We start from the raw sequence: 63,798 nt of genomic DNA, 5'->3' as shown, positions 1-63,798 counted from the left end.
CTTTATATATATATTGGCAGGTGTAGCGATTAAAAAAGACTAATTTCTTAGTAATTGATTGGTCGTTTGCAGCTCAGGAAGAACAGCAGTCGCCCACCAATCAGAAGCTCTGTGGTTGAACTCTGGCCACATGTCGAAGCGTCCTTGAGCAACACACTGAACACTGAATGGGTAGAAAGCAAGTAGTTATAGATAATCTAAGACGTGTTGAATGGATGGATGAATGTGCTTTGAGTGGTCGGTTCGGCTAGAAAAGATGTACAAGTACAGTCCATTTACCATTGGTAAAAAGATTATGGTTTGCTTTAAAATTAACCTTTTACAGCATGTTACAAACCTCCTCTTTCTGGACTATTAAGTAACAAGTTCCCACGCACAAAATGTGCTGCAGACAGAAAAGAAACCTCAACCCAATCTAATGATAAAAGATTAGACATTAGATAAGTTAACAGCCAAATCTTTAAAGTCCTGATGATGGACACAACTTTCAAAGCCACTTTTTTCAGTAGAATTTTAGCTTTTTGCACTCCGTCACCAGCCAAGAAAAGAAGATCGTGTCGGTTTTATAGCCCCAACCTGACCAGTTTCCTCATAAATGTCTCAACATGAATTTCGTAACACAACCAAAATGTATCAGAAAGTATCGAGCGACTGAAAACGAAAAGGTTCAGATAAGACAAACTGATCTCCTGCTTATCGGCACCCCGTCTCTCTTTCAGTGAACTCAGTGACGTCTCCATCCCTCAGAAATGCCAAAATAACTTGTCTGTTTGTCCTGTTTAAATGCTGAATCCCACAGGCCTTTTTATATGTACATACCAGCCAATACAGAATAAACACTTTCAAAACCAGTTCTCCTGAGAGGTTTGTGCAGACTTCCTGACTGCAGGAACTCAAAGGATCAAATGGATGTCACTAGAAAACCATCAAGGACACAAATGTGTTAATGTTTAATTTGACTTTGTGGGAATTGGGAGAGATCGATTGTTGCAACAGGGAGTCAAATATTTGTGTGAGGTATTAAATCTGCTGTTCAGTCAGTGCGGTTACATGTGCCATTGGATCGGATTAATGGCTAAACTACAATAATATTGAGTTATTCAGCTCATATAGATACTTTAATCTGACAAGAAAACAAATCGGATCAAGTTACTTACGATTGAATTAAGACCCTCAGATAACTCGATCCAAACGACAGTGGATCGGATCGAGCGTTCTGCGCATGCTCCAGATTTTTTCCCGCGATCGTCACCCGGAAGTGGAAGGAGACGATATTACTGTTGTTGTCGTCAGAAAGAAAGAAACAACGCGATGGAGAATGCGCCGTTGTGCATCGTCTGTGCCATAACCAGCTCATCACAGATGGAGAGGGACGCAGCTTCATCTCGCTCTGCGTTCGCCATCTTTCTGAATGCCTGAGTTTGTTGTTGTTGGCGGTGAAGACGTCAACAGGAAGTGGCTCTATTAGCGATAGCTGAAATTGGGACAGCGCCACCTATGGTACCGGGGTATGACATGCTTTGTGCCAGTGATTCCATTCATTCACCGCCATATATCCAAGGATAATTACCCTCAGATAAGGAGCAGAACCCAACTGTAGCTACAATCCAGTTAATCTCATTATAAACTCACTGAATGACGCAGCTGTTTTCCCCCATTTTTCCATAAAATTCAGCTGAGAGCCACAACCTCAACGGCCACAGAAACATGACTTTACCGTTAAGTCATTGCATCACAGTTCTGCAAACAGGTTCGCTTTGTTGACATGAGGTTCGTAATTTCACCCGACCCTGGTCTGAGTGTAAACAACCCGACCTGCAGACACACCTCATGTCCAAATATCCTGAAAGTGGAAAAATTTAAACTGACACATTCTCACCGTACAGGAGCAGGGAGCACAGCCAGGGCGTCTCCTCCTCCGCTCTAAATCCTGATCTTGGCTTCACTTACTGTACAGTATTCAGATGTAAATCCACTGAGGCCGACCCACAGAGAAGAAGTCCAACCCCTGACCTTTCAAACTTAGCATTCACCCGATTGCTGCAGCCCTGCAGCGTCTCAGTGAGAGCAAAATAAAACTATGCAACATCATAAGTTAAATCTGCTGATAGAGGTAGAGCGTGACCATCGTTTTATGGCACTCAGCAGACTCCAGACATCAGTTAAGTGGGTTCATTTGTAGCAGAGACGACAAACATTCATGTGAACGCTCTGTAATCGCCACTTCCTGCTCTGTGAGTGCTCAGTAGCAGCTGGTTAAAAAAGAAGCTTTGTCCCCACACTGGAGAGGCTTTTTCCTTTTCTGTTTGGGTAAAGAAAATCAACCAGAGAAGTTTAAGTGTTTCTGGGGTGTGACACGAAGCTTAAAGGGAGCCTGTTAGAGTCCAAGGGTGAAAGCAGGACAACGGAGCAGGGAAACATGGAGGATCTGTGCCGCTTTGGTCCAAAGTCATCATTATTTAACACTTTATTTCTATTAACAGAACTTCCTTAGCACCAGACAGTTTTCAGTCTTAATTCATCTGAGAGATGCTGCTTTACTCGTTGGGACTTCTGGGCAAATGTCTTTGTGAACAGTATTTCTCACAGTAGAATGATGGTTTGATTATCTAAAATAGACCTTCTTACCTCGACCCATTTCTCCTCTTCATCTTCAGCTCTTCCTCTGAGTAAAAAAAGGCCAAATATCCTCTTAAAAGCCGACAATTTCCCTGATTTTTCTGAAATGTGAAAAACAAACATTGATTCTTCTCTATTTAACCTAAATTGGTCCTTTTTGTGCACCAGTTTCGTTCAGGAACAATAGAACAAATAACTAACTCAGTTCAATATTTTTATAAATTAGGAGATTACAGTAAAGAAATATCATTAAAGTCACTTTAAAACCATCTGCTGCACTATTTTTATCGTCAATTTTAGGTTTTTTTCTTCTTTGAGAAGGTTTTTTGGTTTACGTTCATTCTTTTTACATGAAAATGAACATTTCCAATAGAAATGAGTGGAATCCATACCTTTTAAGGCTGTATCTTCAAAATGACACACTGTGAGCTCGAAGAGTCCATTTAAATACCACTTTTTAATCTAATTTTATTTAGATATGAAGGTTCGCAGCAAAGGGTTTCGGCACGTCTTTCACACCCTGATTAAAAGATTTCTTGAAACTTGTAATAAAAAATACATACATTATCTGAAAGTTTAACCAGATTCACCCATCTCTAAGGTATGGGAACTTTCCAAAGGCAGTTTTAGTGAATAACTGACACCATTTATCAAATATAAATCAAACCAAAGTCCCCAGAAACTTCAACCACAGCTGCAGAAACTTTCCATTTCCATGACTGACATCAGATGCTTTGAGATTTGCAGGTTTGTATAATTCATTGTTGCATACATTCACTATAATCTATAATCTAGACTGAATCTAAACACATGAGGCTTTATTACACTGTCACTGTGTAATAAAGCCGGCTGAGCACACCTCTGAGAAACAGTTTAAGAGCTCTGAGCTCCGCCTCCTTCACTGTTTCCCTCTGAGGTTTGACAGCCAGACCTGCTTCCAGGCTCTTTCCTCTGCGCTCAGCCAAGCATCCTGAGGACTCTCTGGGACTTTTAAACTCACAACCTGCCAACCTGTAGCTCAGCTGAGCTGAAAAACTCATCGCTGGAGAAGAGTTTGACTTCTTCAGGCGGAGCCTGGTTCCTACAACAAGTGAGTAAATTATAAAGTTGGTGTTTTAATGAAGGTTTATGAGCGTTATGAGGCTTCATTTAACAACTTCTTAGCAACACTTTCACACTTCCAGTGGCACCTGCTGCATTGTAAGGTATGAAAACCGTCCCTTCCTGAGACATCCACAGATTCGTCTTATTTTTCAGTCCTTAAAAAAGAAAAGGACCTTAAAAGCTTATCAATAAGAAAATTAGATGTTAGATTTGTGTTAAAATCAGAAATTTAGAATAGTTCAGACCATCAACATCTCAGCCTGAAAACAAAAGTCAAAAACATTTATTTTCTCATCTATCTAGTCTGTTGCTTTTTTATTTCTTTCTATTTATATTCTTTAACATATTTTTAAGGCTTCTTCCGCTCCCCGCTGCGATTCTTTTGTTTTATGTAAAGCACTTTGAATTGTTTTGTACATGAAATGCGCTTTACAAGTAAATTTGACTTTGAAAAGACGGAAAAAGTAAATGGGCATGGAAATGGAAGGTAAAGCCAAAACATCCTTTCTCTTTCTATACCCGCTTAATTCAATTCAGGGTCCCTGGATCCCATCCCAGCTACCACTGAGCCAGAGGCACAGTGCACCCTGGCCGGGTCGCCAGTCCATGGCAGGGTCAACGTAGAAAACCAGACCAACAACCATGAACTCACACTAGGGTCAATTTAGAATCACCAAGCATGTTTTTGGATGCTGGGAAGGAGCATCAATGATGTATTTTTTGCTCTAAAGGTTCTGGGTGACTGCAGCTATTGGGTCTATTACACAGACATAGTATTATGTACCACACAGGACTGGACATGTGGCTAATTTTAAACCTTGTTCTCTAACGGAAGGAATGTGGCGCATTTAGGGAGAAAATGGAAAAATAAATAAATGAGCTTGTGAGGATCAAAGCGCCGGCTGAGCTCCTTCCATCACGTCTCACATACTTTCCCTCGGCTGTCTGAATGTGAGCAGTGTTGGGATGTGGTGGAATACACACCGTACTGTTTACACGGGCGCTGGTGTCGTCAGACCTGCCATAATGCCTTCTTCAGGGGGAACAAATCTGGTCTTATGGGCCCACGGGTCGCTCTGGGAGTGGACCTCACCACAGCAGCTGAAAGGGCGCAGTGTGGCGCCGGCCACCGAGGCCGCTCACACACAACTGGGCTGCTAATGAAGAGCTGAGTCCAGAAGAAGGACATGGCAGTCCTGAGCGGGGTTTCCGAAGGTTTAAGGGAAGCAATGGCTGCTTCTGAGACCGGTTGACTGTGAAATAGCAACTGGAACAAGAGATGCGGGAAGATTCTGATCTACTTTGGGATCATGTGTAATATGTCTAATTTACTGACTTTGTTGATTCATTTAGAAATATAACAAAGGAAGTGTTGTTGCTGTCGGACTGGCAGTTCGATAATTACCCCTGAACTGCAACTCAGTCCTAAAACATCGCTCACATGGCCACAGTGCAGTTAAAAGATTACAGGTCACTTTCATCATGAATAATATGATTATCTCATATATATACAGTTATTAACTGAAAGGACAGATATATTGTACAGTTCCTGATTTCTTTTATATATTACCAGGAAAACACCTTTATTCTCCAACTCAGCCTGAACCCTCTGAGACCAGCTTTCTGTCATTTCTTTAAGGAGTCTTCAGGAATAGTTCTCCAGGCTTCTTGAAGGACATCCCAAAGCTCTTCTTTGGATGTGGGCTGCCTTTTGTTCCGTTCTCTGTCAGATGATCCCACACTGCTTCAATAATGTTGAGGTCCGGGCTCTGGGGAGGATTCATCCCTCCATAAGACCTGTTGCCACTGATTTTCAGTCCACTTCTTGTGTCATTTGGCACAGCTCAGCCTTTTCTCCCTGTTTCCCTTCCTTAAGAATGGCTTCTTGACAGCCACCCTTCCATGGAGACCATTTCTGATGAGGCTTGGGCCAACAGTAGATGGATCAGCTGAAGGTCCAGATGCATCTCTCAGGTCCTGTCAGGTCACAGCTGGATTTTTTCCTCTTTCTTAAGGACATCACTTTCAGATCCTGTTCATCTGCCGTAGATAGTTTTTTTAGGCCTGACACTTCTTCTTTTGTCCTCCACTTGTCCAGTTTCCTCAAATGTTTTAAGGACACACTGCACACCATGCTGAGACATGCCAAGTTTTCAGCTAATAGCTCTTTGGGAATCACCTTGTTGCTGCAGAAATCCTATTTTCTGTCTGTCAAACTGTGTTTTCTTTGCTGTTTTTCATAGATGCAACTAAAGAAATGGGAACAAATGATGTGTCTTTGTGACAAAATGCCTAAAGATCCAGTTTAAAATGGCTTCTTTGCTAAGTTGTCTGTTCTGTGTCGACACAACACTGGTTCATCCCTTGAGTTAGGAGCCTTTTTTCTGCCTGAATAGGTCAGAGTTAAGTGGCTGAACAAAGAAAAAACACATTCCTCTGAAAAAGGTCAGGTACAAGGACTGGACTGAAAATGGGTGAAAAAGCAGCCAACGTCCAAAGAAAACCTTTGAAAGACTCACCTTTAACCACAATCGGTGCTGTAAACCACACCTAAGGTGACCTGGATCAGCACCTGATCTAAATGGGTCCTTCTTTTGTCCGTGTCTTTTTCAACTCGTTACCACGTGCCATTGAGTTGTTTTTTTTTGTAATCTTGCAATCTATCGTACAGATTTAATTTACACTGCATTTCCTTAAAAGCATATATGAACAACCGCATCAAATGCTTCACTGCTCCAACAATTAAAGGCATATTTTACATCTTATCATCAACCTTTGTGCCGGCTGGACCTTAAAATGTAACACAGGTCATATCCTAACTCTGTGATCCTAATACATTTAGCTTTTCTTTATTTTTCAGGTGAATTATGATCAGGTGGGCTGTGCTGCTGTCTGTGAGTCTGAGAATCATCTCAGCAACATTTGATTATGTTTACGAGGAGCACTCCCTTATGGGTAAGAAACCCTCATGAGGGTTATCTCCATCATTTCAGCTGCATTCATGCATTTCAGTTTGTTTAAAAAAAACAAAACTCTGTACTCACTTGCAGACATGGAGATGTTCATGTGTTTATTTTTCTGTTTTGTCACAGATCCGGAGGATGTGCTGAGTGTGAACATTCCTCTGGAGGAGCCACAGCATCCTCTGCTGGGGGACACGCTCGTACTGCCGTGTTACTTTGAGGTGTGTGATTAAAGACTCACTCTGTGGTAGTGGAAGCATGTTTTTCCACTGAGGATTCTGCCAAATCAGAGAGTCTTGGAATCAATTCTGTGTTCAGAAGCCGTTGGTTAATTAATGTTCACTAATTAGTCTAAAAACAAACACTTTATGCAGAAAATAAGAAACTATTTATCAGGAAATAACCTCTAAAACAGCCTATTTTTAATGGCAACACTGATCAGCACTCAGACAGGTGGGGGACTGAAAGTTTTTGAAGACCAAACTAGAACTAGACTGAAAGTTTTACTCTCCTGCAACAAAGTGTTGTTTTGTTTTCATTGATGCCCAAATGTGTGCAGAAATGTGTCAAACCTTTCAAACAATAATAATCAGGGTCTCTGAGCAGCTGAAAAATGCAGTTTTCAAAATGCATTGATCTAAACAGAAGGAGAAGTAAAGACCTGCAAGAAAAAAGATCTTCTGAAGACAAACTGGTGAAAATGTCAGTATCTGTGCAGATGAAACCTCCATCGAGACAAACCAAGAACCTCTGATTCTTGTCACTCAGTGGGTCCACATGATGAGTTTAACTGGATTACAGCTACAGTTGGGTTCTGCTCCTTATCTGAGGGTAATTATCCTTGGATATATGGCGGTGAATGAATGGAATCACTGGCACAAAGCATGTCATACCCCGGTACGATAGGTGGCGCTGTCCCCATTTCAGCTATCGCTAATAGAGCCACTTCCTGTTGACGTCTTCACCACCAACAACAACAAACTCAGGCATTCAGAAAGATGGCGAACGCAGAGCGAGATGAAGCTGCGTCCCTCTCCATCTGTGATGAGCTGGTTATGGCACAGAAGATGCCAAACGGCGCATTCTCCATCGCGTTGTTTGCTTCTTTCTGACGGCAGCGACGGCAACAGTAACATCGTCTCCTTCCACTTCCGGGTGACGATCGCGGGAAAAAATCTGGAGCATGCGCAGAACGCTCGATCCGATCCACTGTCGTCTCCAGGCACGTTCAGTGTGTTTGGATCGAGTTATCTCGGGGTCTTAATCCGATCGTAAGTAACTTGATCCGATTCGTTTTCTTGTCGGATTAAGCTTGTTACATGAGCTGAATAACTCAGTCTTATTGTAATTTAGCCATTAATCCGACTGTCAAAGCGTAGCGACCCCCCCACTGTGAGAGGACGGGTCTACACTCTCCAGATCAGGCTAATGTGGCACCGATTAGAAGTCTTTAGATACAGATATCAATACTTTGACCCCAGATGCTAATGTTTCTCTCCCGGTGGTATCAGATTTACATTGATGTCTTTAAAAGAAACATATAACCTCTCACATATAGCCTTTGAATACATTTCTGGTGCACCTTTCATTCTTCTTCTAGCTGATAACCTGCACACATTTTCACTGGTAGCACTTTGGACTTTTAGCCAGAAGCTAGCTTAGAAGACGTGACTAAGAAAAGGAAAATTAAGACGATTTAAATAACAAACTCTTTCACGAAAGTCCAAAAATGTGATTGCTTGATGTGATTTTAGTCTGTTTCAAAGAAGACTTGATGTGCATCAGAGGGAATGAAACTTTGTGAATCAACAAAGATTAAAACAACGTACAAGCTGGTTTCGGTCTTATCCGGTAAACAATAAACTCACATTCCTAGATATGATACAATTTCTGAAGAAGAGCTCTCTCCATCTTTCTCCCGTGGATGTCCACCACAGTCGGTGTTTGTTTTTGATAAGGGCAACTACTTCTTCTACTGAACTAAAGTCACCAGCAACAGAATATATTTCCACCCTCTGGTGACTAGTTTATTTGCCTCAAACCAGGTAACAAAACTGTGTCCGAGTCACGTTTCTGTCAAGCCAAATGTCTAAGGATCACCTCAGGTTTGTTTCATTAGTGAATATAAACCCAGCTGGTGTCCACATGAACTCAGACTCCAGCATAAAAAAATTAAAGAAGATATAAAATAGGTATTATGCTCACTTTGGTGGATGAAATAAAGCACATGATTATGAAAGCCACACATTATAACTGCACCTCATCAACAGAGTAACATGTGACTTTTTCATTTAATTTTAGGGGCAGCATTGGAGTCATTCAACTGTAATTATAATGATTAATTGGCTTCCACCTCAGTAAACTCTGTAAAAATATCGTTTTTTTCCATCGTAGGACCACACCGCCCCAGATCCTGGAGCTCCCACCATTGCCCCCCATTCTCATCGCATTAAATGGAGCTTTGTCACCAAAGAAAAGGTCACGACCATCCTGGTGGCTTTGGAGGGACGGGTGCACATCAGCGAGAGATTCCTGGACAGAGTTCACCTGCTGAGCTACCCTGAGACCCCAACAGATGCTGGCATCAAGATAAGTGATCTGCATTCCACTGATACCGGAGTGTATCGCTGTGAGGTTCAGCACGGCATCGAGGACAACCACGACATCGTCCATGTTCACGTTCAAGGTGTTCATATCAGCTTTTATTTCTAAATATGCCATCAGTTTACTTCCTTTCTTCCCTCTGCTTGCACCACACATGACTCACCTTGTAAATGCAGCTTTCAAACTATCTGTTTTACAGGAGTTTTTGACAAGAGATGGACAATAAAGGCTTTAAAGTCAAAGATCGAATCAAATTTAAGGATTTTTGTGAGAAGAGGATCATCCAATTTTAATAAAGTTGGATGAAGTATACAATCTTGTTTATATTAGATGTATAAAGATAAATGTAGCATGTTTAAAATGAAATTGAGGTTGCTTTTTGGGGTTTTGTCGCCACTGACTGTAAATTAAGAGCAGAGAATATTGGATATCAGCAAAAACACTACATGGTGCATTGCTAATTTAAACTGTGGATTGTGCTGTTCTGTCTGCTTCTTCTGCCCAATATAGTCTGAAGTTTTACATTTAGAGTATACCTGGTTTCTGACTGTCAAAGATCAAACTCAACTATTCATTTAAGACAGTTAAATCACACAATGTTGTGATTAAATCCAATGGAAAACGGTCAGAATCTGTCAACCTTAGATGTGTAATCAGCCTCAAATCATTGTGCAGAATTCATCTTTTTAATTTCTAATCAAGATTCTTAGTTTGAAGATGTTTAAGTGAAGCAAGCAGTCAACAAGGGTGGAGAATTCAAGATAAGGAGCTAAGGAGAGGAGCTTTGGTGCATAATCATATATTCCAGTTCCATCTAAGCCATTTGAAGGTATGAGGAGGAAATTCTCATGTTGTGTGGTTAAAGAAATGACCTAAAGCTGAAAAGCAGGCACTCAAAGGAAGAAATGAAGAACACAAAGAACAAAAAAACTAAAAGTACTGCAGGGTTGGAGCTCCAGGAAAACAAAATCCTTGAAACAGGAGTCCAAAAGAGTATCAAACATGCAGGACGGAACAGGGAAAGAAAACAGGTGGTTCGATGAGGAAAGGGAATCTTCTGTCCAAAGACAGACAATCCAGCAGCTAAGAGAAAGAATTCAATCAAAAGTAGTTTTAACACTGAACATCTTACTCAGTTCAGCCTTAACTGAAGCTCCTCTTTGTCTCTCCAGGGATTGTTTTCCACTACCGGCCCATTATGGGTCGCTACACGCTGACCTTTGAAGAGGCGAAGGCAGCATGCGCCCAGAACAGTGCGGTTATAGCTTCTCCTGAGCAGCTGCATGCGGCCTACGACGATGGTTTCCACCAGTGTGACGCCGGCTGGCTGTCCGACCACACTGTCAGGTTGGTCATTGTTAGAAAAAGTCTCTCAAAATTAGGCTCAGAGTCGCTGGATACGATGAACACAAAACATTTATTTCTTGCAAGAAGGAGACAAGTCTGCACAACCTGTCAGGAAGCTGCTCAGAGTTGTCTGCTAACAAAACGGTGCTCTTGCTATTTATATTGTTTATGCTTGCTGGCCACACAATGTTATGAGAAAGGGACGTTCAATGTTATGGGAAAAGGCATTACTCACCATTTAATCTTATGGGAAGACGAGTTCAGACAGTCAAAACACTTTTGCTTGCTACATAGTGTTATGAGAACCAAAAGATCACAGAAACTCTTATTCTTGCAGCTTTTCTCATAGTATAACTATATAATTTTTCTAACAGTCATATAAAGGGAAATTACTTTTCCCATCGATACATACCAAGCATCCTCACTTTTTTCCCATTGTTTTACATACCTTGCAGCTCGTTTAAGGCCTTTCCAGCCTTAAGGATACGGTCGTCTGCAGTAAAAATGTGCATTAACCAACTATGTTGACAGCCAGCACCAGAATGCAACAGAAGAGGCTGCATCTGATAGTTTTAAGCTGTCAGATCATCGTCTGATATTCAATACTGATGATCATAAATCTGTTTTTCCTTTAACCAAAGGTACCCGATCCATGATCCGCGAGTGAACTGCTATGGTGACAAAGAAGAACTCCCCGGCGTGAGGACTTACGGAGTGAGAGACCTCAATGAGACGTACGACGTTTACTGCTTCGCTGAGAAGATGACGGGTAAACTTTCACGAACACTGACAATGTTCAGGAACATTTCATTTCTTTATCTGTTATTTCTGTATTTGTTTCTGTATTATTTACATTGTATTAATCCATTTATTCCTTCCAAATAATGGATTTCTTTATCTTAAATTACACCCATCCCCCCTCATTTGCACAATGAGGCAGAAATGAATACAGGAACGTAAAAATGGGCACATTTCCAATATTTATTAACATTTTAACATTTATTGTGGGGAAATGTGTCCATTTTCCCAATAAATGTGCTCTCATTCACATATTTTTCTGTTTCGTTTCCACGGTTAAAAGCATCAGAAACTTTGTTTTCCAAGCCTTCATCAATGGACCTTTCTTTTCTGAAACAGGTAGAGTTTTCCACGCTGCTTCTGCAGAAAAGTTCAGCTTCTCCGAGGCTGCTGTGGTGTGCTCTACCCGCGGAGCCCAGCTGGCCACCACAGGTCAGCTGTACTTGGCTTGGCAGGGTGGGATGGATGTCTGTAACGCCGGCTGGCTGGGAGACAGGAGCGTCCGCTACCCCATCAACATTCGCCGGCCCCAGTGCGGAGGGGGTTTGCTCGGAGTGAGAACTGTTTATCTCCACACAAACCAGACAGGATACCCTCTTCCTGAATCCCGCTATGACGCCTTCTGCTACACAGGTAGGCCAGGTCTTAGACAAAGAACGGAGCCACTGAGAACTTTAACACTTTGCCTTGTCACAGATTTTAATACAAAGTCACTGAAGGTATAAGGGGGGGCCTGTAGCTCAGCAGGAAGAGCAGTTGCCCAATCGGAAGGTCGGTGGTTTGACTCGGGCTACATGTCGAAGAGTCCTTGGGGAAGACACTGAACCCCTCCCAGTGTATCATTGGGGGTATGAATGTGTATGAATGATTAGAAAAAGCACGTAGTTAAGTATCTTAAGACGTGCTGTGAGTGGGGTGAATGCAGCATGTAGTGAAGCACTTTGAGTGGTCAGTTAGACTAGAAAAGCGCTATACAAGTACAAGTCCATTTACCATTTACCATAACACAAAAGCCAACACCAAAACTACATCTGTTCTCCATATAGGGACAAATCAAATCCGCTGGGGACTAGATGGGTGTTTTCTTATTTAGCTACTCCTTGTGCTGCCCATTTTGAACCCACTCATCCATTTCCCATAAATTATCCAGCAAAAACCCATATTGCGAGCTCACCTGAATTCACCCATGTGGTTCGCACCAATTAGGGACTGGATAGTGTAATGGTATGATTGCCACCTTTTGTGTGGGAAAGGACTAGATGGGTGTTTTCTTATTTAGCTACTCCTTATTTAGCTACTCCTTGTTTAGCTACTCCTTGTTTAGCTACTCCTTGTGCTGCCCATTTTGAACCCACTCATTTTCCATAAAGTGGTATGATTGCCACCTTTCATGTGGTTGACCTGGGTTCAAATCCCCTGTATGAAAGGTACTGTCTCCAGTAGGGGTCCTTAGGCAAGGCCCCCTTACCCTATCTGCCTATCTATATTTATGAGTTCTCTCATAAAGACCACTTTAAACGGGCTTCGTCCTAGAGTAGGCAGGTCCCCAAAGGGAAATTAGGTCGTCTTAGCAGTCCAGTATATTTCAATACAATAGAATAAAATACAGAGGTAGAAAAAAACAAAAATGAGAACACAGAATGGTACAAATAATATACTATGAATATGGATATGTGTAACTTAGCTGGTCTAATAACTTAGCCATGATAATTATATGGAACCATGATGTGTTACATGCAAGTTAGTGTTTTATTGGTGCAAATACAAGTGTAACGACAGTATAAAAGGTATAAAAGGCAAAAACAATTAGTTCAATTCTAACAAGCATGGAAGTCAATATTCTTCCAGCGCATTTTAATTCTAAAGCAGAACTTTTGAACCTCGAGAAGATGATTAAACCTACAGCTCCCTCCTCCTCCCTCTCTGCTGTGCTTCAGCTCTGCCTTCCTGCAGAGGAGGATGTCATGCAAGGATAAGCATAAGCAGTTACCGAAAACAGTCCGAGGCCTTTACTCGGGCTGTGAAAAGAGGCTCCAAAGGACGGGTGAATGAGAGGAGGTTGAAGGTTAACTTTAACTTGATTTATTTTCTAAAAAGTCTAACAGAAAGCGCAGCCAAGCCAGAATATCATAAAACAACAATGTGAAAAGAAAAAAAAACCTAAGAACTAACCAAACCTGACTATGACAAAGGAATATGAATTTACTGTGAGGCAAACCATGGAGTTGGAGTGGCGAGAATCTGACAACGACCAATGACTGTAAGAACCCAGAGGGGTTAAATACTGTGGGAACTGATGAGTGAATGAATGCAGCTGAGAGAACTGAACAGGTGTGGCAGGTGAGCTGAACACGGGGACCGAGGAACCAGAGACAAAACAGAACTAAGACCAGAACCAAAGCAGTAAAGAACCAGCTAATGAAGAAAAAAGATGAGTAGCTTTAAACGAACCAATAGAGAACAAACCAAAGTGAAACAATGACCCACAAACCTAAGACCAAAGTCCAAAAAAGACTCAAACCCTCATAAATCATACTGATATGAATCCTCCTGTATTACTGAAATATCAAAGGTTATTAAATGGGAAGGATGGAGCTGCACGATGGTGGTCAGCCTCAGCGAGAGGGTTCCAGGTTCGATCCCCACCTTTCTGTGTGGAGTCTGCATGTTCTCCCCGTGTATGAGTGGGTTCTCTCTGGCTTCCTCCCACCGTCCAAAAACATGCTGTTAGGTTAACCGGTGTCTCTAAAGTTGTCCCAAGGAGTGAGTGTGGTTGTTTGTCTCTGTGATGGACTGGCGACCTGCACAGGGTGACCCCGCCTCTCAGTGGCTGAAATGGAGACTATAGGAGGGATTTTCTGTGGTGAACCCTACAGGGAGAATCTGACAATGGAAGAAGTGTGAAGTTCTGCTTTAGGCCACTTAATAAAAAGCTTTGTCAAAAAACAGCTGATGGTTTTCAGACCATGTCTGGATTAATGTGTTTTATATTTGTTGTGGCTCACACTTACCCAGTGTTTCTCAATTCTGGTCCTCATGACCCGCCGCCCTGCATGTTTTAGATGTTTCCCTCTTTCACCACACACTCCTTATCAAGCTCTGCAGTGGCCTGATAAGGAGCCATTCATTTGAATCATGTGTGGTGGAGGAGGGAAACCTCGAAAACATGCAGGGCGGCGGGTCATGAGGACCAGAATTGAGAAACACTGCACTTACCTAAGATTCAGCACATTGGTGCTGGCTTTACTTCAGTTGGGTAAAGTTTAAATGAATGCCAACGCTCACACTATGAGGGCATAGTGGTCAATACAGTTGGAAGGAAAATACATGTAAATACAATACAATACATACATGTAAATACAATATCAGCTGCTCTTGTAACGGAGTAAAGTGCTGCATTATGTGTGGTATGTTGGCTCTTGGGCGTCTCCTCCTTAATGCTGGCGTGGTTACGTCATCAGTTGCACCTGATGGACGTCAGTATTGGGATGGATGCGTCCAAAGTAAGTCGGTTCTTTGTTAGCAGTCTTAGTTAGAGTTATTTTTTACATTCCTTTATTAAGTATTGTCATTCCTCTGCAGTATGCGTGCCTGACCAGCATTTCCGTGTGTTTATAGGAGAGAATAAACGGCCGGTGCAGGCGAAACCAAAACCAGTCTCAATTACTAAAAAACACAACGCAGGGTATCATTAGGGAGAACTGAACCTGCCAGCACCAAGGACTGGTTACACTCTCACTAACATACTCATACACGCAGAAACAGCATCCATCTTCTCTGTCACTTGTAGAATTTGCAGATGAAGACGGTTCGGGCGCAGAGGAGGGAAGTGGCACCTTGAGCGTTACCACGGTGACGCGGAGCCCAGAGGTGTTCTTCAGCAGGACGACCACAGAGAGCGAGGCAGCTGGTGAGCTGGAGACTCAGCAGCCCATTCGTGTGAACTCCACCTTCACGGAGAGCCCCACCGCGCTGCCTCAGCCTCCACACGCCACCGAGATCATACCCAACCTGATTGGGGCAGTGACCGCCAGGCCGAATGTGGGCAGGGAGCCCAGCAAAGGCTTTGAGATGCCTCCAGCTGGTGAGTCATGGAACTGTTTATGTTTCTGTATTCAGCAGACGCTTTTATCCAAAGCGACTTACAAATGAAGATATAACAGTTATAAAAAGCTAACAATAAGCTACATAGAAGGAACCCAGGAGTCCGACTCTGTCAGAGGGGACAGAGTAGAGATAGGGTGCAGGCATAGAAGGAAGTGCAGAAAGATAAAGTGCAGAGATAGAGGGGGGAGGGAAGTACAAGGTAAGTGCTGGGATAGGAGATGCTCTCTGAAGAGCTGGGTTTTCAGGAGCTTCCTGAAGATAGACAGGGACGCCCCTGTTCTGGTAGCGCTCGGTAGGTCATTCCACCATCGTGGGACGACACATGAACAGAGTTTGGATTGTCTTAGGCGTGGTGTAGGAGCTGCTAGACGACAATCCTGGGACCAACGGAGGGACCCAGTTGGGACAGAAGCCTTTGCAAGAGCATTCAAGTAGCTGGAGCCGTTCCATTAAGCTCTTTGTAGCTAACATCAGGGACTTGGATCTGATGCGGGCGGCTAAGGGCAGCCAGAGGAGCTCAATGAACAGAGGGGGGACGTGTTCTTTTAGGCTGATCCAAGACCAGACGCACCGCCGCGTTCTGGACCATCTGCAGAGAACTAGATCCTTTCTAACCAAAGAAATGTTTCCACTACTCAAGAACACTCCTTGTTTTCAACACAGGTGTGGTCTTCCATTATCGTTCAAGAGCCGGACGCTATGCCTTCACATTCGTTGAGGCTCAGCTGGCCTGCCAGAGCGTCGGAGGCTCCATGGCAACACCACAGCAGCTGCAGGCAGCGCATGAGGCTGGATTTCACCAGTGTGATGCAGGTTGGCTTCTGGACCAGACTGTGAGGTAAACCTGAGACGTGTTGTGTTCAGAGCTAGTAAAGCGGCGCCTCTCCCAAACTCGACTCAGGATTTGCTCTTGTGTAGATATCCAATCGTCTTCCCGAGAGAGAGGTGCGCCGGAGATCTGGGGGATCATCCCGGAGTTCGGTCATATGGTCTGAGGCCAGCAGACGAGAGATATGACGTGTACTGCTACATCGAGGGGCTCAAAGGTTGCTTAAACGTTTATGGTGCCATTAGCAAGCTTAGATGTCTTTGTTTTCCACCAACATGTCTCCTCCATCTGCTCCACAGGGGAGGTTTTCCACGTGGGATCTCCTGAGGGTTTCACCTACAACGAGGCTGTTTCTAACTGTCAGGAGCACAAAGCTGCCTTGGCCTCCACAGGACAGTTCTACGCAGCCTGGAAAATGGGTTTTGACAAGTGCCGTGCGGGCTGGCTACTGGATCGCAGCGTCCGCTATCCCATCAACAAGCCCCGCCCCGAGTGTGGAGGAGGGAAGTCGGGGGTGCACACCGTGTACCTTCAGCCCAACCAGACACGCTATCCGGACTTTGGTGCCAGATTTGATGCATATTGTTTCAGAGGTAAACGCCGGGCAGCTTTGCTACCTTCCAGGCTTGTTCTTGGTTTTGTTGATAATCCGTTAATGTGAGTGATTCATCAGCTCCTCGTCTCGCTTCATTCTCGCAGTGGACGCTTGGCTTGTTGCAAATGAAACTGAACTGAACATCACGGATATCCAGGAGGCTCTGCTAAATCAAACTTCAGTCACTGATTTGTTAAAATCCGGTAAGTTTAATCACAGATAGATTCATTTTGACCTCCCAAAAATGCCATCTTACACTTTGTCTTTCATATTTCTGTTCAGGTGTTTCCCCCATTGTTCTTCCCATTCATGTGGATATTTCAGGCTCTGGTTCAGGCTCAGCAGACTATGGCTCAGGATCTGCGGTTGGTAGCATCTCCGGGGATCACTCAGGGCAAATGTCTGGCTCTGGAGATCTATCTGGTTCTGGAGATCAGATTACCTCTGGAGATAATAACGCTTCTGGAGATCTATCTGGTTCTGGAGATCAGATTACCTCTGGAGATAATAACGCTTCTGGAGATCTATCTGGTTCTGGAGATCAGATTACCTCTGGAGATAATAACACTTCTGGAGATCAGATTACCTCTGGAGATAATAATGCTTCTGGGGATCTGTCTGGTTCTGGAGATCAGATTACCTCTGGAGATGATAACACTTCTGGAGATGTGTCTGGTTCTGGAGACCGAGCTGTCTCTGGAGATCAGTCTGGCTCTGGGGACCAGGCCGGCAGTACTGAGCAGCCCAGTGGAGGATCAGGTGCCAGCGGAGCAGATGCTTCTGGAGCAGATCTCAGTGGAGAAGGATCTGGCATCTCGGTCGTTTTCTCAGGCACCAACAGTGTTGTGTCAGGGGAGGGATCAGCATCAGGAGAACCTCAGGAAGCTGGAGAGGGAAGTACCACAATCCTTGTTATGCCTTCATCCGGTGCAGGGTCTGGAGAGCTCAGTGGTGGCAGGGATCTGTCCTGGTCTGGCTCTGGATCTGGTTTTGGCTCCACAGAAAGCGGCTCTTCCACTGGACAATTTTCTGGAACGTCATCTGGTTTCATCTCAGGACAGGACTTTCCTGGGCTCAGTGGTTTTCCTTCAGGCTCTTCTCCTATAAGTGGGAGTGGACAGCTTTCAGGAAGCGGAGATGCTCAGATCTTACTTATCGATAGTAAACTGATTGAAGCATCCATCACCAGGAGGGAGTTTGAGCTTTCAGGAAGCCCAATGGTGTATAGTGGTTCTGGGGACTTTTCAGGATCTGGAAGTGGCTCAGAGTTCTTCTCTGGAGTAACACTTGTGGGTTATGGCTTCACTGAACTCAGTGTGTCATCGTCTGGAGAGCATGAGGAGGCCTCCGGGTCTTTATTCTACAGCTCTGGACAGGGAAGCGGTGGACAGTTCTCTGGATTTGGTATCTCAAGTTTCCTTTCTGGGTCTGGATCTGGAAAGTTTGGATCAGGAACCTCTGGATCAGAATCTTCTACAAGTGGAGACGAGAGCAGTGTTACCTTGTTGGATGGGACTCTTATTAAAAAGGTATCTGGAGACACTGCACCGTTTATGGAGCTGGAGCAGGGCTCAGTGGAATTCAGTGGAGAGGGAAGCATGGGCAGCAGTGGTTTTTACTCTGGTGGTGGACACGCTCACACATCCACAGCCGGCGCCATTTATTCAGGAGCTTCTTCTGGAGCTTCCTCTGGAGCTTCTTCTGGAGCTTCTTCAGGAGCTTCCTCTGGAGCTTCTTCTGGAGCTTCTTCTGGAGCTTCCTCTGGAGCTTCCTCTGGAGCTTCCTCTGGAGCTTCCTCTGGAGCTTCTTCTGGAGCTTCCTCTGGAGCTTCTTCTGGAGCTTCTTCTGGAGCTTCCTCTGGAGCTTCCTCTGGAGCTTCCTCTGGAGCTTCTTCAGGAGCTTCCTCTGGAGCTTCCTCAGGAGCTTCTTCAGGAGCTTCCTCTGGAGCTTCCTCTGGAGCTTCTTCTGGAGCTTCCTCTGGAGCTTCCTCTGGAGCTTCCTCAGGAGCTTCTTCAGGAGCTTCCTCTGGAGCTTCCTCTGGAGCTTCCTCAGGAGCTTCTTCTGGAGCTTCCTCTGGAGCTTCCTCTGGAGATGTGCAACAGGAGATGCTGCCCTCTCCAACCAGAGAACAGGCTTCGGCAGGGAGCTCAGCAGGTCCAGAGGAGGCCCTTTATGGGGCTGAACAAACAGAAGCCCCCGGTTATGATTTCGTGGCCCCAGGCTCTGCGCTTGTCCCTACCGGACTGGTGGCTCCTCCCACTTCTGTACTGAGCCCAGGCGTTGGAGAAGGTGGGTAAATCTAACATTTTATTCTTTCCTTTGAGAAGTTAACTTTTTGGACAAAAGGAAGCTTTACAAAGACAGCTTTGGAAAGACAACATAATCCTATGCTGCAGGAAATCACATCAGACTTTTTTATCATCCTTCCTTCTCTTTCCTTTCCTTTCCTTTCCTTCTCTTTCTTTTCATTTCCTTTCCTTCTCTTTCTTTTCCTTTTCTTTCCTTTCCTTTCCTTTCCTTTCCTTTCCTTTCCTTTCCTTTCCTTTCCTTTCCTTTCCTTTCCTTTCCTTACCTTTCCTTCTTTCCTTTCCTTCCCTTCTCTTTCCTTTCCTTCTCTTTCCTTTCCTTTCCTTCTTTCCTTTCCTTCCCTTCTCTTTCCTTTACTTTCCTTCCCTTCTCTTTCTTTTCCTTTCCTTTCCTTTCCTTCTCTTTATTTTCCTTTCCTTTCCCTCTTTCCTTCCCTTCTCTTTCCTTTCCCTCTTTCCTTTCCTTCTCTTTCTTTTCATTTCCTTTCCTTCTCTTTCTTTTCCTTTTCTTTCCTTTCCTTTCCTTTCCTTTCCTTTCCTTTCCTTTCCTTTCCTTTCCTTACCTTTCCTTCTTTCCTTTCCTTCCCTTCTCTTTCCTTTCCTTTCCTTCTTTCCTTTCCTTCCCTTCTCTTTCCTTTACTTTCCTTCCCTTCTCTTTCCTTCTCTTTCTTTTCCTTTCCTTTCCTTTCCTTCTCTTTATTTTCCTTTCCTTTCCCTCTTTCCTTCCCTTCTCTTTCCTTTCCCTCTTTCCTTTCCTTCTCTTTCCTTTCCCTCTTTCCTTTCCTTCTCTTTATTTTCCTTTCTTTCCCTCTTTCCTTCCCTTCTCTTTCCTTTCCCTCTTTCCTTTCCTTCTCTTTCTTTTCCTTTCCTTTCCTTCTCTTTCCTTTACTTTCCTTTCCTTCTCTTTATTTTCCTTTCCTTTCCCTCTTTCCTTCCCTTCTCTTTCCTTTCCCTCTTTCCTTTCCTTATCTTTCTTTTCCTTTCCTTTCCTTCTCTTTCCTTTACTTTCCTTTCCTTCTCTTTATTTTCCTTTCCTTTCCCTCTTTCCTTCCCTTCTCTTTCCTTTCCCTCTTTCCTTTCCTTCTCTTTCTTTTCCTTTCCTTTCCTTCTCTTTCCTTTCCTTTCCTTTCCTTCTCTTTATTTTCCTTTCCTTTCCCTCTTTCCTTCCCTTCTCTTTCCTTTCCCTCTTTCCTTTCCTTCTCTTTCCTTTCCTTTCCCCCTTTCCTTCTCTTTCTTTTCCTTTCCTTTCCCCCTTTCCTTCTCTTTCTTTTCCTTTCCTTTCCCTCTTTCCTTCCCTTCTCTTTCCTTTACTTTCCTTCCCTTCTCTTTCCTTTCCCTCTTTCCTTTACTTTCCTTTCCTTTCCCCCTTCCCTTCTCTTTCCTTCCCTTTCCTTCTCTTTCTCTAACGGGCAGAATAATGTTTGCTAATGAGAAACAAAACTTCAGAAAAGAAGATACAAACAGCTACTAGCTGCATTGGCCATATATATATATATATATATATATATATATATATATATATATATATATATATAATTGTTCTATAGACAAATGAAAGATGGTTTGAAATGGGTGCATTATAATTACTGTCTCATGTCAGTGAGTACAGGATATTATCAGAGTCACTTCTTCTTCATGGAATCACACGACATAATCGCTCTTTTCTAACCTGATCTCACATGTGTGTTATTTTTCTGTGAAGAAGGAAAGGAGTAGAGGCTCAGGGCGACTCTCTATCCCCCTTTCAATCCACATCTTGGCTTCTGGCTCAGTGGACGACTCGTTTTGCTTCGGTACCATTTAAAACCAACATAAACTTAAACTGCCATCTCAGGGCAGTCTATAACCAAGCCTTGTTAGCTTTGGAAATACGTCTTTATGAGGTATTTGCCAGGATAAACAAGTTAAATATTAAATCATATGTAACTGTGTTCCATTTCTTTTGTTTTCCTGGTACTTGAGGGCTGTAAATTAGAGACTTTTGCTCATAATGTAGCCTGTACTGCAACCAAATCACGCCTTGTTGCCTTGTTTAGCTGTAAAATAAAACCATCTTCACTTTTCCTGTCATTTGGAAGCAAACACAGCTGGTGCACATCGTGTTTGACTCTTCTTGGCTGTTTTCCTTCTGTTCTTAAGGCTTTAGCCCGTGTGAACCCAACCCTTGTGGTAATGCTACATGCACAGCAGAGGATGGTGCTGCTCTCTGCCTCGGTGAGTCTTGGATCTACTTTTCTATCTTCCGTTTCCTTCCCTTACAGCAGCCTACGTTATCATTGACTTATTGCGTCTGCTCTTGTATTTTCTTTGTATGTGTTTGTTATTTGCATGTTTTATGTTCCTGGACTGCTTTGTGTAGAGTTTCAGAAGCACATTTAACAGAATATGTTCACTGTTTGTGACTCAGTCCAACTCCACTTATGAAACACGTGTTTTCTCTGCCAACTCTTCTGTCCTGATGTGTTCTGCACCATTCATCGTTTGTTCTGCACTCTTCTGCCTACGGGTGTCTCTGTATTTGTGTGGCAGAATGTCACAGTGTTCATCAGACATGCATCAGCTCTTCTCTGAGGATGCGCCGCCTCCGTGTCAAACGTGTTTACCGCAAAGTCTTCAGCCTACATGTTGTTTTTGGTCTGCTGCGCCTCTGCTCTGCTGTTTCTGCTCAACCTGTGGCAGAAAATGCTCCTTCTGGCATCACCGATGCTTTCTCCGTGCTGCAACTTTAACACTAATCTTCTGCTGCAACTGAGCATGGATTCAAATAGAAACTTACTGCATATATTAAAATCTTTTAGTTTTTAATCTGCAAAAATGAGTCAAATTAATGCATTTTTGGCTAAAAAAGCTTTAAATAAAAGGATTTTGTGTGCAGTAAGGTGTGATAGCTCCACCTCCCTCTGCTTGCTGGCGATTCTCCCACCTCCCGCCCTTACCCCTCGCTGAGAAAGTAGTATCACCCGCCCCCGTTTTTTGCAGAAGTAGATGTGTGCCATCCCAACCCTTGTGCCAACGGAGCCACCTGTGTGGAGAGTGCAGACTCTTTCAAATGCTTATGTCTGCCCAGCTACGGAGGGGAACGCTGCCAGATCGGTACGAGATCAGCTTCAGCTAATAAATACTAACAACAGGCTCCTAAAAAACAACCGAAGAGACCTTAAACATCACCAGCAGACTGCTCGCTGCAGCTCAGGAGGAGTCCTGGTGGCTCAGAGGTCAAACATGCATGGCGTGTGCACTGGTTTGTGGTGGAAATCTGTTAAAGGTGACAGAAGTATCTAAAGGATCAGTTCACTCAAATATTGGGTAATGGCACCGGTCTTTGCTGTAAATGCTGTAAATTGCTGCATTAGTAAGTGCAGAGTTACAGAAAACAGAAGGTTTTTCTCAGCCATGACAACAGTTCTGAAAAATGAGAGCGGTGTGACTCACGGTTGCTAAGAAAAGGTCAGAAAACATCCTCCTGGTGCTCCTGTCCACATCTTTATATGAGTAACCACCCAAAGAAGGTTTCTGCACAGTGTAAACAGTCATATTTTCCATATTAGGCTTTTTTAGGGCTTCTGTGTCCTTTTAAAATCCAAAACACTGTGTGTAAGTTAGGAATAAACCCCCCCAGCATGTGTGGGGGAGGCCTCTCTGGGACATAAGTGAGCTAAACTGGTTCAATCCTAATATCCTGCACTGATTATGCAGGCCAAATGGCTGCCGGTCCAAATGTTCATCCTATCTCGTTACTACTTGGGTGAACCACATTCAGGTGAGCTCCCAATATGGGTTTTTGCTGGATTATTTATGAGAAATGGATGAGTGGGTTCAAAATGGGCAGAACAAGGAGTAGCTAAATAAGAAAAAACACCCATCCAGTCCCCAGCGTCACCCTGCATCAAACCCACATGGGGAGTTGGGACTGGGCCAATATGGAACCTGTGGACACTCCCAAATTTAGCCTTTTTCAGCTCATTTGTACAAATTAGACTTGAAACAAACTGATTTAAAGGAAGCTGATAATGTTAACTAACTACTTTAGCAGCTACAGTGGTGTGAACATGTTGGGATGTACATGTGTTTGTTTGCATTAAACTAGAACAGGGATGTCCAACTCCGGTCCTGGAGGGCCGCTGTCCTGCAGGTTTTAGATGTTTCCAACACACCTGATTCAGATCGATGCCTCATTGGCTGGTTTGTGCAGAACTTAACAATCCTTTGAAGAGATTCATTTAATCTGAATCAGGTGCATTGAAGCAGGGAAACATCTAAAACATGCAGGACAGCGGCCCTCCAGGACCGGAGTTTGACATCCCTGCTCTAGAAGGTGAGATCTGGGGAGCAGATTTCAGCCACAGGGCCATCACTACTGGACTTTTCACTAAATCTATGAGATTAAAAGCTCTGAAAAGGCTTTAAAGGGACCACGAGCTGAGGAGATGTAGTCTTGAACTCAGCTTGTGAGGAAATAAACTTGCATGTTGATAGAAGTATTGAGGTGGAAAATAAAGCTGAATGATTTAAGGGGTAAGTGGTAAAATATAAATATGTTTTTGTCATTTGGTTGAACTGATCCTTTATACAGTGTAATCAAGATGGAGCAGCTGAATGAATGAGGCATTAGTAGCATTGGGCAGGAGCTTCCCGGCTGAAATGGAGCATTATGTGTAATTTACTGTGCTGGGATGTTTTGGAAAGACTATAAATCATCTATAAAGTGAAATACTGCACTGGTAGTTGGAAGAGAATGAGAAGAAAATGGAGGCTTCTCATAATCTGATATTGTGCTTTATGTCCATGAAACCCGTTTGTGTTTGTGGAGGATTTCTAATCCCAGTCTTTCCCAGACGTTGAGTTATTTGAGCCGTTTCACAATGTCGCTGTTTGCTGCAGAGGAGCAGCTGTGCGAGGACGGCTGGACGAAGTTTCAGGGGAACTGCTACCTGCACTTCTCTGACAGAAAGCTGTGGTTGGAGGCAGAGCAGCACTGCCGGGACCTGAACGCACACCTGGCCAGCATCATCACACCGGAAGAGCAGCAGTTTGTCAGCTGTGAGTGCTTAATGTGGCGTCTGCAGGGAAATATGCAAAGATTAGACATAAAAGGGTACTTTTGATGTTTCTGCTCCACAGCTCATGCACATGACTACCAGTGGATCGGCCTGAATGATAAGGCCGTAGAGAATGACTTCCAGTGGACTGACGGCACTCAGCTGGTGAGTGAGGACATCACCCTGAGGTGTTGTTAGAGGGTTTAAGAGGTTGAGTTTTTATTATAATATAAAAAAAAAGCTATCTTCAGTTCAAAACCAGGAAAAAAAAGATTCAAAATGACCTCAAAGACCCCGAAAGCTGCGCAAAACGGCAATAAAGACAAAAATGATCACAAAAACACAGCAGGATCCGAAACAATGAGGCAAACATGCAAGAAAACCACAAAAATAAAGAAAAAATCTAAATAAGTGATTAATTTTAAGAGCTCATCTGAAAATAACATGAGTTTATTAAAATACTTTACAATCAAATAGAATTTAAAGCTAAATTTAAAGCTAAAACAACAAGGTAATAAGAAATAATAAAGTATAAAAAAGGCCAGATCACAGTATTGCTGTGAGACAAGACTGTGAACCCCCTGATAAACGGACTCCCTCCCCGGGGTTTGGGAGCTCTGGGTCAGCTCGGTTCTGGCTGGGTCTGAGGGCGACCCACAAGTGCATCAAGTCCAGTGAAAACAGCTAAATAAGTGAAATCAATAAAACAGTGGATGGATGGAAAAATCCCAGCGGTCATCAGGTGAGAGGCGGGGCCACCCTGGACAGGTCGCCATCCCAGGGCCACACAGAGACAAACAACCACAAAAACACCCAAAATAACTAAAAGAAGATGATAATAATAATACATTTTATTTGGAGGCGCCTTTCAAGTCACCCAAGGTCACCTTAGAATAAAAAAAATACAGGATAAAAGATATAAAAGCATGAAAGATAGAAACTACATTAAAACAGAACAACATAAAAACAAGATACTGAAGACAAAGTCCAAAGGTTACAGGGACAATAAGTCAACCTTTATTCCAGACTGTTGTGATAGAAAAGCATCTTATGTAGAGATTCAATATATAAAGGTTAAAAAAAGCTGATTTATTCTTGTTAATCGTTTATTAATCAACCTTAAAGCACTGCTTTAATCAGTGGTTTTTAATTGATTTGCATTTAACTTTATGGTCGTTTAAACGAGTCAACAGATTAATTGGTGAGAGATTTTGTTTCAGAGCGGCTATTTGTGTGCCAAATAAAGTCATGAAAGTGGTTGTTTTTGTGTGTTTTAAGAGGTTGTCTGAGCTGATGAGGATGCAAAATAAATGCAGTGTCATCCCAAAACAAGCACCAGAATAACCAAAGCTGCTCAGTCCTCCCACCCCGACACAAGTGGAGCATTCAGCAGCAAACAAACCGGCCTCCAAGCCGACATTTCCACTCCACATAGAGGTCCTAAAACGCTGAATGGACATAAAAACAAGCTGAACAAAAACATGCTGCTGTGTGGCTTGATTGGCAGTGAAATAGTGTGTTTGTAACACCTCCTCTTCCACAGCAATACCAGAACTGGAGGCCAAACCAGCCTAATAGACACCAGACGTCTGGAGAAGACTGTGTGGTGATGATCTGGCATGAGAATGGCCAGTGGAGCAACGTACCCTGCAGCTACCGCCTGCCATTCACCTGCAAGAAAGGCCCAGGTATGTTGGCCTTTAGCCCTCACAGCTGCTCCAGTGTGTGGAAAGACCCTGGAAGCTCAATTCAACACCATTTTATTCATCCCCGAAGGGAAATTACATCACTGCAGTATGAAGTATTATTTAAAAAATCTGTTGTTATAGAGCAGGGGTCGGGAACCTGTGGCTCGCCAGCCAGGTGTGGCTCTTCTGATGACTGCATCTCGCAGATAAAACAAAATATTCGCACTTGTTTTAATCCATCCATCGATTTTTCACTGCTCAGGGCTGCAGGAGCAACTGTCCATGATTTTAATTGGATGATACTGGACTACGTAAAACAGGTAAACGCCCCCTTTTGAATCAGTCTGCTCGCTCATTAGCTCAAAGCTAACCCTTCAACGAAGAAAAAAAGATGACGAGTGTCGTACATTTCAGGCCGAATGGACTGAAGAAATCGCCAAATTCTGCGGTGTGTCTAATTTGCAAAGACAAAATTACATCGATGAAACGGCACTTTGACACGCGCCATGCTACCTTTGCATCAAAATACCCGGCAGGAGGCAGCAGAAAGAAAGCGAGCCGAGAGCTACTAAAATATATTATATGGCTCTCATTGAAATAAATTTCCAAATTTTTTTTGCTTTCTAGATTTGTTTGAGTCAGAAACACAAATACTAGATGATAACAGCTGGAGAAAATAAACATTTTGTGCTCAAATATTGATTAAAGCATAACGTTGATGATTAAAACTGAAAAACAGCAAACGTGGAATAATAAAACCTGTTTAAAGTTTAACCGTCTTCATGATGGTTTCATCTGAAAGAGCCTTCTTAGAGCTTCATTCTGACTGAAAATAATCTCCCATTCATGGTGCTGGTGTTCTACGATGCAGAAACGAATAATTTATGGATATATTCAGCATTATAGAGCAATTTGAGTCTTGAGAGGTAATTCACACGACTCTTAAGAAGCTTCAGCAGTCGCTGTAAAAGACAATTAGAAGAAAACCGTCCTGTAAACACAAACCAAATTTTTTTGCTTTCATGGCTCTCTTAGTCAAAAAGGTTCCCGACCCCTGATATAGATGGACAACAAAATTAAATACAAATCAGCTGACGGGTTTAGGGAAGCCACAGCTGCATTCTTCCATTTTCAGCCTTCATTGTCAAACCAAAAATATCAAAATGTTAATGAATGTTTGGAAATGTTACTGAAATAAGTCAGTTGCTAAAGCCGTGGTCTCCGGCTCTGTCTTCAGTGTCGTGTGGCGCTCCGCCAGAGGTGGAAAACGCTCACATGTTTGGCAACAGGAGGCTCGAGTATCCTGTCAACTCCATCATCCGCTACCAGTGCAATCCAGGATTTAGACAGCGCCATCCACCGGTGGTTCGCTGCCAAGCCGCCGGACGGTGGGAGAAACCCCAAGTGGAGTGTACTGATGGTGAGAGCAGTCCTGTGTCTTACCTGGTCTTTTAAGTGTGTCATTTTCTGAAAATAATTCACATTTACTTGGTTTTTCCACCCCTCCTCCTCGCTGCAGTGAAAGCCAGAAGAAGATTACAGCACAGGAGCCGCAGGAGTCCAGCTGCCAGCAGCTCTGAGAAGTAAAATAATCATTTAGTATCTGAAAAGAACAGTAAAGAACCACGGAAATCCATTTACGTAAAGATAAGTTCCCACATGATTGGTGAGACATCATGGTAATGTGATTTTTGTTTGTCCCCCGCCCCGACTAATATATTTTAGATTTATATATATATATATATATGGTAATTTTATGGCTCTAAGTTCATTTCCACTGTGTGTTTTGTGAAATCGTTGCTGTTAATGTTCTGTAGTCTGCTGTTGGACTGGATCACACAGATGGAAAGGTTGGTATCTTAGGATTAGCTATAGATTCATCTCTAAATCACCCATCAAAAACCCATACGGCGCACCTTTTCCTCATATCTGCTGGATGAAATGTAGATTTAAAGCTTTTAAATCGAAGCTTACGTCATATATCAGACCTGACTGAATGGTTTCAGTCCTATTTGCTGTCTTCTTCTATCTCAGCGTAGTCAAAGGTTTTATTTCTCCTCATAAACCAATAAAACATGATAAAATAGGATGAAAGTTGGACCTTTGACCATATGAGCTCATCTTGAATGTGATGGCAGCAACATTTTCCCACTGTGCAGCATCCCCTCTTCTTTTAACAACATCTGTAAACATCTGGGAGCTGAGGAGACCGGCTGCTGGACCTTTGGGGGAGGAACGTTGTCCCGTTTACCATCAGAAATGAATTTAACTGAGAGCCAATAACAAGCTGGATGGTCCCTCTTCAAATATCGATTCATCAGACCAAAGAACACTTTTCCACTTTGCTTCAGTCACTTTCAAACGAGCTTTGGTCCAGAGAAGATGAGTATTATGTTCATCTGTGGCTTCTTCTCTGCATTATAGAGCTTTAACCTGCATTTGTGGACGTTTCGGTGGTTCCTGGAAGTGTTCCTGAGCCCAGGCAGTGATTTCCAGGGCAGAATCAGGTCTGCTTTTAAAGCTTTCCTCCTTTTAAAGCTTTAAAGCTTTAGGTGTCAAACCTAAATACCCAGTGGGCCAGAATTAAAGCCTTGATATTTATTGAAAAAAATGTCTACAATTGAGTTTTTCCCTCTCTTCAGATATAATGACGAACCTTTTCATATGGAAACAAAATGAAGTTTTGCTTAAACATTGAATCTGGAACAAGCAAAGCTCAATACTATAAACACAATCAAATGTCAAATAAAAGACATCTGTGGCATCTTAAATACGATTCTTTCTCAATTTGTAGCCTTCAGAGTTAAATTTAAATTAATCTTTTTCCACAGATTAACAATAATAATAATAAAAATATTTTTTAGTTTCCCACCTGTCCAGAAAGCTCCTGTTTCCCACCTTTCATCTGGCCATTTTTGGGAGGGCCCAGTGCGACTGGTAGCATGAGGCGCCCCCTCCTCTGTGGGTCCTGACTGATGCAGCAGTGGAGCATTCTGGGATATGTAGTATTAGTGGTGCATGAGCTGTCTACCGGCAGGCCAGCTCCAGATGTTTGGTATTATCTCATGGGCCAAATATAACTACAGTGAGGGCCACATTGAGTTTGACATCTATGCTTTAAAGCTTTTTCATCTTTACTCCTGAGAGACTCAAACTCTCAAAGTGCTCTTTTTATCGATCATATAACCGACCCGTTGCCAGTTAACCTCATTGGTTGCAACATGTTCCTCCAACTTTTCTGGATGTTTTCCTACCATCAAATTGAAGATGAGCTCCTATTTCCTTTAATGAAACTGCTACAGTATCCTAGAGGGGACAAACCAAAAAAATGGCTCTAAAGCAGACTTTGGTTCGGTTGTAATTAGCTGTTTTTGGCATTAGATGTCACTGCATCACTGGTCCTTCATGTGTGTTAATGTCTGTCTGAACTATGTTCTTTTGGAAGGATGGAAACAGTGTAAGAGAGGCAAATGTTGCTATATTTGTGGTTGTTCCCTACAAATATTGAATCTCCCCCTAAAGCTTAATTTTGCTTTAATCTTCATTCATTTTAGAGTTGATTGTCGGCAGATTTTAGCACCTCATCTTGTCTTTTTCGCTCAGCTAAGATAACTTTCTATTTAGATTTGTTTGAGTCAGAAACACAAATACTAGATGATAACAGCTGGAGGAAATAAACATTTTGTGCTCAAATATTGGTTAAAGCCTAACGGCGATGATTAAAACTGAAAAACAGCAAACGTGGAATAATAAAATCTGTTTAAAGTTTAACCGTCTTCATGATGGTTTCATCTGAAAGAGCCTTCTTAGAGCTTCATTCTGACTGAAAATAAACTCTAATTCATGGTGCTGGTGTTCTACGATGCAGAAACTAATAATTTATGGATATATTCAGCATTATAGAGCAATTTGAGTCTTGAGAGGTAATTCACACGACTCTTAAGAAGCTTCAGCAGTCGCTGTAAAAGACAATTAGAAGAAAACCGTCCTGTAAACACAACATTGTGCACCTTTTATTTATTTATTGAGTCAGATTTTACTTAGAGACCACAACAGCATCAGCACCCCCCCCCCCATCTCTCTCATATTTATAGGGTAACATGCTGGAGTCCTGCAGCTTGTCACGGTGGCTGGTTTGAGTATTTAGTTGTGACTCCACAACACTGTGCGGTGCACGGTTTCTGTGTGATGATCATGTTCCATGACTGTAACCTCAGAGGAAATAACCTTGTTGTAAACCTCCAACTTTGACTGCTTTCATTTGTGCACTTGTGTTATGTCACTGTTGCTGTGTGTGGGGGCTGTGCCTCTTTCTAACATGTTGTCACCTGCTGCATAATAATAAACCAAAGACTGAGAATTCACTGTCAAAGCTGCGCACGTGTGGCTCTGTTTCAGTCACTCTCTGATGAGATACGAGCAGTTTATCCCTCCAGATGATCTATAAACTCCATCAGGGTATAAGATATAGTTGTCAGGGCCTCAGGACACAGATGCAGGGTCAGTTCAGTCAAGAATGTCTTTATTTATGATAAACAGCAGGATGAGCATCTCAAGAAAGGGCTGAGAAATCCTCAATAACTGTGGTGGTTGCAGCTGTGAAAATGATCAAAAAACTCTCCACTCCTGGAGGAAAACAGGAAAGGCTATTAAAGATAACAAATTAACTCACTCTCCTACTGAGGCGGACTGAAACAAAAGATGCTCTCTTAAAAAACAGAGGCCCTATAAAACTATGACGCTCAAGTTGGCATCCGATTCACAGCTTCCAATTAAAAGGGATGGGCATAAAGGGCCATTTCGCTGCTTTTTGAGCACCCTAAACCAGGTCCTGTATGGAAACTAAAATAGTTACACCCCTCAAATCTGGATGGAATTATTCTAAAGAGGCTGTAGATTAATAAAAACCTTTTTCTGATTTGTGAAAATGCACAACGGGGATATTTTACTGCTTTTTCTACAGTCTCTTTAGAATAATTCCATCCAGATTTGAGGAGTGTAACTATTTTAGTTTCCATACAGGACCTGGTTTAAGGTGATCAGAATACAGTGAAATGGCCCTTTATGCCCACCCTTTTGGGGGTCTGATGATCCGCTGGTGCGGGTCGAATGTTTTAGAGAGTTTTACTGAGGTTTTACTCATTTTTTAGAAAGTTCAAAAGGAATCAAATGGCTTTCAGCTGACATCCAGAACTGGAAACATCAATGCTGACTGACAGGATCAAGCTTAGTTAAAGGAAATTAATAAAATTATCCCACCAAAGTGTCAAAATGTACACAATCGCAGCATTTCAAAGCTCTGGTGAATGAACTGTTTTTTACTGGGGAAAAGGAATGGATTAAAAGAAACATCTTTATTAGTTTCCTCCTTCCCTGACATTGACTTATTTACCGTTTTATGGTACCAAAGAGTGTTTGAACTCATGTCAGTTATTGCTAAATAAAGACACTTTGGTTGGGACCTCTTTTAAAAGATTTGTGTTTCTTTTCCTTCTGTATAAGTCAAAGCTTTACATGCGTTTAACTGCAAAGATCAGCAAGCTTTCATTGCTCCAGGCAGGTTCCTGCCCCGATGTTCCAGGTACAGACAACAATCTTTCACCTGTTCGCTGAGTCCTAAAAAGCCTCGCGTCTTGGTGGCAGCGGGCGAAGTAAACAGGACAGAGCACTGAGTCAAAGGCACAGTAAAATTACGGTAATATTCCATTTACCCGGCAGGGTGGGTCACACATGGCGTCAGAATCCCCTCAATGTCTCTCAATGGGGTTCTTTTAAGGATCTCCTGCAACACTCCAGCTCTGCAAGAATCCTTTCTGCTCTGAGGATACTTTGCACCTGTTAATAGAGACGGTTTGGAACCTGTTGCATGTTGTATAGAAACCTATAGCGTCTTGTCAGACATTCAGTTTGCTTTTTACATTTTGGGTTTCAGATCTGTTTACAGATTTAGACGGTTTCCTGAATCTCTGACAGTATGTAAAGAAAAGAAGTGCAAATTATGCGTTGCATAGATATCAGATCACAGAGATTCCTATGGGAATGGATGGATGACTCACATACGTACCTTTCCTCTGGGAATCCATGTAATCTTCAATATTTATGCAAAAAAACCCTCCATCTGTGTTTTTCCAGTGCAGATGTTCCTTTGGAAATGTAGGAAATGTTCAGTTTTTGTGCTGGATTTCAGATAGACTGTAAAGCTAATTAACTGCTCCACTCAAACTGCCCGCTGCCTCATTATTACATTTTGAAATGATGGGTTTCTGACATTTAGTTACACTTGGTGTTGAATTGACAGGTGGATGTCTAACATACAGAGTGTGTGCTTAGCAGCTCGTCAATCTTTTGAACATGCAGGTCAAATACCCAGCTTTTTTCTCTTTTTTTATGCATTTCTGGTCCTGTTTTCTATACAAATGCCATAAAACTGGATTTTACTTACATCGAACACAACGGAGCAGAGTCTGATCAATTATACAGAATTACATGATATTATGGAGCCGACTTAGTGGAAAGAGCGTAGTTCAGAAACTGTCCATTTAAAATGGTGCATTCAATATTTCTAGAATAGATGACTTCCTATAAATTTATATCCAGTAACCTCTGATATTTATCTGGGGAACCTGTGATTTACCTCACATCTTCAAACCCTTTCTTTTTTCATACCCAGTTAATCCAGTCCAGGATGGCAGAGGCCTTAACATTTCAATAAAATATATACAAGGAATTAAAACTTTTAATGCTCCATTTCAGCTTTAGAAATTTAAGGTTAATCTGAAATCATAGAAAAGATACAATAGACTATCCTGGTGCTACTCAAAAAAGGGACACTAGATGGTGCCTCTGCTGCGGTTATTTCAGGAGTTTTCAGCTCAATAAGCAGAACAATAAACCAAATAAATCTGTAGTTTTGACATATTGACCAGAGGGATGCTGCAGTAAATCATCAGGGGAAACTTAAAGTTGTGTAACCTGTTATATTAAACATAAAAGACCAGGGGCCTCGTGTACAAAAGGTACTTTTTCACGTCAACGATCAGATGTATCAAGAGCGAAATGACCGTGGAAATGCGCGGTGCCGCACGCCAACTTCAGGGCTGTCCGACGCACTTTTCTACAGATGTTTCTTTGGCGACACCAAGAGGTGATGTTGGGAAACTGTTATAATAAATAAATGTGAACACAGTTTGTCCTCAGACTGAGTGATGTCCACATAATCAACACACCCACGTGTCTGCAATTACAGAGTGGATATAAAAGCACGCGCAAAGTGTTGCAGTGCATAGCATTAAAAACAACGGCTGCTTTAGCGGTGTTGGAAGACATTTTAATGGTGCAATTGGAAAAGAGCGCGTTTTATGAGACAGAGAGGATTTGCTGGCACGTGATGACAACTGGCTCATGAGCCGTTTTGAAGGCAATCCTCCAGGAACTGTGCGCAGAGCTGCGGCCGGAGCGCAACACAGCGAGGAGCCACGCGCTGCTTGTGCTACAGGTGACGTGCACACCGGGGTTTAAGCAACCGGGGCATTCCAGAGGGAGCTGGCCAACCGACTGGGACTGTGCCGAGCCATGCCAGCCCAGTGCATCTCAGCAGGTACATCAAATTCCCACAATGCAGCTGAACAGGCCAACATTGAAGCGCAATTTGAAGCGAGAGACGGTTTTCCTGATGTAATCAGAGCTATAGACTGCACACACTGTGCTATAAAAGCCCGTCACAGGATGCATTTGTATATCAACAGGAAACATTTTCATTCCATCAGTGTTCAGATTGTATGTGATGCGCAAATGCTTTGTGGGGGGGGGTGGCCTGGTTCAACGCACGATTCATACATTCAGTAACAACATTGTTGGGAACAGACTACAAGCTGGATATTATTCCCCGTGACGTGCACGGAGCATGTGCCCTAATCTCTATCCCGTCTCCACAGCATCATAGTTGGTGGTTAAAGTTAGTAACTTGCTGTGTTTTGCTGGTTAAACAACAGCTTAAGACCTTTCTAACGAGCCCCTGACTCTATCTGTGTGCAAATGTTAATAACCCCGTGCGTAAAGTGTGAAATGTCTTCATCACCTTTTCCCCGGCGCACTTCTTCACTCGGTTACCTTCTTTTTGTTGTGAGTTACACAAATAAAGGTATTTACCTTTAATCAGAGTCACCCACACGAACACACCCATCATCCCTGAGAGAGCAGCGTCACCCACAGCTGTACCGACTCTCTGTTCAACCCCACAGCATCAAAGGCCTCGCTCACCCTCTCCCACCCACTCCTCTTACGTTTGCTGCTTAAATCGTAGGAAAGCGTGCCAAAGAGCACATTTTTGCGGGCCCCCACTTCAGAAAGTAGCACCTCCATCTCGCTTTCCGTTAAGTTATTCTTTTTCCGTCTTACTCATTCTTTTTTCTTTATTTTCTGATCCTGCAGACAGAGGAATGGCAGGTGCAGGGCTAATTTAAATATGATTTGCATATTTAATTCCGGGTATGGACAGGGAAGAGTCGGGTACTCCGACACGTGCGCTCAATTCCACGTTGATTGGGATGTACAAAAGAAATGTGCTTGGATTCATGCTTGCGCATTGTTACATCCGGATATTTTTGTACGTTGGAGGGCATTTTGGTTTGATCCTACGCCATGTTTCAGTAGGAAATCCACGCAAGTCTTTGAACATGAGGCCCCTGGAAACTAAATACTGCGGTGAGGTGATTGGAGATGGGCTGCAGCTGTGAAACAAAGACCGGTGTCTTAAGGGAACCTAATGATGTGAAAAGGAAAAAAACATGGCAAGAAATAAACCTAAAACCTGAAAACAAGACATGACAAAAAACAAAACATGACATGACAGGTACAGAGCAACAGAATGCAGTTTAACATCAAACCAGAAGTGCAATAAGCAGTGAGGGCATAAATAGTGTGGTATATAGAGGTGTGTACAGCTTGTTTTTATGGCGTATGGACAGTATTTACAGATGAAAATCTATGTACAGGTGACTGATTGAGGTGTTGAAAACATATTATACAGATGGACAGACGATTCAGAGGAACTATAGCATCATTTACAATAAAGGAAACAGGCAGATGATAAGTCAGGTGCTATAAATACAGAAGGAGTGAGGATTAAAAAGTGCATGAAAAAGAAACAGTAGCTACCTTCCAACTAAACAATTATTTATGTGCATTTTATTGTGATTGTATTGTTAAATGTTCTGAATCCCAAAACCTGTCAAGAACTATGATAATAACTTAAAGGGGAACTCCGGTATCTTTAAACCTGGACCTTATTTCTGGCATAAAGTGCTCAGGTGTTCACTGCCTCTTCTTTTGCTCCTCAGCCAACCTGCTGTTTGTATAAATAAACATTTTGACATTGAACTGACCCTGTATCTGTGTCCGAGGCCCTGAGACAGACGTCCACATAGGTGCAATTTCAGCAAAAAGATTTTTAAATAAAATGAAAGTTGCTTCATTGTATTTTATATTTAATTACTTTAAAGTACGGAGAAGAACGTTACAACTTGTTTAATAAAGACTGAAGATTAACCCACTTCCTGAGGGAAGCGCCCTAAAATACAAAAATAATGGAATAAGCACTATTGGAAGATGTTTATTGAACTATTTTACTTTTTAGAAAACATTGTAATCACTGATACTGCACAAAAGTAGCTTATGTTACAGCTGAAAATTCAGGCTTCATAAAACATACATCAAACATACACAAAAAATCAAATAAAACTGTTTTCGATCAAATAAGGATAAAAATCATAATCCTCCACAATGGGGCCACAGATGGCACATTCAACGAAAATCCACTTCGTTATAAAATAATGAGGATGAATCCCATCAGATATTGTAGAATTCAGGTTAAGAATGTAAACAAAAGTTATTTTTTCACTCACTAACTTGCAGTTTTGATCGGTTTGAAGTGAACATTTTCGTTGGATTTCGTGAGATCTCACCCTGAACTGCTGACAAACACGAAGATACTTTAAGTATTGATAAATTTTCCAGAACCTCAATAATTTACAGTTTTGAGTCTGTTGCTGACTGAATTTGGGTGTTTTTTAGGTGATAGACCAGTGTTTTTCCTGTCAAATATACCTGAGATCCAGGTGGTAGATTGTGTTCGATCGTGTTTAACTCGATTTGATTTGAAATGTTTTGTTTCGAAAAAGTAATAAAATACACAAAGAAAAAGTGAGACAACGGCACAAAGAAAACAAGGGGAAAAAATGACGATAGTATAATCTGCAATATCTAACAGTCTGTGCTTACATACATGAAAATAAGTAGGAAGAAGTATGAACTTATTTCATCATATCCCTTTAGAATCAGTTCAGAATGACATCTTGAAGTTATATTCACTTAAACTTCCATAGACATACTACATATATACATATTTACTCACGAGTTACACAGTTATTTATCATTCAGTGCTGTTCCTCATAAGAATTAATTCTTTATAAATTCTTTTAAACTGAATAATTGGTTGTTTTTCTTCCCAGTAATGCTAACTCGATGTTATCTGTGGGACATCCTGATGCCATCAGACGCTGGGAGCGTGGCTGCCTGTGAGACCCTTTGTTTCAGAACCCATCGTGCACCAGCATAAAGAGGACTGATCTGCCCACTGAGCAATTTTTGCACTGACTCAGGAAAGAAGCTCAGAGATAATGGCCCTCTTCCTGTTTGTGGCCTTTCTGTCAGCTATGTTCCAGCTAAATACTCTGCAGTTCTCAGAGTTGCTTGAAGTTCTGCAACCAGCTGAGAACTGTTGTGTTTCGCATTCTCAAACAAAGTTTTGGGCATTCTGACCCAAATAAAGTTGGTTCTGGAGCTTTAATATTTGGATCCAAGCAGGAATCACAACTTTGTTGTCCTGAATGGGGATGTAATGAACCTGTGAAAACCAACACCTTACCTGATGGAATGGGGCAGCTGGAGGAAAGGTTCAGGAACTGAACTGGTTCTGGAACCAGAGAACAGAACCAGGACTTTTCCTTTCACCGTTCATAGTCAGATCCGGACTATTGGCAGCATCAGAAATATACAAACTGCGTTCACCAAAGGTTGCCTGTGCATCTCCTGAGGTCAGACTGACAAGATCCGAGCTCACATTTAGAGAACCAAACGGTTCTGCTGGCATATGCTTTACTAAAGGTCCGTTTAAGTGTAAATTAGGACATTAGTGCAAGCAAATGGAAATGTTCTGTAAAGGCTGCTCAGAGGTTCCCTCATTAGGAGAAACTAAGCTTTCCTGGTGAACTTTACCACAACAAAACGTACTTTTTGGGAATGATTCTGCAACCAAGAAACAGTATTCTGAGAGCTGCAGTTTGGCAGCTGACTGGACCACCAACAGTCTGTTGTTTTAAAGCACCATCAGCTGCCGTGTTGTGGTTTTATTTTGTTACAGGAGGCTGTGAACTGCGAGGAAAAAGGTTGGAGATATTCTGCTGTTTCTAACCCTTCCCTTAAAACCTTTTTAAATAAAGGTTGGAATCATTTACAAATTACAGGAAAACATTTTGATCGCAGGAATGAGGCGGAAACAGAAGATAAAGTTTATGTTGTTTCTTTATTTGAACATTTTATTTAGCAGTACATTTAAAACCTGACGATGCATATCTGAAATGGACTGTTCCCAGTACCAGAATTACAATATTATTTTGTACTTTTAATGTGCATTTCCTCCTCTTTTTATCCCGTCATGTTGAGTCTTTGCTGATGACTTCGGATATCGGAGGATTCTTTTAAGCCCATCGACTGGTAGTTGGAGAGCCTTCCTTCCTTTGTTCAGTTCTTCCTCTTCCGTCTCTTCTCTTTGTGCCGCGGTGACTCCTTCTCTTTAAACACAGCCGCAGCTTTATGAAGTTTTCATTAGTTCTGTGAAGATATTTGCTGTGTTTATGGATGGAGTCGTTGGCTTTAATCAGCTCTTTGCTGACTTTGTTCAGTTCTTCCTTCAGCGCCTCTGTTTCCTGGCGTAGTGACTCGTTCTCTTCATGCATGATCACAGCTTTTCCTTCAGAGTTTTGGAAGATCTCCAGAAGATTTGCAAAGTTTATGTTAGTTCTGTGAAGACATTTGCTGTGTTTATGGATGGAGTCGTTGGCTTTAATCAGCTCTTTGTTGGCTTTGTTCAGTTCTTCCTTCAGCGCCTCTGTTTCCTGGCGTAGTGACTCGTTCTCTTCATGCATGATCACAGCTTTTCCTTCAGAGTTTTGGAAGATCTCCAGAAGATTTGCAAAGTTTATGTTAGTTCTGTGAAGACATTTGCTGTGTTTATGGATGGAGTCGTTGGCTTTAATCAGCTCTTTGCTGACTTTGTTCAGTTCTTCCTCTTGTGCCTCTGTTTCCTGCCGTAGTGACTCGTTCTCTTCATGCATGATCGCAGCTTTTCTTTCAGAGTCGTGTAAATCTTCTCCACTTTGTCTCAGGAGTGCATCTTTCTCTAACATTTCCTCTCTGCTGGCGCACAGCTGCTTTTCAGCCTCCTTAAGTTGTCTGAACAGGGACACTTTGTGTTGCTGCAGAGTCTCAGTCTCGGTTTTCATCAGATTATATCTGCATTCCAAGTCTTTCGATTCTCTCAACGTCTCCTGGAGCTTCTGAGCATTTTCTTGGAGTTCCCTGCTCTGTTGTTTTATTGTTTCTTCTGCATGCTGAATATCTTCCTGCAGCTCACCAACTTCCTGTTTCAGGGCCTGATTCTGCTGACAGACAGAAACATTTTCCTGCTTTATGTCCCGACAGGTCTGCTCTGTTACTTCAAGCTCTTTGGTGATTTTCTTCATCTGATCCTGGGCTTCCTGCAGGACTTTGTTTTTCACTGTCATGCTGTCTTTTCCCTTCTGGAACTTCTCCTCCAGCTGACTCATGGCCTGCAGGACATCGTTCTTTTCTTGTATCAAAGATTGATTTTCCTCCTGTGCTGCCTTGTAGTTCTCCTGAGCTGCTTTGGCATCTTGCGTGTTTCGCAGCTTTAGCAGCAGAACTTCCTTCTGCAGAGTCTCGGTTTTCTTCTCCATCGCTTCTTTTTCTGCATCGTTGGTCAGAATCTGCTCTTTAAGCCTCTGCTCCAAGGTCCTATTCTTATTTTCCATGTCCTCTAACGTCTTCTCCATTTGTTCCTTCTGTGAGTTGTAGGTCTCATTTCTCCTGGAAAGGGTCCTGTTCAGACTTTTTAGGAAGTTGGCGTCTTTGACCAGGTACTCATTCTCCACGCTCAGCAGTTCATTTTGTATCTGGAGGTCCCTTTTCCTTTTGTTTTTGCTTTTGCGTTGTAAACGCTCCATTTCTTTCCGAAGGCCTTCGATTGTCTTGTGCAAATCCTTGTTTTCTTTCTGAAGGATTTGTTTCTCGCTGTTGAGGTTTTTCTTCTCTTGACGAAGAGTCTCGTTCTCGTTTGAGAGAGCCTGGAGAGAATCTGACTGCCTGCGCTTAAACATTTTTCACTTTGTTTCGGAACAAAACGTCTTTACCGTCTGTGATTTATGATCTTTGTGTATTTCCTGTTAACTTGTCCAGATGTGTCTGTCTCACGATCCGTCTTCGTCGCTGGGGAATTAGAACATGAGTTGGTAAAAACGCCGGGTATGAAGAGACCTTTGTTAGTGATGTCATTCCTTTATGACATCACACAGTGATGTCAGCAGACTTCAGAGAGTGATGTCAGTTGACATCATTGAGTGATGTCATTCCTTTATGACATAGAGTGATGTCAGCTGACATTCTGTTGATCTGTTCTATAATTATTGAATAATAATGATGTCATAATGATCCGTCCATCCATCACATATCCGAGGTTGGGTCGCCGAGGCAACGGGTCCAGGAGGGAAACCCAGACATCCCTCTCCCCAGGGACACTCTCCAGCTCCTCCTGGTGGATCCTGAGGCGTTCCCAGGCCAGATGGGATGTATAATCCCTCCAGAGAGTTGAGAGAGAGGCGAGCAGGAGGCGTCCCAACCAGAGGAACCACCTCAGCTGACTCTTTTCTATGTGGAGGAGCAGCGGCTCTACCTCAGCTCCCCCCGGATGGCGGAGCTCCTCCCCCCATCTCTAAGGCTGACCTCATTCTTTGGGTCAGAACCCAGATCTGTGACCATCGGTGAGGGTTGGAACTTAAACTCCTGCACCTGAGGCAAGGAATCGTCAACCCGGAGCTCTCCACCTTTGAGAATAAATGACTTAAAGTTTAAAAAATACTTTTTATTGGTTGATAAGACAACAAAGTGCAGTCCAAGCTCCGATGCAAGCTATGAATCCAGTCTTTTATATTCCTGTAGTAGAGCTATCATATTTCAGCTGTATCAGGAGGATTCTGGAGTAATAAAGATCATGTTCAAGGTAAAATAAACAATAAAACCAATACATTAGTTATTGCTAAAAATTCCATTCATCGTCTTTTTACAGCTTTCAGTTGCGACCAATGTGGCCAGCTAGCTTACTTAAACTAAGCAGCTAAACATGAGTTTCTGCCTTTCCAGGAGCAGTAAACGGCTGCAGCTAATTACCATAAATCTGCTTTAGTTTAATTATGTTCATGGGCGCTGACTGGGGACAAAGTGTACCTGACACCCCAGATTCATAGTGACCCCGATCCGCCTCCCACTGTCCCGTCTGGAGTTAAGGCGGCAAACATGAGCGATGGAACCGATGGTTAATGTCCCGTTACTTTGACTCATTTCCATTGCAGCGTGCATTGCGCTGGAGGAAAGGTTAAGGAACTGAACTGGTTCTGGAACCAGAGAACAGAACCAGGACTTTTCCTTTCACCGTTCACAGTCAGATCCGGACTATTGGCAGCATCAGAAATATACAAACTGCGTTCACCAAAGGTTGCCTGTGCATCTCCTGAGGTCAGACTGACAAGATCCGAGCTCACATTCAGAGAACCAAACGGTTCTGCTGGCATATGCTTTGCTAAAGGTCCGTTGAAGTGTAAATTAGGACATTACTGCAAGCAAATGGAAATGTTCTGTAAAGGCTGCTCAGAGGTTCCCTCATTAGGAGAAACTAAGCTTTCCTGGTGAACTTTACCACAACAAAACGTACTTTTTGGGAATGATTCTGCAACCAAGAAACAGTATTCTGAGAGCTGCAGTTTGGCAGCTGACTGGACCACCAACAGTCTGTTGTTTTAAAGCACCATCAGCTGCCGTGTTGTGGTTTTATTTTGTTACAGGAGGCTGTGAACTGTGAGGAAAAAGGTTGGAGATATTCTGCTGTTTCTAAGCCTTCCTTTTACCTGCTGAACTGCTGTTTCTCAGCTGTTTTATGCACTGACCGGTGCTTCCTTTGTGTTTCTAACCCGACTCTTTCAGCCCCTTTCAGACCTGCGTTGCCTTCCATCCGCCTGGTGGAAACTGAAGCTTCCAGCTTCACGTCTGTAGGAACAGTTTGTGAAAACCCTGATAGGTTGGACTGAAAGCCTTTCAGACGGAACAAGAGAGACACACACAGTAATGCCTGGTCTTAATCTGACATCCGATCAGCTGCTCAGAGAAATCCTGAAAGATCCCCTCCTCAGAAAGATAAATGAATAACATCACTGTCCTACTGACAGTTTTTCACCCAATAAACTGGTTTATTGTTGGTTTCCCTCTCTTCTGCAGGTTGTAGCTGCACAACAATGCAAATCCACATGAAACACAAGCATGTATTAAAACCTGGATTCCCTCATCTGCAGTGGACAGACCAGGGATAGTTTGTAGTGACGCCTCTTTTTATTCTTCTCGTGGGTTTTTCCACCAAAGCAGTTCCAGTTCTGGTTCGGAGTCGAAGCCTAATTTATCCAGAGCTGAAAGCCCCAAAGAAGCTCTGGAAGTGATGGTGGAAATGCTTTTGGCCCAATAGTACAGATGTGGCCATTGAAAGTGGAGAACCAGACAACAACAACCAGGGACTGCTGAGCTGCTGAAGTCTTGGATTCAGCCAGAATGGAGACAGATTCCTGTGAAAAGCTGCAACACTCAGTGTCCTCAGTTCAAAGCATTAAAAAGTGTCATTAAAGGAAGCTGCTGCAACACGATGGGAAACATGACTCTGGAACAACTTTTATTGAGTGCCTCGATGCGTCAGATTCTACATTCGGTTCCGTTTTCTTTGGACCGCTGTCTTTTTAAATAAAGGTTGGAATCATTTACAAATTACAGGAAAACATTTTGATCGCAGGAATGAGGCGGAAACAGAAGATAAAGTTTATGTTGTTTCTTTATTTTTACATTTTATTTAGCAGTACATTTAAAACATGGATGGAGTCGTTGGCTTTAATCAGCTCTTTGTTGGCTTTGTTCAGTTCCTCCTTCAGTGCCTCTGTTTCCTGGCGTAGTGACTCGTTCTCTTCATGCATGATCACAGCTTTTCCTTCAGAGTTTTGGAAGATCTCCAGAAGATTTGCAAAGTTTATGTTAGTTCTGTGAAGATATTTGCTGTGTTTATGGATGGAGTCGTTGGCTTTAATCAGCTCTTTGCTGGCTTTGTTCAGTTCTTCCTTCAGCGCCTCTGTTTCCTGCCGTAGTGACTCGTTCTCTTCATGCATGATCACAGCTTTTCCTTCAGAGTTTTGGAAGATCTCCAGAAGATTTGCAAAGTTTATGTTAGTTCTGTGAAGATATTTGCTGTGTTGATGGATGGAGTCGTTGGCTTTAATCAGCTCTTTGCTGGCTTTGTTCAGTTCTTCCTCTTGTGCCTCTGTTTCCTGGCGTAGTGACTCGTTCTCTTCATGCTTGATCGCGGCTTTTCTTTCAGAGTCGTGTAAATCTTCTCCTCTTTGTCTCAGGAGTGCATCTTTCTCTAACATTTCCTCTCTGCTGGCGCACAGCTGCTTTTCAGCCTCCTTAAGTTGTCTGAACAGGGACACTTTGTGTTGCTGCAGAGTCTCAGTCTCGGTTTTCATCAGATTATATCTGCATTCCAAGTCTTTCGATTCTCTCAACGTCTCCTGGAGCTTCTGAGCATTTTCTTGGAGTTCCCTGCTCTGTTGTTTTATTGTTTCTTCTGCATGCTGAATATTTTCCTGCAGCTCACCAACTTCCTGTTTCAGGGCCTGATTCTGCTGACAGACAGAAACATTTTCCTGCTTTATGTCCCGACAGGTCTGCTCTGTTACTTCAAGCTCTTTGGTGATTTTCTTCATCTGATCCTGGGCTTCCTGCAGGACTTTGTTTTTCACTGTCATGCTGTCTTTTCCCTTCTGGAACTTCTCCTCCAGCTGACTCATGGCCTGCAGGACATCGTTCTTTTCTTGTATCAAAGATTGATTTTCCTCCTGTGCTGCCTTGTAGTTCTCCTGAGCTGCTTTGGCATCTTGCGTGTTTCGCAGCTTTAGCAGCAGAACTTCCTTCTGCAGAGTCTCGGTTTTCTTCTCCATCGCTTCTTTTTCTGCATCGTTTGCCAGAATCTGCTCTTTAAGCCTCTGCTCCAAGGTCCTATTCTTATTTTCCATGTCCTCTAACGTCTTCTCCATTTGTTCCTTCTGTGAGTTGTAGGTCTCATTTCTCCTGGAAAGGGTCCTGTTCAGACTTTTTAGGAAGTTGGCGTCTTTGACCAGGTACTCATTCTCCACGCTCAGCAGTTCATTTTGTATCTGGAGGTCCCTTTTCCTTTTGTTTTTGCTTTTTCGTTGTAAACGCTCCATTTCTTTCCGAAGGCCTTCGATTGTCTTGTGCAAATCCTTGTTTTCTTTCTGAAGGATTTGTTTCTCGCTGTTGAGGTTTTTCTTCTCTTGACGAAGAGTCTCGTTCTCGTTTGAGAGAGCCTGGAGAGAATCTGACTGCCTGCGCTTAAACATTTTTCACTTTGTTTCGGAACAAAACGTCTTCACCGTCTGTGATTTATGATCTTTGTGTATTTCCTGTTAACTTGTCCAGATGTGTCTGTCTCACGATCCGTCTTCGTCGCTGGGGAATTAGAACATGAGTTGGTAAAAACGCCGGGTATGAAGAGACCTTTGTTAGTGATGTCACTCCTTTATGACATCACACAGTGATGTCAGCAGACTTCAGAGAGTGATGTCAGTTGACATCATTGAGTGATGTCATTCCTTTATGACATAGAATGATGTCAGCTGACATTCCGTTGATCTGTTCTATAATTATGGAATAATAATGATGTCATAATGATCCGTCCATCCATCACATATCCGAGGTCGGGTCGCCGAGGCAACGGGTCCAGGAGGGAAACCCAGACATCCCTCTCCCCAGGGATACTCTCCAGCTCCTCCTGGTGGATCCTGAGGCGTTCCCAGGCCAGATGGGATGTATAATCCCTCCAGAGAGTTGAGAGAGAGGCGAGCAGGAGGCGTCCCAACCAGAGGAACCACCTCAGCTGACTCTTTTCTATGTGGAGGAGCAGCGGCTCTACCTCAGCTCCCCCCGGATGGCGGAGCTCCTCCCCCCATCTCTGAGGCTGACCTCATTCTTTGGGTCAGAATCCAGATCTGTGACCATCGGTGAGGGTTGTGTGAGTAAGGATAGCTGTATAAGGTGATATCATGTATAACCGGCTTGCTCATTTCTGTGCTTGAACAGCAGCTTTATAAGGAGATATCTCTGAGAAAAACATGTGGTGAAACTAGGAACGCACACACAACGGTCTTCTGAAAGTAACTCCTTATACAGGCACACACACGCACATACATAGAGGAAGAGACAAGATATTGACGCACACACATCTCATAAGGAGGAGACTGAATACAAGTGTATATAACATCACACTCCTAGACAAAGACAGAGTTTTTCCGTACTTTGTGCTGTTCGCATGTGGTGTACTGAACTGTTCTCCGCACTTTGCAAACTGCGCAAATAAAACTGTGTTGATTTTTATATCGTCGCATCTGTCTTCCTCCTTCACTGCATCAACGGACTCGGAAAGAGGCACAGGTTTACCTCAACAATTTTGGGGGCTCGTTCGGGATGTGGTGAGGAGAGGACGGAGTTCATTCGGATAAAAGATTCCTTCACGGTGACAGAGACGGGACACGAGCCGGCACGTTAACACAGAGGTAAGCAGAACCTGTTTTATCAAACTCTGCACATTGAATATTTTAAAACAACGTGTCCTGTCCTGAAACTGGTGATTGAATCAGCAAAAGACGATAAGAATTAATGTCGATAACTGTGTGAAACTATAAGAGAAAAGTGAATATAAAAGAGGATAAAACAGACTGTCTTTGGTCGTGGCGGACCCCACCGGTTGCCTGACGAGGAACCGGAAGCCTGAGAGGCTGCTGGGTTAGAGTCCCGGGGAGGTGAAGACACCCCGAATTCTACTGGGTTTGAGTCCCTGGGGTTAGAGTCCCCTAAAGTAGTATACTCTACGGAGTTGGGTTAGAGTCCCTTGAGGTTATACTCCTCATAAATTCTTGAAGTCTGTTTGGGGTTAGAGTCCCCTAAAGTAGTATACTCTACGGAGTTGGGTTAGAGTCCCTTGAGGTTATACTCCTCATAAATTCTTGAAGTCTGTTTGGGGCTAGAGTCCCCTATACTAGAGTACAGGAACAGGGTTCCTGAGGTATTTTTTCTATAAGTGCATTTTGAAAGAGTGTGTGAAGATTTTAACGTGTTTTGTGTGTTTTGTATTTGTTTGAGAGAAATAAGGAGAAGCGGGCTGTGGGAAGAATAAAATTCTGAGGTGTCTAAAGGTGAATGGGTACATAAAACGGTGTCTTGACAAACTCGACAATCAGACAGAGGAAACCTAACGGTGATAACGTAATCTGTCTGAGCCATCGAAACCTAGCGGTGTTAACACAAGTGGCTTGGTTTGTCAAAAGGGTCAGTTGCTCGGGTGTTATGCCACACTAACTGACTGGCCGTTAATAAATCATCACCTTACAAGGCCTGTTGCTCGGACGTACGTCATACAAACCGGCTGGCCTCAGAATTTAGAAAAAGAGAAGTAAAATGGAGGGAGAGTTTGACAGGGAAATAGATGATGGGGGATGGGGCCCAGGTACGGGTGCCTGGAGGCCCCTCGAGCTGCAGTTAGAGAATACGTTAAAAGCAGCAGGGGCAGTGTTACCTAAAAAGGGTAGGGACAGGAAATTAGCCGACATGAAGGGACAAGTGGAACAATTGGTGAGATATAAGGGCAAGAAAATGTCAGACCCCGGTCCGTTAGGGGCCTGGTTGTGGGAAAAGGAGAAAGAATGTAAGGTGAGGAAAGAAGAGCTGGCAGAGCAGGGACAAAAGGCAGGTGTGCTGCAACGTTCAAAATTAAAAAAAGGAGGCGAAAGAGCAGGAGGAGCGACGACGGGGCTGGTCTGAGCTGGCGGTCTTCTGGCAAAGTGTGAGACATCTCCATGAGAACGCAGGAAAACCAGGAGGCAAACAAATGGTAACTGCACCTGACACTCCTACATGCCCACCTCCATATGCACCGCCTGCTGCACCGACACCAGGGTTATATCCCACACTATATGTGACTAGTGGTACACTTCAGGTTGGAGCCTCAGAAGAGACACTTGTAAGTGACAGTGTGACTGAAGCAGGTGCAGCCACTCCTACAGCATCAATCTCTGAGACGTCCGTAAGGACAGGGACGACGTCCAAATCTTCTTATAACCCCTTCACAGGTGATAACCTTTCGGCGCCCCCAGACCCATTCTCGCAGAGACAGGCAAGAGAACAGGCTCCACAGCACACGGTAAAACGAAAAGTCACACCACAGCCACGGAGGCAGGTCATGAGGGGAAGTGAGATTTCAGATTGTGAGGAGGAAGCAGAAGCAGCAGGGACAGCTTCTTTTCAAGGAAAGGGACAGTGGGAAGGTGAAAGACAAGAAGTACCAGTAAGTTTTAGCTTGGCAGGAACATGGAGGGAAGAGGATGATGAAGATTCAGCCGTCAGGAAAGAGAGAGAGCTAGATGAGTTATGTCGGAGAGAGATAGAAGAGCTCTGTCAAAAAAGGGACGGACTGGTGAGAAGTGTAGAGAAAGGAATGAAGGTGGCAGAGGAACTGACAGATACGATAGGCAGAAGAGTTAGCCAGCGCCGACGTGGTGGGACAATCCTTCCGGTCACAATGTACCCACTAACAGCAGTACCAGGACAAGGTGACCAGTACCGACCATTTACTATAGGGGACATACAGGCCATAGTGGAGAAATTACCACCTGTAGCCGAGGGTGGAAATTTGTGGCTCAGCAAATTGGATTCTCTGACGGCAGGACAGAAATTGGCATTAGGGGACTTTAGAGCTATTGCAGGACGATGCATGACGGGTGGGGACATGAGAGAAATTGAGACTATCGCTCATACAGACAGGGTGACAGATGGCACCCCCTTCACGCATCATAGCACTGAAATAGGGAAAGCAATGAGAGAAAAATATCCACTACCTAACGCCACCGTAATGCCAAAGATGAGATGGGACCCCAACCAAAATCCCAGGGAGTATGTGGATCAGAGCAAGGATTTATGGTTGAAACACACAGGATGCCACCCAGGGAAAGCTGGAGCTCAGAGAGAGTGGTTTAGACAGGCTACACTGGAAGGAGTGCCGGAGAATGTCAAAACAGCCATGGTTAATAACCCGGACATGCTCGGTAGTGAATCCCATGTCTGGGAGAAACACTTAATACACCACCTCACCCGTGCTCAAGATAATACGCAGAAGGAACAGGATGACTTAAAAGAATTGCAGGTTCAGCTGTTAAAATTACAGTTAACGGAAGCTAGACAGAAATGTAATGATAAAAATAAAAAACAAAAAGGGGAAGCTGCGAAGGTCATGTTAGCTGCCGAGCCACCACAGGTTCCTGATTTATTTCCGGTCCCACCATGGGTACCGCAGCCCCCATCAGGCGGGAGAAGACATGGGGGAGGACCAATGCGGGGTGGAGGCTTTGGGGGAAGAGGTCGGGGACTAAGGGGCGGTACAGGAAGAGGACAGTCGGGGGAGACTCGTTGTTGTTATCTCTGCGGAGATCCTAATCACTGGATAAGAAACTGCCCACATAATCCAAGAGCACAGAAAGGTGTGGATAGTGGTCCTCCTGGGAGAGGCAGGGGTCGCGGCTCTGGACCTCCTGTTACTGCTCCTATGTATCCTCAGCATCCTTGGGGAGCAGCTGGCGCTGGTCAGTACCCATCGTGGGACAATGGGGAGAACTCTGACCAGTCCGGTCAATATTGACACACCCCACAGAGACTCTCAGACAGCATCACTACGGCAGAACCGATGCTGTCAGTTCAGATTGAGAAAAAAGATCTGCCTTTCTTGGTTGACACTGGAGCCACATGTTCCACATTGAAAGTTGTACCATCTGGTTCCCTGTCATCGCATACCATCACGCTTATGGGCTTCTCTGGGGAGAAAAAGACACTTCACTAAGCCGCTACTCACCCAGGTGGGAAAACAGACTGTGACACATCCATTTGTACATTCACCTTCTGTACCGATGAACTTGCTGGGAAGAGATCTCCTGATAAAACTGGGGGCCACGATACTCTGCAGCGCCGATGGCCTGGTTGTTGTCATGCCTGATGGATCTCATTTGCCGTGCTCTGGACCGATGGAGAACATCACTGGTCAATATCTTGTGCAGCCAGTGAATGAACAATACGCGGACATATACTGGGGTCTATTACAGCCGGAAACATCTGAGCGGCGTGGTATCCTCTCGGCTTACCTCCAGTGGAAACCCTGGATTTCCCAACTCGAACCCTATGTCTCACCTCCCGATTCCCCCCATGTTACTCTATTTTATGATGGGTTACAGACAGATTGGTATCAGGAAAATTCAGTGGTTTACCTGCATTGACTTGGCTAATGCATTCTTTTGTCTTCCCTTGGCGGAAGACTGCAGGCACATTTTCTCGTTTTCGTATCAGCACAAGCAGCTACAGTACACCAGGCTGCCGCAAGGGTTCGCTTTGTCCCCAGGGATTTTTAACCAGGTTCTAAAAGATATCCTGAGTGATTGCCCACTACCAGAGCAGGTGACTCTCGTTCAGTATGTAGATGATTTGTTGTTGGCAGCGCCCACTGCGGCTCTGTGTTTGGAAGCAACTAAAAATGTCCTTTTACATCTTGCAAGAACAGGGTTCAAGGTCAGCAAAGCCAAACTTCAGGTTGCACGGCGGCAGGTAGCGTTTTTGGGCAGGCAAATTTCCCAAAAAGGAGCAGGGCTCTCCCCTCAGCACAGGTCTACTATTCTCCATCACTCTAAGCCAGTGAAGGTAAAGGACATGTTGTCTTTCTTGGGGTTGACGGGCTATAGTAGGACTTACATAGCCAATTACACCGGCTTAACTAGACCTCTGCGGGCCCTAGTGAAAGAACAAGGCATGCGCAACCTGTCAGCGACCCTGAATTGGACTCAGGAGGCGGAGGAAGCCTTTATTGCACTAAAACAGGCCCTCTCCACAGCAGCAGACCTAGCTATACCCGATTATAGCTTACCATTCTACTTGGATGTCTCTGGAACAGAACTTTGCACTAATGGCGTCCTGTTCCAGAGAAAAGGGGGTGAGAGAGTAGTACTAATGTATATCAGTGTGATGCTAGACAATATGGAAAAGCGCCATCCTATGTGTACACAACAGGCAGCAGGGATAGCAAAGCTCATTCAAAAAACTGCACACATTGTCATGGGACATCAACTGCACATTCTGACCACACATAGCGTTGTGGCCTATGTGAACTCACAGACTTTTACGCTGACTGCTCTGAGACAAAGACAACTGAGCAAAATTCTCGAGGCACCAAACCTGACTTTCACTCATGAAGGCATAAACATGGCAGATCAGCTAGGAACAGGTGAGCCACATGAGTGTACGGACAGAGTGCAGAAAGAGGAGAAAGTACGACTGGACCTACAAACAGAACCGATACCAGGGGCCAGAGAACTGTACACAGACGGCTGTTGCTTCAGGGATGAACGAGAAGGACTGAAAGCAGCATATGCAGTTGTAGAAGACGTGCAAGGGGAACTGATCACACGACAAACAGAGAGACTGGAAGGACAGCAGTCAGCACAAAGAGCAGAAGTATTGGCAGTAATAGCAGCACTGAGGCTAGGGGAAGGGCAGGAAGTAAACATTTACACAGATTCAGCCTATGCAGCAGGAGCAGTACATGTGGAACTGAAACAGTGGTTGAGGGCTGGATTTCTAACCGCAACAAACAAACCCATCAGACATGTGGGGGTAGCTCAAATGATGAGAAATCTAGAGCACTGGTGGCATCCATACCTAAAGGACATGGCCAAACATTTTGTGGGGTCATGCGAGGAGTGTCTAAAGTACAATGTCAGACCAACAGTGAAACCACACCCTGGACGTTATCCATTGGAGGTAAAGCCAGGGAAAGAAATCATCATTGATTACACAGACATGATCACACCGGTGAAAGGGTATAGGTATATTCTGATGTGTGTGGACGCATATTCAGGATGGCCTGAAGCATGGCCTACCAAGAAAGAGGATGGTAAGTCGGTAATAAAATTTCTGATCAACCATTATATCCCCAGGCATGGATTTCCAGAAAGGATCAGGTCCGACAACGGCACTCACTTCAAAAACCAAGATTTGCAACAGGTTGAGGCCATGCTAGGGCTAAAACACAAGTTTGGTACTGTCTACCATCCACAATCACAGGGTAAGGTGGAGAGAATGAATCAGACAGTGAAGAGCAAATTGGCTAAAATCTGTGCACAGACCAAAATGAATTGGCTAGATGCGTTGCCCTTAGCCTTAATGTCCATCAGGAGCTCTGTTAATCAGTCCACAAGGTTTACACCACATGAGCTCCAGACAGGGAGAGCTTTTCCTGGACCTCAATCTAAGTTGCCAGGAACAGGACATATTGAACAACACCTAACTCACAAAATGTATTTCCATGAACTCCAAAGTCTCGTTGCAGAATTTTCAAAGCAGGTGGCGAGTAGCAGAGGAGAGGGCCAACCAGCGCCGGCTCCAGAGGCTGAGTGGGTATTGCTGAGGGTCATCAAAAGAAAGTGGTCGGAGCCAAGGTGGACAGGGCCCTATCAGGTGACCGAGAGGACCTCCCACGCAGTCCGAGTCAAAGGGAAAGGTGATACGTGGTTCCATTGGAGCCAGTGTGTGGCAGCCGAGGAACCTCAACGCTCCCTAGCAGCGACTCACCAGGCGCTGAAAGATTTGCACACTGTACCGGCTGGTACAGAGGAAAAGACCACCAACCAACAAGGGGCAGAATAATCCCCTGGTGGCATTTTGCAGGCAGAAGTAGTACACTTCTGCCTCCTTGCAACGACATCATTGACGAGCAGGACGGGTGTCAGACCCGGGCTCCAACTCAACCCTCATCGGGAGAAAGTGAAATCTCCTCCGAAGAACGACTCCAGATGACGGCATCTCAGTTGAATTGTGTTATTTTTGGATTTGTTTTAATCATAATCGTGTTTGCTTGGGCTTTGCTTAAACTTGCTCTTACAGGTCATACCAAATTATAATCATGTTAAGGTTTGCTATTTGCTAAGGAGTTGGGTAATGTTGACAAACTATAAGGTTTTAAGCTCCTCTAGGGGTAACCCCGCCTAGAGCACCCTGATAGATAAGGTCTGACTTACCAAGAAAGTTTTGCTTGCTATTTTTATCATACTTGAGACACAGTGAAACATATTAGAATGTTATTGTTTGGGAGTTGGAAAATTCTCACATGTTGTGCAGCCATCGCGTGCGTGATTGTCCCCCTGATCTTCTGGTTATGTGAACCCAGTCCTGAACACAAACGACCCAAACGACAAACTCAAAAACAAGATTTTTGTTTGAACCAATATGGCGGCTTGGAGTTGAATTACACAGTAGGCTCCACCACAGCGTTTCAATTCGATTTGTGCGACGTTATTAAATGCGGAGGCAATGCAGCGGGTTGGAGAGGATATGATGTTTATCTCTGTGCTGACTCCTTTGTAAGTGAAGATTGCGCAAGGCGCCGAACGCCAGGTGGCTCCACGTGGTGGAAGCGTCTGTGCCACTCGTGGGGTCAGGCGGTGGGTTATACAGGGCCATGGACGCCCACTTATACGTATGGGAATGCAACCAAAGCTGCGAAAGTCGCCTTAGCCAGAGAAGGATGGGTTAATGATAAGCAAGGTCTGAACCCTCTCATGTTATCAATTGATAAAATGACAGGCGGATTTCACCCGGAAGGGCAAAATCATGACAAAACAGTGTATTTCATTCTCGGGGTGGAGACCCCAGGTAATGACCCTCAGGCTTTTGTAAAAGTCAATTTCATCACACCACCAGTCAATTTAACTAGCACCCCTTCGCCAGACACAACTGTAAACCCACCAGTTGGACAGGATAAGAAACTGGCCGAATCGGTAATCCAAGACAGCAATTCTAAGTTTAAGGTAATTGACTTTTCTCAACTGAAACCCGCAGATGTAGTGCGTATGGCCACTGGCGTCTCAGAGGAAAATTTATGGCTATCTTGGGTAGCTCAAACTGCTCAGGAAAATAGTAACGGAGATTGCGTGGCCTGTGCGTCTGCGCGCCCTAAACTGGTTACCGTCCCAGCTCCTCTCATCACTAATGACACATCAGGGTATCAATGTATGATGAATCTCACTTGGGGCAGAGAGACAAGCTGCCAGACTCTGGGCAGTCTTTTCCCACCAATTAGCAACAAGACTATAGTTGGCTCATTTACGCCAGAGAAGGGTAATGGTTCTTATGTGTGCTTTAACATTACAACCCCGCGCTGCACGGTTAATCATACCAAGCCATCACCCGATGTTCAGTTAGGCGCTATAGATCCCTCATGGTGTCGGGGGATGAGGCCAGGTAATGAATTAGGAGGGTGGGCGAGAGCAGGATTGTATTTCTATTGTGGACAACCTAAATTACATGTCAGGGTCCCACCTCACAGCACAGGGGTTTGCGCGATGGTCAGATTACGTACTCCTCTTATCCTGTTAGGAGATAGGTTAAGACATTTACATGGGGAACGGGACAGCAGTGCGGCTTTGACTCGCCGACGACGTCGCCATATTCTTACACGGCGCAGCACACACAATTTTGATTTATCAGTTGATAACCCCACCTACATGGATGCTATAGGAGTACCACGTGGAGTTCCTAACGAATTTAAATTGGCTGATCAAGTTGCGGCAGGATTCGAGAGTATTCCTATTATAGCGGCCTTCTTTCCGGTGACTCCGAATAAAAATGTGGATCGAATTAATTATGTACATTATAACGTGTTGCGACTGACCAATTTGACCAGGGATGCTGTTGCAGGTTTGGCAGAACAGACAGCTCCCACCTCGCTCATGGCGGTGCAAAATAGGATGGCCTTAGACATGTTGTTAGCGGAAAAAGGTGGTGTTTGTGCCATGTTTGGTGACATGTGTTGCACATTTATCCCCAATAATACGGCTCCAGATGGTTCGGTATCAAAGGCCCTAGAAGGATTGCGTACGCTCTCCAAAACAATGCATGAACACTCTGGGATTGACAATCCGCTGGATGAATGGCTGACCAAGGTGTTTGGGAAATGGAAGACTCTGATAATGTCACTTTTTGTATCTCTTGCTATATTCGTCGCTATTTTGGTGACTTGTGGTTGCTGCTGTATCCCATGTATCCGTTCACTTGCCATTAGACTTATAACTACCACTATAGAGGGGAAGGCTCCCTCCCCTTTGGTAATGTCACTGCTGAACCCTCCCGATCCTGATACAAATGAAGATGATATCATCAGAATGTCGGAGATTGTGTGATCATCTTGTTGTTATCAACGTGGGGTTTTTCAATTTATTTTTAGTCATGTATTGTTACTCAACTATTTGTGTGATCTCTTAATAGAGATCAAAAGGGGGTATTGTGAGTAAGGATAGCTGTATAAGGTGATATCATGTATAACCGGCTTGCTCATTTCTGTGCTTGAACAGCAGCTTTATAAGGAGATATCTCTGAGAAAAACATGTGGTGAAACTAGGAACGCACACACAACGGTCTTCTGAAAGTAACTCCTTATACAGGCACACACACGCACATACATAGAGGAAGAGACAAGATATTGACGCACACACATCTCATAAGGAGGAGACTGAATACAAGTGTATATAACATCACACTCCTAGACAAAGACAGAGTTTTTCCGTACTTTGTGCTGTTCGCATGTGGTGTACTGAACTGTTCTCCGCACTTTGCAAACTGCGCAAATAAAACTGTGTTGATTTTTATATCGTCGCATCTGTCTTCCTCCTTCACTGCATCAACGGACTCGGAAAGAGGCACAGGTTTACCTCAACAGTTGGAACTTAAACTCCTCCACCTGAGGCAAGGAATCGTCAACCCGGAGCTCTCCACCTTTGAGAATAAATGGCTTAAAGTTTAAAAAATACTTTTTATTGGTTGATAAGACCATAAAGTGCAGTCCAAGCTCCGATGCAAGCTATGAATCCAGTCTTTTATATTCCTGTAGTAGAGCTATCATATTTCAGCTGTATCAGGAGGATTCTGGAGTAATAAAGATCATGTTCAAGGTAAAATAAACAATAAAACCAATACATTAGTTATTGCTAAAAATTCCATTCATCGTCTTTTTACAGCTTTCAGTTGCGACCAATGTGGCCAGCTAGCTTACTTACACTAAGCAGCTAAACATGAGTTTCTGCCTTTCCAGGAGCAGTAAACGGCTGCAGCTGATTACCATAAATCTGCTTTAGTTTAATCATGTTCATGGGCGCTGACTGGGGACAAGGTGTACCTGACACCCCAGATTCATAGTGACCCCGATCCGCCTCCCACTATCCCGTCTGGAGTTAAGGCGGCAAACATGAGCGATGAAACCGACGGTTAATGTCCCGTTACTTTGACTCATTTCCATTGCAGCGTGCATTGCGCTGGAGGAAAGGTTCTGGAACTGAACTGGTTCTGGAACCAGAGAACAGAACCAGGACTTTTCCTTTCACCGTTCACAGTCAGATCCGGACTATTGGCAGCATCAGAAATATACAAACTGTGTTCACCAAAGGTTGCCTGTGCATCCAAAGGTTGGAATCATTTACAAATTACAGGAAAACATTTTGATCGCAGGAATGAGGCGGAAACAGAAGATAAAGTTTATGTTGTTTCTTTATTTGTACATTTTATTTAGCAGTACATTTAAAACATGACGATGCATATCTGAAATGGACTGTTTCCAGTACCAGAATTACAATATTCTAAATTATTTTGTACTTTTAATGTGCATTTCCTTCTCTTTTTATCCCGTCATGTTGAGTCTTTGCTGATGACTTCGGATATCGGAGGATTCTTTTAAGCCCATCGACTGGTAGTTGGAGAGCCTTCCTTCCTTTGTTCAGTTCTTCCTCTTCCGTCTCTTCTCTTTGTGCCGCGGTGACTCCTTCTCTTTAAACACGGCCGCAGCTTTATGAAGTTTTCGTTAGTTCTGTGAAGATATTTGCTGTGTTTATGGATGGAGTCGTTGGCTTTAATCAGCTCTTTGTTGGCTTTGTTCAGTTCCTCCTTCAGCGCCTCTGTTTCCTGGCGTAGTGACTCGTTCTCTTCATGCATGATCACAGCTTTTCCTTCAGAGTTTTGGAAGATCTCCAGAAGATTTGCAAAGTTTATGTTAGTTCTGTGAAGACATTTGCTGTGTTTATGGATGGAGTCGTTGGCTTTAATCAGCTCTTTGCTGGCTTTGTTCAGTTCCTCCTCTTGTGCCTCTGTTTCCTGGCGTAGTGACTCGTTCTCTTCATGCTTGATCGCGGCTTTTCTTTCAGAGTCGTGTAAATCTTCTCCACTTTGTCTCAGGAGTGCATCTTTCTCTAACATTTCCTCTCTGCTGGCGCACAGCTGCTTTTCAGCCTCCTTAAGTTGTCTGAACAGGGACACTTTGTGTTGCTGCAGAGTCTCAGTCTCGGTTTTCATCAGATTATATCTGCATTCCAAGTCTTTCGATTCTCTCAACGTCTCCTGGAGCTTCTGAGCATTTTCTTGGAGTTCCCTGCTCTGTTGTTTTATTGTTTCTTCTGCATGCTGAATATCTTCCTGCAGCTCACCAACTTCCTGTTTCAGGGCCTGATTCTGCTGACAGACAGAAACATTTTCCTGCTTTATGTCCCGACAGGTCTGCTCTGTTACTTCAAGCTCTTTGGTGATTTTCTTCATCTGATCCTGGGCTTCCTGCAGGACTTTGTTTTTCACTGTCATGCTGTCTTTTCCCTTCTGGAACTTCTCCTCCAGCTGACTCATGGCCTGCAGGACATCGTTCTTTTCTTGTATCAAAGATTGATTTTCCTCCTGTGCTGCCTTGTAGTTCTCCTGAGCTGCTTTGGCATCTTGCGTGTTTCGCAGCTTTAGCAGCAGAACTTCCTTCTGCAGAGTCTCGGTTTTCTTCTCCATCGCTTCTTTTTCTGCATCGTTTGTCAGAATCTGCTCTTTAAGCCTCTGCTCCAAGGTCCTATTCTTATTTTCCATGTCCTCTAACGTCTTCTCCATTTGTTCCTTCTGTGAGTTGTAGGTCTCATTTCTCCTGGAAAGGGTCCTGTTCAGACCTTTTAGGAAGTTGGCGTCTTTGACCAGGTACTCATTCTCCACGCTCAGCAGTTCATTTTGTATCTGGAGGTCCCTTTTCCTTTTGTTTTTGCTTTTTCGTTGTAAACGCTCCATTTCTTTCCGAAGGCCTTCGATTGTCTTGTGCAAATCCTTGTTTTCTTTCTGAAGGATTTGTTTCTCGCTGTTGAGGTTTTTCTTCTCTTGACGAAGAGTCTCGTTCTCGTTTGAGAGAGCCTGGAGAGAATCTGACTGCCTGCGCTTAAACATTTTTCACTTTGTTTCGGAACAAAACGTCTTTACCGTCTGTGATTTATGATCTTTGTGTATTTCCTGTTAACTTGTCCAGATGTGTCTGTCTCACGATCCGTCTTCGTCGCTGGGGAATTAGAACATGAGTTGGTAAAAACGCCGGGTATGAAGAGACCTTTGTTAGTGATGTCATTCCTTTATGACATCACACAGTGATGTCAGCAGACTTCAGAGAGTGATGTCAGCCGACATCATTGAGTGATGTCATTCCTTTATGACATAGAGTGATGTCAGCTGACATTCTGTTGATCTGTTCTATAATTATGGAATAATAATGATGTCATAATGATCCGTCCATCCATCACATATCTGACGTCAGGTTGCCGAGGCAACGGATCCAGGAGGGAAACCCAGACATCCCTCTCCCCAGGGACACTCTCCAGCTCCTCCTGGTGGATCCTGAGGCGTTCCCAGGCCAGATGGGATGTATAATCCCTCCAGAGAGTTGAGAGAGAGGCGAGCAGGAGGCGTCCCAACCAGAGGAACCACCTCAGCTGACTCTTTTCTATGTGGAGGAGCAGCGGCTCTACCTCAGCTCCCTCTGGATGGCGGAGCTCCTCCCCCCCATCTCTAAGGCTGACCTCATTCTTTGGGTCAGAACCCAGATCTGTGACCATCGGTGAGGGTTGGAACTTAAACTCCTCCACCTGAGGCGAGGAATCGTCAACCCAGAGCTCTCCACCTTTAGAATAAATGGCTTAAAGTTTAAAAAATACTTTTTATTGGTTGATAAGACAACAAAGTGCAGTCCAAGCTCCGATGCGAGCTATGAATCCAATCTTTTATATTCCTGTAGTAGAGCTATCATATTTCAGCTGTATCAGGAGGATTCTGGAGTAATAAAGATCATGTTCAAGGTAAAATAAACAATAAAACCAATACATTAGTTATTGCTAAAAATTCCATTCATCGTCTTTTTACAGCTTTCAGTTGCGACCAATGTGGCCAGCTAGCTTACTTACACTAAGCAGCTAAACATGAGTTTCTGCCTTTGCAGGAGCAGTAAACAGCTGCAGCTAATTACCATAAATCTGCTTTAGTTTAATCATGTTCATGGGCGCTGACTGGGGACAAGGTGCACCTGACACCCCAGATTCATGGTGACCCCGATCCGCCTCCCACTATCCCGTCTGGAGTTAAGGCGGCAAACATGAGCGATGGAACCGATGGTTAATGTCCCGTTACTTTGACTCATTTACATGGCAGCGTGCATTGCGCTGGAGGAAAGGTTCAGGAACTGAACTGGTTCTGGAACCAGAGAACAGAACCAGGACTTTTCCTTTCACCGTTCACAGTCAGATCCGGACTATTGGCAGCATCAGAAATATACAAACTGCGTTCACCAAAGGTTGCCTGTGCATCTCCTGAGGTCAGACTGACGAGATCCGAGCTCACATTCAGAGAACCAAACGGTTCTGCTGGCATATGCTTTGCTAAAGGTCCGTTTAAGTGTAAATTAGGACATTACTGCAAGCAAATGGAAATGTTCTGTAAAGGCTGCTCAGAGGTTCCCTCATTAGGAGAAACTAAGCTTTCCTGGTGAACTTTACCACAACAAAACGTACTTTTTGGGAATGATTCTGCAACCAAGAAACAGTATTCTGAGAGCTGCAGTTTGGCAGCTGACTGGACCACCAACAGTCTGTTGTTTTAAAGCACCATCAGCTGCCGTGTTGTGGTTTTATTTTGTTACAGGAGGCTGTGAACTGTGAGGAAAAAGGTTGGAGATATTCTGCTGTTTCTAAGCCTTCCTTTTACCTGCTGAACTGCTGTTTCTCAGCTGTTTTATGCACTGACCGGTGCTTCCTTTGTGTTTCTAACCCGACTCTTTCAGCCCCTTTCAGACCTGCGTTGCCTTCCATCCGCCTGGTGGAAACTGAAGCTTCCAGCTTCACGTCTGTAGGAACAGTTTGTGAAAACCCTGATAGGTTGGACTGAAAGCCTTTCAGACGGAACAAGAGAGACACACACAGTAATGCCTGGTCTTAAACTGACATCCGATCAGCTGCTCAGAGAAATCCTGAAAGATCCCCTCCTCAGAAAGATAAATGAATAACATCACTGTCCTACTGACAGTTTTTCATACAATAAACTGGTTTATTGCTGGTTTCTCTCTCTTCTGCAGGTTGTAGCTGCACAACAATGCAAATCTACATGAAACTCAAGCATGTATTAAAACCTGGATTCCCTCATCTGCAGTGGACAGACCAGGGATAGTTTGTAGTGACGCCTCTTTTTATTCTTCTCGTGGCTTTTTCCACCAAAGCAGTTCCAGTTCTGGTTCGCAGTCGAAGCCTAATTTATCCAGAGCTGAAAGCCCCAAAGAAGCTCTGGAAGTGATGGTGGAAATGCTTTTGGCCCAATAGTACAGATGTGGCCATTGAAAGTGGAGAACCAGACAACAACAACCAGGGACTGCTGAGCTGCTGAAGTCTGGGATTCAGCCAGAATGGAGACAGATTCCTGTGAAAAGCTGCAACACTCAGTGTCCTCAGTTCAAAGCATTAAAAAGTGTCATTAAAGGAAGCTGCTGCAACACGATGGGAAACATGACTCTGGAACAACTTTTATTGAGTGCGTCGATGCGTCAGATTCTACATTCGGTTCCGTTTTCTTTGGACCGCTGTCTTTTTAAATAAAGCTTGGAATCATTTACAAATTACAGGAAAACATTTTGATCGCAGGAATGAGGCGGAAACAGAAGATAAAGTTTATGTTGTTTCTTTATTTGTACATTTTATTTAGCAGTACATTTAAAACATGACGATGCATATCTGAAATGGACTGTTTCCAGTACCAGAATTACAATATTCTAAATTATTTTGTACTTTTAATGTGCATTTCCTCCTCTTTTTATCCCGTCATGTTGAGTCTTTGCTGATGACTTCGGATATCGGAGGATTCTTTTAAGCCCATCGATTGGTAGTTGGAGAGCCTTCCTTCCTTTGTTCAGTTCTTCCTCTTCCGTCTCTTCTTTTTGTGCCGCGGTGACTCCTTCTCTTTAAACACAGCCGCAGCTTTATGAAGTTTTCGTTTGTTCTGTGAAGATATTTGCTGTGTTTATGGATGGAGTCGTTGGCTTTAATCAGCTCTTTGTTGGCTTTGTTCAGTTCTTCCTTCAGTGCCTCTGTTTCCTGGCGTAGTGACTCGTTCTCTTCATGCATGATCACAGCTTTTCCTTCAGAGTTTTGGAAGTTTTCCAGAAGATTTGCAAAGTTTATGTTAGTTCTGTGAAGATATTTGCTGTGTTTATGGATGGAGTCGTTGGCTTTAATCAGCTCTTTGCTGGCTTTGTTCAGTTCTTCCTCTTGTGCCTCTGTTTCCTGCCGTAGTGACTCGTTCTCTTCATGCTTGATCGCGGCTTTTCTTTCAGAGTCGTGTAAATCTTCTCCACTTTGTCTCAGGAGTGCATCTTTCTCTAACATTTCCTCTCTGCTGGCGCACAGCTGGTTTTCAGCCTCCTTAAGTTGTCTGAACAGGGACACTTTGTGTTGCTGCAGAGTCTCAGTCTCGGTTTTCATCAGATTATATCTGCATTCCAAGTCTTTCGATTCTCTCAACGTCTCCTGGAGCTTCTGAGCATTTTCTTGGAGTTCCCTGCTCTGTTGTTTTATTGTTTCTTCTGCATGCTGAATATCTTCCTGCAGCTCACCAACTTCCTGTTTCAGGGCCTGATTCTGCTGACAGACAGAAACATTTTCCTGCTTTATGTCCCGACAGGTCTGCTCTGTTACTTCAAGCTCTTTGGTGATTTTCTTCATCTGATCCTGGGCTTCCTGCAGGACTTTGTTTTTCACTGTCATGCTGTCTTTTCCCTTCTGGAACTTCTCCTCCAGCTGACTCATGGCCTGCAGGACATCGTTCTTTTCTTGTATCAAAGATTGATTTTCCTCCTGTGCTGCCTTGTAGTTCTCCTGAGCTGCTTTGGCATCTTGCGTGTTTCGCAGCTTTAGCAGCAGAACTTCCTTCTGCAGAGTCTCGGTTTTCTTCTCCATCGCTTCTTTTTCTGCATCGTTTGTCAGAATCTGCTCTTTAAGCCTCTGCTCCAAGGTCCTATTCTTATTTTCCATGTCCTCTAACGTCTTCTCCATTTGTTCCTTCTGTGAGTTGTAGGTCTCATTTCTCCTGGAAAGGGTCCTGTTCAGACTTTTTAGGAAGTTGGCGTCTTTGACCAGGTACTCATTCTCCACGCTCAGCAGTTCATTTTGTATCTGGAGGTCCCTTTTCCTTTTGTTTTTGCTTTTGAGTTGTAAACGCTCCATTTCTTTGCGAAGGCCTTCGATTGTCTTGTGCAAATCCTTGTTTTCTTTCTGAAGGATTTGTTTCTCGCTGTTGAGGTTTTTCTTCTCTTGACGAAGAGTCTCGTTCTCGTTTGAGAGAGCCTGGAGAGAATCTGACTGCCTGCGCTTAAACATTTTTCACTTTGTTTCGGAACAAAACGTCTTTACCGTCTGTGATTTATGATCTTTGTGTATTTCCTGTTAACTTGTCCAGATGTGTCTGTCTCACGATCCGTCTTCGTCGCTGGGGAATTAGAACATGAGTTGGTAAAAACGCCGGGTATGAAGAGACCTTTGTTAGTGATGTCATTCCTTTATGACATCACACAGTGATGTCAGCAGACTTCAGAGAGTGATGTCATTCCTTTATGACATAGAGTGATGTCAGCTGACATTCTGTTGATCTGTTCTATAATTATGGAATAATAATGATGTCATAATGATCCGTCCATCCATCACATATCCGAGGTCGGGTCGCCGAGGCAACGGGTCCAGGAGGGAAACCCAGACATCCCTCTCCCCAGGGACACTCTCCAGCTCCTCCTGGTGGATCCTGAGGCGTTCCCAGGCCAGATGGGATGTATAATCCCTCCAGAGAGTTGAGAGAGAGGCGAGCAGGAGGCGTCCCAACCAGAGGAACCACCTCAGCTGACTCTTTTCTATGTGGAGGAGCAGCGGCTCTACCTCAGCTCCCCCCGGATGGCGGAGCTCCTCCCCCCATCTCTGAGGCTGACCTCATTCTTTGGGTCAGAACCCAGATCTGTGACCATCGGTGAGGGTTGGAACTTAAACTCCTCCACCTGAGGCGAGGAATCGTCAACCCGGAGCTCTCCACCTTTGAGAATAAATGGCTTAAAGTTTAAAAAATACTTTTTATTGGTTGATAAGACAACAAAGTGCAGTCCAAGCTCCGATGCAAGCTATGAATCCAGGCTTTTATATTCCCTTAGTAGAGCTATCATATTTCAGCTGTATCAGGAGGATTCTGGAGTAATAAAGATCATCTTCAAGGTAAAACAAACAATAAAACCAATACATTAGTTATTGCTAAAAATTCCATTCATCGTCTTTTTACAGCTTTCAGTTGCGACCAATGTGGCCAGCTAGCTTACTTAAACTAAGCAGCTAAACATGAGTTTCTGCCTTTCCAGGAGCAGTAAACGGCTGCAGCTAATTACCATAAATCTGCTTTAGTTTAATCATGTTCATGGGCGCTGACTGGGGACAAGGTGCACCTGACACCCCAGATTCATAGTGACCCCGATCCGCCTCCCACTATCCCGTCTGGAGTTAAGGCGGCAAACATGAGCGATGGAACCGATGGTTAATGTCCCGTTACTTTGACTCATTTACATTGCAGCGTGCATTGCGCTGGAGGAAAGGTTCAGGAACTGAACTGGTTCTGGAACCAGAGAACAGAACCAGGACTTTTCCTTTCACCGTTCACAGTCAGATCCGGACTATTGGCAGCATCAGAAATATACAAACTGCGTTCACCAAAGGTTGCCTGTGCATCTCCTGAGGTCAGACTGACGAGATCCGAGCTCACATTCAGAGAACCAAACGGTTCTGCTGGCATATGCTTTGCTAAAGGTCCGTTTAAGTGTAAATTAGAACATTACTGCAAGCAAATGGAAATGTTCTGTAAAGGCTGCTCAGAGGTTCCCTCATTAGGAGAAACTAAGCTTTCCTGGTGAACTTTACCACAACAAAACGTACTTTTTGGGAATGATTCTGCAACCAAGAAACAGTATTCTGAGAGCTGCAGTTTGGCAGCTGACTGGACCTCCAACAGTCTGTTGTTTTAAAGCACCATCAGCTGCCGTGTTGTGGTTTTATTTTGTTACAGGAGGCTGTGAACTGTGAGGAAAAAGGTTGGAGATATTCTGCTGTTTCTAAGCCTTCCTTTTACCTGCTGAACTGCTGTTTCTCAGCTGTTTTATGCACTGACCGGTGCTTCCTTTGTGTTTCTAACCCGACTCTTTCAGCCCCTTTCAGACCTGCGTTGCCTTCCATCCGCCTGGTGGAAACTGAAGCTTCCAGCTTCACGTCTGTAGGAACAGTTTGTGAAAACCCTGATAGGTTGGACTGAAAGCCTTTCAGACGGAACAAGAGAGACACACACAGTAATGCCTGGTCTTAATCTGACATCCGATCAGCTGCTCAGAGAAATCCTGAAAGATCCCCTCCTCAGAAAGATAAATGAATAACATCACTGTCCTACTGACAGTTTTTCATCCAATAAACTGGTTTATTGTTGGTTTCCCTCTCTTCTGCAGGTTGTACCTGCACAACAATGCAAATCTACATGAAACACAAGCATGTATTAAAACCTGGATTCCCTCATCTGCAGTGGACAGACCAGGGATAGTTTGTAGTGACGCCTCTTTTTATTCTTCTCGTGGGTTTTTCCACCAAAGCAGTTCCAGTTCTGGTTCGGAGTCGAAGCCTAATTTATCCAGAGCTGAAAGCCCCACAGAAGCTCTGGAAGTGATGGTGGAAATGCTTTTGGCCCAATAGTACAGATGTGGCCATTGAAAGTGGAGAACCAGACACCAACAACCAGGGACTGCTGAGCTGCTGAAGTCTGGGATTCAGCCAGAATGGAGACAGATTCCTGTGAAAAGCTGCAACACTCAGTGTCCTCAGTTCAAAGCATTAAAAAGTGTCATTAAAGGAAGCTGCTGCAACACGATGGGAAAC

The 63,798-nt window shown here is 43.7% G+C and overlaps 1 protein-coding gene across 1 annotated transcript; it reads left to right on the top strand.

Annotated features, from left to right (window-relative positions):
• Nucleotides 1-3,576: 3,576 nt before the first annotated feature.
• LOC140302316 (aggrecan core protein-like) lies at nucleotides 3,577-29,070 on the top strand. Its single transcript, XM_072381149.1, has 19 exons — nucleotides 3,577-3,709; nucleotides 6,584-6,678; nucleotides 6,816-6,907; nucleotides 9,081-9,372; nucleotides 10,463-10,637; nucleotides 11,279-11,406; nucleotides 11,775-12,068; nucleotides 15,226-15,519; nucleotides 16,206-16,380; nucleotides 16,461-16,588; nucleotides 16,671-16,964; nucleotides 17,540-19,255; nucleotides 21,802-21,986; nucleotides 22,227-22,365; nucleotides 24,154-24,312; nucleotides 24,394-24,476; nucleotides 25,855-25,999; nucleotides 27,237-27,419; nucleotides 27,519-29,070. Exons 2-19 carry the CDS (start codon nucleotides 6,675-6,677, stop codon nucleotides 27,584-27,586), a joined length of 4,554 nt encoding a protein of 1,517 aa, XP_072237250.1. The 5' UTR covers nucleotides 3,577-3,709; nucleotides 6,584-6,674; the 3' UTR covers nucleotides 27,587-29,070.
• The last annotated feature ends 34,728 nt before the right edge of the window (nucleotides 29,071-63,798 follow it).

This window comes from Leuresthes tenuis, unplaced genomic scaffold (assembly GCF_036924035.1).
Source record: "Leuresthes tenuis unplaced genomic scaffold, fLeuTen1.0.hap1 SCAF_2, whole genome shotgun sequence".
Taxonomy (NCBI): domain Eukaryota; kingdom Metazoa; phylum Chordata; class Actinopteri; order Atheriniformes; family Atherinopsidae; genus Leuresthes; species Leuresthes tenuis.
Note: the sequence above shows the minus strand (reverse complement) of the source record. Positions and strands in the feature narration are given on the sequence as shown.

What these genes read in the sequence shown, in the direction of transcription:
- LOC140302316 (XM_072381149.1), top strand. An exon ending in CTACATCGAGGGGCTCAAAG is followed by an intron (nt 16,589 to 16,670) that starts GTTGCTTAAACG and finishes TCTGCTCCACAG; the next exon opens with GGGAGGTTTTCCACGTGGGA. An exon ending in TGATGCATATTGTTTCAGAG is followed by an intron (nt 16,965 to 17,539) that starts GTAAACGCCGGG and finishes ATAACACTTCTG; the next exon opens with GAGATCAGATTACCTCTGGA.